At 38.9% G+C, this 72,089-nt stretch overlaps 3 protein-coding genes and 1 non-coding gene across 4 annotated transcripts; 2 read left to right on the forward strand and 2 right to left on the reverse strand.

The window, feature by feature from the left end:
• The first annotated feature begins 26,796 nt into the window (after positions 1–26,796).
• Positions 26,797–36,294, forward strand: LOC107784201 (protein disulfide-isomerase 5-3). The gene is made up of 15 exons (XM_016605283.2): positions 26,797–27,240; positions 28,611–28,701; positions 28,981–29,075; positions 29,525–29,582; positions 29,721–29,905; positions 30,023–30,080; positions 32,372–32,412; positions 32,539–32,613; positions 33,213–33,269; positions 33,958–34,024; positions 34,270–34,416; positions 34,801–35,025; positions 35,504–35,653; positions 35,746–35,823; positions 35,972–36,294. The coding sequence occupies exons 1-15, from the start codon at positions 27,200–27,202 to the stop codon at positions 36,047–36,049; spliced, it is 1,446 nt and encodes a 481-aa protein (XP_016460769.1). The 5' UTR covers positions 26,797–27,199; the 3' UTR covers positions 36,050–36,294.
• Positions 36,295–36,315: 21 nt separating this feature from the next.
• On the reverse strand, positions 36,316–37,525 carry LOC107784202 (early nodulin-like protein 9). Its single transcript, XM_016605285.2, has 2 exons — positions 37,229–37,525; positions 36,316–37,020 (listed from the first exon to the last, which is right to left on the reverse strand). The coding sequence occupies exons 1-2, from the start codon at positions 37,422–37,424 to the stop codon at positions 36,569–36,571; spliced, it is 648 nt and encodes a 215-aa protein (XP_016460771.1). The 5' UTR covers positions 37,425–37,525; the 3' UTR covers positions 36,316–36,568.
• Positions 37,526–65,783: 28,258 nt separating this feature from the next.
• Positions 65,784–65,890, reverse strand: LOC142165668 (small nucleolar RNA R71). Its single transcript, XR_012696319.1, has one exon. It is a non-coding gene; the product is annotated as a small nucleolar RNA R71 (small nucleolar RNA).
• Positions 65,891–67,042: 1,152 nt separating this feature from the next.
• LOC107807283 (uncharacterized) lies at positions 67,043–67,648 on the forward strand. The gene has a single exon (XM_016631639.1). The coding sequence runs from the start codon at positions 67,043–67,045 to the stop codon at positions 67,646–67,648; it is 606 nt and encodes a 201-aa protein (XP_016487125.1).
• The last annotated feature ends 4,441 nt before the right edge of the window (positions 67,649–72,089 follow it).

Raw genomic sequence — 72,089 nt, forward strand, 5'->3', positions numbered from 1 at the left:
GGTGACATGGATCAAGATTTTGTTTGACACTTTCAATACAAATTAGACGTTACCCCAGATCGCTCCTCCCTATCTAAAATGGAAATGAAGCCGGAGGAAAGCTTTAGGGAGTTTGGGCTCAGATGGAGGGAGCAAGCTGCTCAAGTCAGTACCCCGATTGGTGAAGAAGAAATGGTTGAGCTTTTCCTACAAGCCCAGGAGGCCTCCTACTTCAGTCATTTGATCCCGGCCTTGGGAAAGCCTTTCAATGATGTGTTAAAAATGGGGAGATGGTATAAGAGGGAATCAAGTCAGGCAAAATCATGAGTTGTTCGGCATTGAAAGATACTATGAAAGACATTCAGAACATCCCAGTAAGTTTGGGTGCAAGAAAGAGAAATAGAAAAGATGATTCGCTGGGCATTCCTGCTCAACACTTTCAGCCTCGACATCGACCCCATGGATATCCTGGTGCACCAGATGACCCTCCCCAATGTTACTTCTCTCCACATAACTCCCAAAGTCGTACATCACTTTCCCAGTACCCTATCCACAATGCACCACCATATGCTCCACACCCACAAGGCCCGCGATGGCCCATACCACTTCCCCAAATGTCGTACCCACGAGCCTACCAAAACCATCCTGGATCAGGTTTCCGGCCCAATCAAGCATTTAAGAACGAGAGGTTGCAGAAAAAAAAAGGCTCACACCCCTATTGGAGAATCATATGCCAGTTTGTTCCAAAGGTTGAGGCAATTGGACATGTTGAAGCCAATTCAGATAAAAATGTCGAACCTTCTGTCAAAGAAGTTTGATTTTTCTCAAATGTGTGCATATTGCTCAGATGCCCCGGGTCACAGTACAGAAAAGTGTTAGCGCCTGAAAAAGGCAATTCAGGAGATTATTGATGCAGGTGACATTGTCGTGCAAAATCCAGATGCAGACACTAGCCAAAGACCATCGCCTCTGCATAATGAGACGTATATGGTGGGTATGACTTATTTTGAAAAGGAATATGAAAATTCTCCTGAGATCCTCGGAGGTCCACGTGCTACAAAGCTTTCAGCACTATCAGGGAATGATCCTAAGAACGAGCAGGCAAAGGGAATCCAAAGGCAATCTGTTAAGAACAATGTGATGACGACTTGTGAAGGTCCTAGTATTGTTGATGCAGAAGTCAGTGGCTAAGATGTTGAGCTTGGTGATTGTAAAGATGCTCCTTTCTTGACTAGCCAGGGAGGAGTCTTGGTGGTTTATTTTGTTGTCATTTCTGTTGTCTGGTTTATTTCAGGGTTGTAATCCCGATATTTTCTTGTTGCTCAAACTCTTTCTATCCTTTTATGTTGCCTGGTTTGTTTAGTCGTAGTAACTCGTTTAGTGTTGTCTAGGTTTGTTCCAGGGTTGTAACCCCAGTTTAGTGCTTGTTTTGTTGTCCGAACCCCTCCACCGTATGTCTAATGTAATTTTCTATTTTCTATTATTTCTAATCATTTCTGTTTAGTTCTCTTCTTGCTCGCTCTAGTGACATGACATGCACACATAATTCTAGGCCTGGTCTTAAAAGTTAGTTTACTCATGAAGCAATGAAGCAATTTTGAAGGTGATTGGGGCATTTGAAGGAAATAAGTGCACAATTTTGAGATCATTTAAAGCCTGTATTGTGTGAAACTGGGGCAGATAATTTAAGAAGTTAATAGGATGACAAAAATCGTCAAGGGAGAGTGCATCCCGGATGATTTGAAGTAAGAAACTTTGAGTTCAAGTGCGTCTTAAGTTACAAAATAAAGTCAAGAAAGTTTTCTCCGAATTGACCGGGGATATCCATTGTGAAAAGGGAATCACCCAACAAGAATTCTAGACTTGACAAGGCGTTAAAGAAAAGTGTAAGGCATATCAGTGATATCAATGCTGAAGCCGTAAAAGAAATATTGTGCACGATCTTCAATTTTCATTTTAAGTTGTACGTATTGTACTTGGCATTTTTAGGGATTGGGAGGCCCTCTTTCAGTTACCCAAACACTTATATCATTTGATACCCTTTTGAGTCTATACTAATTTCTTTGACCTCCCGTCTTTTGGAATCAAGTTAGAGTCATGCAAAAAAAGAAAAAAGGTTTATGTCCCCATAGGTTTATTTTAGAAAGTTCATTCCAAAAAAAAAGAAAAAAAATAGAAAAAAATAGGAAAAGGAAAAAATAAGAAAAAAAAAAGAAAAAAAGAAGGAAAAAGGAAAAAGAGAAAAGAAAAAAAGGAAAAGAAAGAAAAAGAAAAAGAAAGAGAAAAAGAAAAGGCAAATAGTAACAAAGAGTAGTCTTGTGAACTACGCTTGACATGATTCTTGTCACCACAAGATATGTAGGCAGCCTCACGGTTCGGTCATACCAAATAAAATATTTCATACCCCTGTTTTAGAAATTGGGGCAATAGCTTTTAAAATAGATTCCAAAATTGTAAATAAATTAACCCCATTGTCTTAGTTATTTTGAGCCTTTATGATATCCTTTCTTTCTAATCCTGTCCAAAAGCCACATTACAGTCCAAAAAAGACCTCCCAAATAATCTTTGAGAGTGCTAAGTTAGCCATGCCAGGAGCATATGATGTTTTTACTATGGTCAATGCCTTGTCATCTACAGAAGAAAAAACAATGAGAGAGTCTTATCGGTGAAAACCTTCACATGCACCATAAGGCGACAGTGAGTCGAGAGAAATAACAAAATGAGAGAGGCTTGATAGTGAAAACCCTTCGGGCATTACAAGTCGAATAAGGATTGTGAATCAGATTGGATAATCGGAGCATTGAAGCCCAGTTTCACGGTTTAGGGGTATAACAAGAGTTGAACATCAGACTTGCTTGACAGATTAGGCCACTTACTCCAAAGGTGCATGTCATGGTCATTATAGTTGTTATCCACATCTGATAAGTTTCTACTTTGTAGTTTTCTTGTTAGGAATCGTCTCGTTCCATTGTCCTTTACTCTGTTCCTTTTGTCTTGTTTACTTCGTCTTACTGAGTCTGTTTGGTCAGAACAAGTGAGAAATGACTTCAAAATTTTCCACCATCTTTCCAATTTCACAAACGAGATCTGGCTAGCATATCAAAGTGGCATAAGTTAGGAAAAGAGCAGCAAGCGCACTGAGTTGGTAACAATCAACGTACTTTGAGATTCATGTGAAATACAAAGGATCGATATATGTCAATTCATGAACAATGCAACTGATAGAGGGTGTTGGGTTGGAACGGATCAAAAGTATTTTCTGTGATAAAATTGACAAAAGAAAGTGGTTAACCAGTGACAAGCAAGGTCTTCCAAGCAGAAATCAAAGTTATCATGGCAAGTGATGGAGCAATAGACCTCAAGGCCAAGGCCAGTGGTTTAAGTCAAGAAGGAACAACATACGCACTGAGTGGGTGGCAATTGACGTGCTTTGGGATTCATGTGAGACACAAAGGTTTGGTAAATTTCAGTTCATGAGCAATGCAACAGATAGAAGGTATTGGGTCTGAACGGAGAAGAGGTATTTTTCTATGATATGGGTGACAAGGAAAGTGGTTAGTCAATAAACAAGTAAGGTCTTCGAGTGGAAATCAAATTTATCTTGGGAAGTGAAGGAGCAATCGCCCTCAAAGTCAAGGCCACAAACCAACCACCGTATTTTTAAAACTGACAAGATTTTTGTTGATTTGAAACAGGGGCAGAAAATTTTGTTTGTTTCGAAGAAACCCTCCTTAAGGAAAAGCAAGCACCAGACAGGTTTGACCGTAAATTCTCAGGACCCTCCTGGAAAATGGGACCTAGTTTAAAATTCAAAACAATCATGAGTAGCAAAATCTAGCATAAATGCACCCCAAAGGAATATAAGTTGGCTTCAAAGTTTTCATGCTTGAGATAGGATTCAATTAAGAGCTTCCAAGACCCTCCTGAATAATGGGGCTTAGCTTTAAGATTTTCATTAGATAACAAGATTTATCATAAGTTCTGTTGTAGGGTAGTATAATTCAGCCGTAAAAGTTGTCACTCTTAAGATAAAACTTGATTTTTGATTTTCAGGACCCTCCTGGATAATGGGATGTAGTTTTAAGATCTTCATAGATAGCCAGATTTAGCAGAAGTCATACCTTTAGAAAACATAATTCAACTTTTAAAACTGTCATTTAACTAGGAGTTGTCAGGACCCTCCTAGATAATGGGATCTAGCTTTCAAATTCTTAGTAATATTTGGTAACATGATTCAGTTTAACACTCACAGCTACCAAACTGGGGTAGAAAATTTTCTTTGTTTTGTCTATTTTTGTTAAAATCAGGGACCCACCTGGAGAGCACGGGAATACAGTTCAAGTTCAGCAATCAGGCGCCCACCTGGAGAGCACGAGAATACAGTTCAAGTTCAGCAATCAGGCGCCCACCTGTAGAGCACGGGAATACAGTTCAAGTTCAGCAATCAGGTGCCCACCTGGAGAGCACGAGAATACAGTTCAAGTTCTGGCAATTAGGCGCCCACCTGGAGAACACGGGAATACAGTTCAAGTTTAGAATTAGGAGCCCACCTGGAGAACAAAGCAAATCAAGCGTCAGTAATCAGGAGCCCACCTGGAGAACAAAGCAAATCAAGCACCGGTAATAAGGATCCCACCTGGAGAACAAAGCAAATCAAGCATCGGTAATCAGGAGCCCACCTGGAGAACAAAGCAAATCAAGTGTCGGTAATTAGGAGCCCACCTGGAGAACAAAGCAATTCAAGTGTCGGTAATTAGGATCCCACTTGAAGAACAAAGCAATTCAAGTGTTGGTAATCAGGAGCCCACCTGGAGAACAAAGCAATTCAAGTGTTGGTAATCAGGAGCCCACCTGGAGAACAAAGCAATTCAAGTGTCGGTAATTAGGAGCTCACCTGGAGAACAAAGCAATTCAAGTGTCGATAATCAGGATCCCACCTGGAGAACAAAGCAATTCAAGTGCTGATAATTAGGAACCCACCTGGAGAACAAAGCAATTCAAGTATTGGTAATCAGGAGTCCACTTGGAGAACAAAGCAATTCAAGTGTTGGTAATCAGGAGTCCACCTGGAGAACAAAGCGATTCAAGTGTTGGTAATCAGGATCCCACCTGAAGAACAAAGCAATTCAAGTGTTGGTAATCAGGAGCCCACCTGAAGAACAAAGCAGCAATTCAAGTGTTGCTAATCAGGAGCCCACCTGAAGAACAAAGCAGCAATGTTCAAAGGAAGACGGATCAAGTTCGACAATTAGATGTCCACCTAAAGAACAAAGGGAAAGTAATTAAAGTTTCAAAGGAAGATAGCACAGATTTAAAGGGAAGACAGTCCAAGTGTTGAAGGAAGACAGTTCAAGTATTGGCAATTAGGAACTTTACCTAGAGAATAATGGAATTCACTTCAGAACAAAATTCAAGTCAGCAACAAAAGAAGATCGCGGCGAGAATGCGAGTCAACAGTCCAAGGTGATCAATGAAAGTTAGTCACGATCAAAAAACAAAAGAGAAAGGCAAGAAGTAAATCCAAATACAGAAGTTGATGAGAGATGTTATCTTCTCAAGACATGGTTGAGGTCACAAGCGCTACATGTCCGGTCTTGATCCAAATATCTGAAGAAGAACGAGCTAGCACCTGCAACTAGCAAGCGTCAAGGTTCAAATCCAAAGTCTGCATGAATAACCATTCAAGACTCAAGATCAAGCTTCAGAAGACTTATAGATAGGAGTCTTGTAACTTGTAGTTGATAGGCTTAGCTAGTCTTTTTCATGTTTTGATTTTTGATGTAACATCAGGACCACGGACCGGAACCTCGGCGGAACGGCACCTTGACCGGCTCTCCACCTCGGCATACGCCACCATCTCACTCACCTCTGAACTACATGTGGCCTGATTCCTTTATAGCCAAGGATATGTAGACAACTCAGATACCAGGGCTCAGTCACATTCCCCTCTCTCTTAGTTTTAGTCTTTCCAAATAAGGGTCGGGTCAAAAAACTTGTCTAGTCGTTCTTTGTCTGAAAATACTTCGTCTTTCCAATCAGAGAGGGGCAGTTGTAGACATGTGATTTTTTACCCTCCCCAAGATTTTTCATATTTTAGCACGTAAATATTTAATTTAGGCCTAATGTAGCTATTTCAACTCATTTTTACTCTTTTACTTTTATTTTATTATAAGAAAACGAAAATTACAAAAAATAGGCTCATTAGTGTTTTGTAGTCATTTTTTTAATCTTGAAAAAAATACCCAAAAAAAAATAGTTTTATTTTAATGGTCAGTCTTATTTTAATAATTATTTGTACTTAAGTAGGGCTAATTAATATTTTTGATAATATTTCTGTGTGGATAAATTTTTAGTTAATTAAGCTAATTTTAAGCATAGCTAGTCATAAAGACCCAAGTTTCTAGCCCATTCCTTAAGCCCAATACCTAATACCCATTAAGCTAACCCTAGGGACCCTTCTAGACTCTTCTTTAGAACAAAAAATAAATAAAAATACCCAAAGGATCTAAGAGCAATAAGCTAAAAATACACAAATAAAATAGACCTAGACTCTAAGGCAATATACAAGAAATACGCCTAGAAAACCTAGGGACTCTAAGAGCTGAAAGGTTGCGCCGCTGAACACGAAAGGAACCCCCCCCCCCCCATCATTTCTATCTCCTTCAACAGAAGCCCTCCGTCGTTCTGCAATCAAACACAAACGACCCCCCCCCAAATCGTCTTTTTCAACTCTTCTTCTCACCGGTCAGTGGCAAACTTGTCAGAAAACACATCTACCTCCAGTGCCACTGCTTCTTCTTCTTCGTCCATCATAGCTACAACAGCCATGAAACCTTCTTGAATCCTCCGTGAAATAGTCCGGAAAGCCACCATTCAAACAGAAGATAAAAGAAAAAAGAACAAATCGAGAGAAACCCCAATATGAATCAATTCCAGATTTTGCGTCTTCAATGCTCAGAAATCAGCTGTTTAAGTCTGTCTTTCTGGTTCATGTTTGAGCTTTCTATCAAGCTTTAGGGTCGTCGATGGTCGTTGTCTAGGGAGGCTCTATTTCAGTCGTGCGTTGATATGCCGTTTGGTTGGTTTCCATTTGAATTACGTCGGGGTTCTAACATTTGGAGGTTCGTCTCTTTCCTCCTCTTTGATTACCTGTGAGATGGTTTTAATCATGACATTGATTTTTTTACAGTTGTTTGAGTCATTGAGTCTTTCAAGTTGGTCTTAGAATCTCTTAATACACAAAGTGTTGGTTGTCGATTTTAGTTGAAATTAAATGTTTTGTGTTATGTTTGAGCTTGACGGTTTAATGGGAAAGCATTTCTATAGTTTAAATTTTAAATTAGTTTGAGGTCAAATTGCCATATGAATTAGTGCTTAAAATATTTTGCAATGTCCATAATGTTAGTGCTCAATTACAGTGATGGGTTTCTCTTCCAATGCAAGTTAATATTTGGTCATTTTCTTGTCTAAATTAGGTACTGTTAGTTTTAAAGGGACAATATTATGCTTCAGGTTGCTTTTATTTGCCTTGTTATTCTCATCGTTTCTTATTTATTTATTTTGCGTTTTGTTTTCTCTGAATACCATATGTTTCATTGCGTGTGTATCTCTTATTGATTAAATATGAGGCCAAAAATCAGAACTTTGCTAGCCGCTATAATTTTGAATAGTGATAATAATAAGATAAAGATGTTATAAATCCGGGTGTACATTTCATGTGACCCGATTCTAATTTCCAACAAGGTTAAATAGGACGTGTCATGAACCACGGGTGAATTTCATGTGGCGTGGCTTGCGACATGTTTTAAATAACCTTGAATTAATTCTTTAAATAAGTAAAAGTGATTTTTGAAAAGTTAAAATGCACATAGGTTTGAAAGTGTTTTAAATTAGATAATTAGGCCAGTAATAATAGTTGAGCGACCGTGCTAAAACCACGAAACTCGGGAATGCCTACCACCTTTTTCCAGGTTAACAGAATTTCTTAACTGGATTTCTGTGTTCGCAGACTGTAAAATAGAGTCAATCTTTCCTCGATTCGAGATTTGAACCGGTGACTTGGGACACCATAAATTATCCTAAGTGGCGACTCTGAATTTTAAATAAAATAATCTCGTTTCGGTTATCACTTAAAGTTGGAAAAAACACTCTTATACCTTTCCGGGGTAGTAAAAAAGGAGGTGTGCCAAGCACATTTCTGCGGCCCCTTATGTGACCGCATAACAATAATACGGGCCGTATATCAGCCGCAGAGTGAGTCAGAATGTTGGCTAATTTTGAGGTCAACTGTGCGGCCAATTATGTGATCGCATAATTGATATGCGGGCCGCATAGTCATCGCATAACCTCCTTGTGATTTTTGTAAAGTCCAGTTACGCGGTGCATTATGCGACCGCAGAATAGGTATGTGGACCGCATATTATTCGTATACCAGGGCAGTATATTCAAATCTTGAGGGCCACTTTTGTGGCCCCTTTTGCGAGTCGCGTGTCAGTTATGCGATCGCATATGCTCCTATTTTCTAACTTTTAAAATCCGACCTTTTTGTGCTATTTTCTACTACATCTAAGGTGAGAGAAAGTGTTGTAGAGGGAGAGAGTGATCCTTACCAAGTCCCCACTCAATCCTTTCCCAAACCTTTGAAGATTATCAAGTAAAGTTACTATGCCTTCACCTCAAGAGGTAAGAATTTGAGCCCTTGTCTTTGATTTCGAAATTCCTACTAGAATAAGTAACTAACAAGGGGGTACATGGGCATAAGGATGGATTTTCTTGCATGCATGTATGATAAAAAGGGTATGGGGAGACTATGAGCTACAATATAACAATGGGTTGTAGGATGATAGAATATCTCACAGAAAGGTCTTAAAATCATAATGCACACTTAGTGCTTGATAATGTGCCCAAATGAGCTAGAATCTTGATTATCCCTCTAACTCTTGGTTCAACTTGTAATTCTCATAAAATAGATCGAATATAACGACTCGATCGGTCGTTTTGAGCTCTATCGCGCCATTCAGCAGTTTGAGGCCATGAGCAACTTCATTTCAAGCATTATGACTTGTACACATGGTCGGAATTGAATTTCAGGAAGTTCGGAGTTGATTTGAAAAAAAAATCTCAATTCGAAAGCTTTAAGGTGAAAGAATGGACTAATATTGGATTTTTGAGTAAACGACCTCGAAATCAGGATTCGAAGGTTCCAACAGGTTCGTATAATGATTTCAGACTTAGGCGTACGTCCAGATCGGGTTTTGGAAGATCTGGGAACGTTTTGGCGCCTATTGTGGAAGTTAGCATTTTGGGAGAATTTCATAAGTTTGGCTTGAAGGGCATTTCAGTATTATCAATGTCCGTTTGGGATTCCAAGTCTGGGAATAGCTCCGCATGGTGATTCTGGAGTTGGGAGCGCAATCCGAAGTGAATTCGGAGGTCCGTAGGTCATTTTGGAGTCATTTGGCTAGAGATAGAAATTTGAAGGTTTTTGAGAAGTTTGACCGGAAGTGGAATTTTTGATATCGGGGTCGGAATCCGATTCCGAAAGTTGGAGTAGGTCCATGATGTCGAATATGACTTGTGTGCAAAATTTGAGATCAATCGGACGTGAATTGATATGTTTTGGCATCGAATGAAGAAGTTTGAAATTCGAAAGTTCATTAAGCTTGGATTGGAGGTTGATTCATGATTTTAGCGATGTTGGATATGATTTGAGGCCTCAAGAAAGTTCATAATATGTATTGGGACTGGTTGGTATGATTTGTTGGAGTACCGAGGGCCTCGGGTGGATTCCGAGTGGTTAATAGATCGAAAATGGAATTTCGGAAAGGGATGAAGTTGCTGGTTGCTGGTGTAACTGCACCTGCGAGACTAGGGCCGCAGGTGCGGAGCCGCAAAAGTGGCCTTCGTGCCGCAGAAGCGGAAATGGACGGCTAGACTGGGACCGCAGATGCGGTCGTTTTGCCGTAGATGCGGGACCACATCTGCGAAGGAGAGGACACAGAAGCGGAATGGGCTGGGAGCCCTGGACCGTAGAAGCGGCGGTTGGATCGCACCTGCGAGACCACAGGTTCGGAAATGTTGGAGGTAGTGAGGTTCTTTTAAATCGGGGGTTGGGTTCATTTCAACCCTATTTCTTCCATTGGAGCCGATTTTGGAGCAACTTTGAGGTGCCATTTTTACCATCAAGCATGAGATAAGTAATTTATGCTAGTTTTTGGTTAAATACATGATTATATATGGATTTGGGCATGGAAATTGGTAGAAACTTGGTGTTTGAGGGAAAACCTAGAAAATTGATATTCTCTGAATTTAACCACGATTTTGAGTATGAAATTGAGAGTAAATTATATATTTGAGTTCGTGAGGTTATGGGTAAAGTTTATCTTCGAAAAAATTTGGAATCCGGGCACGTGGGCTCGAGCGTATTTGTCAACTTTTTGATCGGGGTTAGGAATTGTTATAAAATGGATCATTAGGGGTAATTGAGTATATATTAATGGATTGGTATTTTTATTGGCTAGCTTTGGAGCTTTGTTCATCGATTCAAGTCTTTGGAAGAACGTGGAATGCCGATTAGGGATCTTCGGAGCGAGGTGAGTCTCTTTCCTAACCTTGCAAGAGGGAATTGTCCCCATATGTGAGTTAATTGGTTATGTGCTCCTATTTGTGGGGGATATGTACGCACGAGGTGACGAGAGTCCGTGCGTAGCTACTATTATGCTAATGTCCGGGTAGTCTAGGACCCAAAAGCATGCTATACATGGAATATTGTAACCTTGTTGACAATTTGAATTGTTTAAATCATATCAGATTAGTAAATGAATTTCTAAAAAAAAAAGATTTAAACTTCATTTTCAAAAATCTTTAAAAGAGAATTAGCGTTTCTTTAGATAATTGTTCCATGTTGACTTCTTGATTAACTGTCTGTTTGTGTTTAATTTCGGAACGGGATGAACGCCTCGGTAGATTAAATACATGCATCTATGGTTCGCGCCATTCGACCCTCTGGCAGTGCACAGTTTAAATATTGTTGGATCAGGCCGTATGTCCTTGGCATGATTTGCTCATGCTTGTATTGCTTGCCTTGAAATTTATTGATATTGATATTTGCCCTCCTAGCCTTGAGATAATTGAAAACTAATGGATTATGAATCGGGGGACTTTTAATATAAAAAGGAACTTTTACCTATTCGTGACTTATTTGAAATTACTGTTATTCTTAATAAATCCATAATTATTCGCATTAATAATATATTATTATTGGACCACTAGTAAGTGTCGAAGTCGACCTCTCGTCTCTACTTCTTCGAGATTATACGGGATACTCATTGGGTACATGTTGTTTTCATACTCATACTACACTTGCTGTGCATTTTTGTTGCACAGGTTCATATGTCGCTAGTGGCCTAGTGGCATGGTTGACACGGGGACTTAGGTAAGCTGCATTTATCGAGATGACCTGCAGCCAACAGAGTCTCCTTCAAAGTATTGTATTGTATTTTCATTTCTGTCCACTTGTATTCCGGACAGTTACGGTATTTTATTTCATTCCCTAGTAAATGCTCATGCACTTGTGACATCGGGTTCTGGGAGGATCACGGGATTTTTCAGTAGTTAAATTTTGTAAAGACATCCTCATTTATTCAGTAGAGTTATTATTTATTATTCATTTGTTTAAAGGATATGATTTCAAAACAAATAAAATGAGAAATTGCTAGTAGATTGTTGTTGGCTTGCCTGACAGTGGTGTCTGGCGCCATCATGACTCTTAGTGGATTTTGGGTCGTGACAACATGGTATTAGAGCACTAGGTTCCCTTAGGTCTCACGAGTCATGAGCAAGTCTAGTAGAGTCTTGCGGATCGGTACGGAGACGTCTGTACTTATCTTCGGGAGGCTACGTGGCTGTTAGGAGTACTCCCCTTCTTGATTCCTCATCGTGTGATTTGATTCCTTGAGGCTTATGCCCTTGTTTCCTTCCTACTCAATTTTACACGACGCGAACCGCTGGTTATAAATCGAGAATTTAAGGAGTGTAATGGTACTACGAATATGGTGCGGTGTCTTTCTCCCTGCGGGGTTGTTTGAGCTATTAGTGTCGCCTTGTGGAAGGATATTCTATTGTTTTAGCTCAATAGCGGTACTTTTGAGAGCTCTGAGCCTAGGCATAAGTTGCCATGATGCTTATGAACGATTGTTCTGCAATATTGATATGATGGTAGGATGTTTGCCTACGTGCCGGGGCAGTAAATAACTTAAAGGGAGGTTTACTCAGTGCATGATATAGGGATTTGGTATTTTATTCCCGGTAGGAGAAAGGCAAACGGGCTAAGAATGTTCAGATTTGGGTTGATGGGGTAACAAGACTTGGTATTTGCGAGTGTGGTGGAGTTTTCTTCTATGATGAGGTGTCGTTGTCCCTACTAAATGTACTAAGTTTGTCGGTATTATGATCTTCTACAATTCACCTTTGGAGCAGGATATTGCGAGACAGTAAGCGACAGTCAGAAATCGCGGGGTGCGGTGATTCAGGATTGAATCAATGTTTCTAATATCGACGGCTCGAGAAAGATGATCTTCGGAAAGATTTAAAGTTAGTAGCGGTTCGTGGGATCAAGCGCTACGAAGATGGATTTTATTTTAGGCAATAACTGAGCAACAAAGGATGAGGAAGGACGTGGGGGGATGTCAGACGGTGGTTAAAACTTCTAGAAGGCCAGGTATAAGAAGCAAAGGTCTGGTGGTCGATTAAAGGGGTGAGTTTCGCCAAAGTGGGAGAGTGGCAGAGTTGCATATGGGTCTGGTGGTAAGATGACTACACCTCTTAAGGAGGGTTTTGAGCGATTTGGGAATTTTAGTGATTGGAGATTAGGGTCTACGGATTAATTTGAAGTATGGACTATTATGCGGGGGGAGATTTGATATAACAGAAAGGAGCTGCTTGAAATGAAGAAGGATACAACATAACTTTGAATTTGAAAGATGTTTTCGCACACTAAATTGATATCCACGAGGAGTGAATGGATTGGTGCATCTAGAGAGTGAGCTCGGACTCAGTATGGGTCATTAATGTCGCAGTGATTGTACCCCGTGCAGTGACGTTGGAAGATGTTGGAGAGTGATTTCCATAGGGAGTTATTCCCTGTGAGCAGGTTAGCGGTCGCGTGGTTGGCGAAGCTTCTGCGAAGAATTCTATTGGTTATACCATAAAGAGATCGGTCGTGCGAATGTGGTTGATGATTCAGAGTATAAAATGGGGGTTTTACAGAAAGATTCCGAGAAGATTTACGGTCGATTGCGCATGGTTATGTCAATAAGAGATAAGGAATCCTGGTGAATTTCAGAGTTGTGTAATAGTGGCTTCAAGCTAAGTAGGAGAGTCCCTCCGCCTACGATTAGTTGTATGGTTATCTTCTTGTGAGGTTTCGGGTTATCGGCGTATTGGTAAGTTATTTCAGCTACGGGAAAAGAGCATAAATGATAATTTGAGCAAAGGAATTGTCAAAGGTGTGATATGATTGGCCTTATTGGCTCATGCTCAGACTTGGGGAAGGATTCATTTGTGCCTTGTATAAGTGCGTGTTTCAAGGGAAGCGATTTTGTCGAGTGCTTCTTCGAGAGGGTATGCATGTGCTAGAAGAATCATAGAGTTGATTATATTCGGGCCCAGTCAGAGCAGGTGGTTCTCAACAACGGTCCTAGTGAATTCGAAGGGGTAAAGTATGGTGCCTAATAATTTCGAGCCTATAGGTACAGTTAAGAATCAAGCTTTGTAGCAGCTTATGAGAAGGTACCCAGAATGTTCTATGATGTTTTGACTTGCATTGTAGCATTTGGGAGGTATGAAATGGTTCGTGGGATTTGAGACAGCATGGTCTCGTGATTCAAGGTCACTCGGGATGAGTATGAATGAAGTTATTATTATTTCTAAGGCAATCAAGGATGAATTGAAAGAAGATAGATTGGTTAGCCATAGTTGAATTGGCATATTGGTAGTAGTGATCAGTTCCTTCAGTGTAATCAAGTTATGCAAGTGATCTGTGACGGTACGTGTGAGGCTTGTCGGCTGCCGTAATTGGTGTTATTCAGAAGTATTCTACTGTTATGGCCTGCTATGTGTAGGCGGATCCCGAAAGGGCTATGGTGGCTTAGACCACTACTTAGAGATTTGCATATTCTACGGTTATGAGAATTCACCTATTTGTTGCTATGGTTCTCCTAAAGTGAGTTAAGTGAAAAAAATTTATATGATGAAGTGTTAATCTATTAGTGGTTCTGGAGTTATGACAAAAATCGTGTTCTATCATATATTGGCATGATGGGTGCAGTGAGTGGTATGGAATTTGAAGTGAGGATCAAGGTTGCAGTTCGGTGTTGACAAGGATGTCACCAGCTCGGATGAGCAGGAACAGAGTCTCGATGTTTAAAGTAAGTAGGTATTGTCTTCAGCATCACCTGAAATCGGTGTTTTATGAAAAAGGCTTTGCATCCTGGTTAAGGATTCTTGATCGCTTTTCAGTGTTAGTGCGGCCGGTAGTTTGGCTGTACAAACCTATTATCTGTTACGGAAGGTTGTGGGAGCGTGCCCCACGAGAAGGTTGTATAAGTGTGGCATATAGTCACTTGAATGATTGAAGAGTTAAACCAAGTATGGACCTTTGGAAAGGTTATTAGCCTAGTTCAATGCGATCAGAATCAGCTTGAGGTCTGTGGATGGATTCAAATGTGAATATGAGATCTATATCAAGCTAGATGTGTTCATTTCAGTAATGTGCTCCTTATGGAAGAGTAGTCAGGGTGTTATTTCGTCGTCAGTCATTTCATGCAATGATACATTGTGTCGTGTGAGCTGTGCGATGGCTTAGGGAATTACTTATGTGTTGAGGTTCCACGTAGAGACGAGGTTATATGAGCAAAATGGCTCTTGAGATTCAGATCATATATTGCACCTCAGTTGTGCTTGATTTTTGTAGCTAATAGCATTATATGACCCCTCAGGGATGGTATTATGCACTTAGCGTGCTTGTGACCGATATTCAGTATTTTGTTGTAATGAGCAATTTAGCTCGATATGCATCTCCTATGGTGAATTGTATGTATGGATCGGGTGACACACATCCATGGGTATGTTGTTTGGATCGGGTTGCACGCCGCAACAATGTGATGTTGATTACAGTTTTCATACTTCATCTTATGTGTGTTTGTTTCCCATTTTCTGAGGAAAGTTCATATTAGTTGCGCGAGTTGAGTAGTTCCTTCTAGAGTTCGTTTCCCTTTGTATGTCGTTCGAAATGGTGGCCTATTGGCATATTGTGGCATCATATGAGACGTTTGATCACATCCGGAGTGGCTTATTGCCTGAGCAGTTCGTACTGGGTGAGACGAGATCGTTGGACTTAGAATCAGTGCAATCTGATTATATGAAATATATTAAGGAGCAAAGACCATTATTTGGTTCAGAATGAGGTGAGGGTTCTTGTCAGGAGTACGGACCCAATGACTAGTCGATTCGGCAGTCGCTTATGAATTTCTACACATCTCTTCCGTCGTGGTGGTATTGTAAGAGTTAGAGTAAGGCCTATATAGGTCATGAGGTGCGATGAGAGCATCAAATTCGTGGAATTTCGAATTATTTGATCAGAGAATGTTATTGTGGTCCTGTGAGTAACATGGTGCAAGTTGTGAATTCAGCTAGGGTACACAGTCATGTTCTGGTGTTGCGTGTAGTTATTGATATGGTGAGCGTATGTTAGAGCAGGCCTGGCAGAGAATTCCGGATATTGGAATTGGGCTCTAAGGCTTACTTGTTTAAGTGAAAAAGGATATCTTCAAATTGATCGAGCTAGGGTGCCCAGCTGAGTTGTGGTAGCACGGGTAGGTGCTCGAGGTGTTAGACAGTGAATTCGGACAACCCCAACACAGTTCTTAGCACGTTCGAGGACGAACGTATGTTCAAGTGGGAGAGAATGTAACGACCTGACCGGTCGTTTTGAGCTCTAGCGCGTCATTCAGCAGTTTGAGGCCATGAGTAGCTTCATTTCAGGCATTATGACTTGTACGTATAGTCGGAATTGAATTTTGGCAAGTTCGAAGTTGATTTGGAAAGAAAATTCTCAATTCGGAAGCTTTAAGGTGAAAGAATGGACTAAGATTGGATTTTTGAGTAAACGACCTTGGAATCGGGATTTAAAGGTTCCAACAAGTTCGTATGATGATTTCGGACTTGGGCGTATGTCCGGAACGGGTTTTGGAAGACCCGGGTACGTTTTGGCGCCTATTGTGGAAGTTAGCATTTTGGGAGAATTTCATAATTTTGGGTTGAAGTGCATTTTAGTGTTATCAACGTCCGTTTGGGATTCCGAGCCTGGGAATAGCTCCGTATGGTGATTCTGGGGTTGGGAGCGCGATCGGAAGTGAATTCAGTGGTCCGTAGGTCATTTTGGAGTCACTTGGCTAAAGATAGAAATTTGAAAGTTTTTGAGAAGTTTGACAGGAAGTGAACTTTTTGATATCGGGGTCGGAATCCAATTTCGAAAGTTGGAGTAGGTCCATGATGTCGAATATGACTTGTGTGCAAAATTTGAGGTCAATCGGACGTGATTTGATATGTTTTGGCATCGAATGAAGAAGTTTGAAATTCGAAAGTTCATTAAACTTGGATTGGAGGTTTGTCGCGCCCCCTTTTTCTAAGGCGAAATCGGGTTCATGACATTTGGGAGGACAACTCGTTCCCTCTTGGGAATTGGGTTTTTTGGGTTGAAGAGTCACCACCTAATGATTAAAGTGCATTAGGACACTAAAGAAGAGTTCGAGTTGGAAAACCAGAGTTCGGGTAAGGGCTAGAAATTATCTCGAGTGGAAGGTGTTAGGCACCCCCCAAGATCCACTAGTGTGGTTCCCAGCCATGTTACAATTGTGACTTTGAATAACAAGTAAGCAAATAGAAGTCTCAAGTAGAAGGGGGTTTTCACATAATATTGCAAGCATGTTGAGAGTTTGACGAAAGTAAAGAAAGCAGAAATTTTAAAGAAATAGTTTGAGAATAAAATAAGCAAATAAAGGAAAGGGGGTCCTAGGTTTACAAATAATATGGATCACATCAATGCAATACCCGGTAATCACTCTTTAAAAGAGGGGCTACACGTGGTATTAGCGGTCATCATATCCATATCTACCCTTCCCACCCCGTTAAGGTATTAAAGCGCGGAATAGTATCGTTTTTTATTGCATGCTATTACTCGTCCCAATCCTATCAGTCCCGAAGGCATTTGAGACTACTAATCCTAAAGGGGAGGGAGTTGGGGCTTTTCAGAGTTTTAAAAGGATAAAAAGTCTAGGCGACAAACAAAACACATAAGCAATTAGGGGAAAAACAAATAGCAGTTAAGGCTCAAACAAGCCTCCTTACTCAGAGGAACAAATATATAGCATGACTTCAAATACTGGTTATGGTCTGAATTAAAGCGTTAGGACAGGCTGATTTACCACATATTTCTCAGATGAGGAGTTCGAATTAGCCTTGTATGATTGTAGTTTATCAAAACTGACACAGTTAATTAATCACCTGATGGTTTGCCTAGGTGAGACCTATAGGCATGACATCTAACAATACTGATTTTAAAGAAAGGATTACTGGTTTTATAAACAAGAGTTCTGCAGATTGTAAACGATATTACTACTGATTTTAAACTCAGAGATGGAATAGCGAAACTGATTCAATTGATTACTCCTATAGGCATGATTTCTAAGCGTTATTGGTTTTTAAACGATTGCAAAAATGCAAGAGTCCTATAGGCATGATATCTAGAATGAAGTTGATTATTATTAAACCTATGATTGTTTGCCTAATGACATGTATATGCAAAAGTGCAGAAAACCTATGATCATGATTTCTATATGCAGAAATACAGAAACTTAGAGACATGATTTCCATATGCAGAAATGCAGAAACCTAGATACAGGATTTCTATATGCAGAAATGCAGAACTTATAGGAATAATTTCTAAGATGCAGAAATTTATAAGTAACTTATAGGCATGTTGTTTATGTGAATAAAGGAATCAGAAAATCATATAGGCAAGTTATCTACCCCTTTGCATACATTCATCCCATCCCTTTCCATTAGCCATTATCAATAGTTATTACAAATTATTACAGACCCGAATGACTCAGACAAAAAAGGTAAAAAATTACATCAGAAGTTCCAGCTACAACCAAACAGCCTAATTCAGACTCAAAGTCCAACAATATGAGATAAACCAACTTCCAGGATCGGATTTCCAAAAGCCTTTCTCATACTTGGGATGTGTCAAAGTTCCTAAGAGTCTCAAAGGGGCTCCCGGCAGTGCTTACACCCCAAATTGGGAGTTAGGATCCATTGAGGATCAGGTTTGGACATGGGCAGTAATTTGGATATTGCCAGGCCATGAACCTTAACTCAAACACATAGAAGGGAATAGGAGTAGGAATTCATAACAGAAAATAGATGCAAGGAAAGAACACACATAGTTAACATTAATCATGAACAACAAAGTAAATAGGATTGCAGAAAACTGTAAATAAACACATAGGGGTGAGGCAGGAAAGCTAAATTAGAACATACCAGTTTCAGGGAAAACAAAAAAGTAAAAGTAATCTTGAAAAGGCCAAGTTGCAAGAAAAAGTTCCAAAAAATCCAAGAAAAAAGCATAATGTTGTAAGAGTATTGAACTCAAAGCAATAAAGTGTGTAAGTAAGTTGAAAGTATTGATCTAAAAGTTCGAGATATTGAACTCGAAGTGGTGTCAAAGGTGCAGAAGGGTAGTCCCTTTTATAGTGAAGAAAACGAGTAAGAAAAGGTAAGGAAATAACTTTGAAATCAGTCTCATATGATCTCCCTTCAGTTAAGGGATTTGATTCAAACGGGTAGAATACAATTGACGAATGAAATTTGATTAAAATCTTTTCACAGTAGCATAAAAAGGGTAAATACATAGAGTTTATTTAAGGCAAAAGTCCATTGGTACTTGGTTTGTAAAGAAAAAGGAAAGGGAATCAATCAGACAGCCAATAAAATCAACATTACAGGCTTAGTTCGAATGAACCAAGTCAGGAATAGGTAAAGAGGGTTCAGTCGAAGAAAAATCAGTGACAATTCGTCAGCCTTATTAAAAGGATTTCAGAATCAATCAATCAGTTGGTAAAAACCTTTTGAAAGAGTTTCACATATATAAAGCATACCAATCAAACGAAAGGAATCGTTAGGTTACTCGGGAAAAGAGTCTAACATTGAAAGCCTTAGAGTCACAAACAAAAGCGAATCAAGTTCAGTTACAGACTCATAGTGAGTCTGAAAGCCTAGGGTCCCAAAGTGGAACCCTAATATCACTTGCCAAAGAAACTCCCAAATCCTAGGGTTTCGAATTGAGTCAGACATAGAGGTGAGAGAGCAGGTCATTGAAAGAGGCTCAGAAGTCTCTTCCAAAGACTTTATGAGAAACAAACATACATGATAGAAAGAATTGATTCAAGGTCATGGGAACATGTTTGAGAAAACTTGGAGTTTAAACAAGTTCAGAAGAAAGAGATGATACGAGCTTAAACAAAAGCAGGTGAAATATGCTTAGCAAGAACACAAACAGAGTTAAATAAAGTGAACAAAATCAAAGAACTCAACCATAAACACGTATAGCAAAGAATAAGGATTAACAACACGGATTAACATGTGAGTACAGAAATAACAACAAAAGTAGAAGAATCTTGCATAATAGAAAGGAAACAAGAGAGCAAACTCAAGTATAGTAGAAAAGAAAGCATACAAGTATAACATAGGTAAACACACATGAAGAAAGAACAGAAAGAATCGGAAAGAAATTTGAAGAAACTTTTTCAGAAACCCTAAAATTGAAATTGAGCGATTTTGAAAAAGAAATTTGGGGGAAAACCTTTTAAAATGCCAAGTAAAGCCCAGACATATCGCAGATCTAAGAAAAATAGGCGAGTGCAGAACCTCAGACGGCTTAGAGTTGCAGCGAAAATCCTAGAAATGAGAAAGGTCTTGAGGAAAATCAGATCCTGAGTATTGCTTGAACATACCGGGGTAATGGCCGGAGAAGCCATAGATCTACAGATCTGAGAAGGATTTGAAGAGATCCATTGAAGTCGGGCTTCAAAACCTTGAATATTTTAGGTCTGATGGTGAGAAAGGATGAGTACAGACCATCCATGGCCGGAGACGCCATGGATTCCGGTGGAAACATGGTGAGATAGGGTGGGAGACGATTAGGGTTTCGGAGAGGCTCGAGAGGATCTGAGAGATGAAGGGGTTTAAAGGCGATGTCTTAGGTGAAATGAATTAGGTCAAGGTGGGTTTGGGAATTAAAAAAGGAAAGGGTGAATTACGGCCATTGATCAAAATGATCAACGACCTGGATCAAAGGGGAGCCGGGTGGGTTTTTTAATCGGGTCAGGGGTCGGGTAATTTGGGGATTGGGATGGTTTAATTTGGGGGCGGAATTGGGTCAAATTGAGGGCCAAAATTGAAAGGTGAAAGGGATGTAATTGAAATAGAAATGGGCTAAGTGTTAAATAGCCTATTTTCCCTTTTTATTTTATACAAATAGTAATAATAATTTTAAAAGTAAATTAAAAATACTGAGCTAACAGATACTATATAAATATTAATTTAAAAATACTGGAAATAATTTTATACTTATAAAATGCTACTAATCGTGAAATAGGCTATAATTGCAATTACATGCAATTTAGCTTAAAAATACCAAATAGATTTGTAAAAAAATACAAAAATCACCTTAATTATTTTTTGGTGTAAATATGAGAATAAAATAAGTTATTCACCAAAATGATAATCTTGGGAATAATTATTGGATTTTGTACTGCTAAAAATAGACAATAAATTGATTTTAAAATCTTAACAATTAGGAAAAAATACCAAAACTCTTGGGCATGCTTATATATGTATGTATATGCTATTTTGAAAGTATTTTATATATAAAAATACATAGGAAAAAATTGGGTATCAACAAGATTGATTCATGATTTTAGCGTTGTTGGATATGATTTGAGGCCTCGAGAAAGTCCGTAATGTGTTTTGGGACTGGTTGGTATGATTGGTTGGGGTCCCGAGGGCCTCAGGTGGATTCCGGATGGTTAACAGATCGAAAATGGAATTTTGGAAAGGGCTGAAGTTGCTGGTGTAACCGCACCTGCGAGACTAGGGCCGCAGGTGCGGAGCTGCAGAAGCGACCTTCGTGCCACAGAAGCAGAAATGGACGGCTAGACTGGGACCGCAGATGTGGTCGTTTTGCCGTAGATGTGGGACCACATCTGCGGAGGAGAGGACGCAGAAGTGGAATGGGCTGGGAGCCCTGGACCGCAAAAGCGGCGGTTGGTTCGCACCTGTGAGACTGTAGAAGCGGTCAAGAGACCGCAGGTACGGAAATGCTGGAGGCAGTGAGGTTCTTTTAAATCGGGGGTTGGGTTCATTTCAACCCCATTTATTCAATTGGAGCCGATTTTGGAGCAACTTTGAGGTGCCATTTTCACCACCAAGCATGAGGTAAGTAATTTATGCTAGTTTTTGGTTAAATACATGATTATATACGGATTTGGGCATGGAAATTGGTAGAAACATGGGGTTTGAGGGAAAACCTAGAAAATTGATATTCTCTGAATTTGTCCACGATTTTGAGTATGAAATTGAGAGTAAATTATATATTTGAGTTCGTGAGGTTATGGGTAAAGTTTATCTTCGAAATTTTTTGGAATCTGGGCACGTGGCCTGAGGGCGTATTTGTCAACTTTTCGATCGGGGTTAGGAATTGTTATAAAATGGATCATTAGGGGTAATTGAGTATATATTAATGGAATGGTATTATTATTGGCTAGCTTTGGAGCTTTGTTCATCGATTCGAGTCTTTGGAAGAACGTGGAATGCCGATTAGGGATCTTCGGAGCGAGGTGTGTCTCCTTTCTAACCTTATATGAGGGAATTGTCCCCATATGTGAGTTAATTAGTTATGTGCTCCTATTCGTGGGGGCTACGTACGCACGAGGTGATGAGAGTCTGTGCGTAGCTACTATTACGCTAATGTCCGGGTAGTCTAGGACCCAAAAGCATGATATACTTGGAATATTGTAACCTTGTTGACAATTTGAATTGTTTAAATCATATCGGATTAGTAAATAAATTTCTAAAAAAAAAGATTTAAACTTCATTTTCAAAAATCTTTAAAAGAGAATTAGCGTTTCTTTGGATAATTGTTCCCTATTGACTTCTTGATTGATTGTCTGTGTGTGTTTATTTTCGGAACGGGCCGAACGCCTCGGTAGATTAAATAGATGCATTTACGGTTCGTGCCATTCGACCCTCTAGCAGTGCACAATTTAAATATTGTTGGATCGGGTCGTACGTCCTTGACATGATTTGCGCATGCTTGTATTGCTTGCCTTGAAATTTATTGATATTGATATTTTCCCTCCTAGCCTTGAGACAATTGAAAACTAATGGATTATGAATCCGAAGACTTTAATATAAAAAGGAACTTTTACCTGTTCTTGACTTATTTGAAATTATTGTCATTCTTAATAAATCCATGATTATTCTCACTAATAATATATTATTATTGGACCACTAGTAAGTGTCGAAGTCGACCTCTCGTCGCTACTTCTTCGAGATTAGACGGGATACTCATTGGGTAATGTTATTTTCGTACTCATACTACACTTGCTGTGCATTTTTGTTGCACATGTTCATATGTGGCTAGTGGCTTAGTGGCATAGCGGCAGGGTTGACACGGGGACTTAAGTAAGGTGCATTTATCGAGATGACCCGCAGCCAGCAGAGTCTCCTTCAAAGTATCGTATTGTATTTTCATTTTTGTCCACTTGTATTCCGGACAGTTAGGGTATTTTATTTCATTCCCCAGTAAATGCTCATGCACTTGTGACACCGAGTTCTGGGAGGATCACGACATTTTTCAGTAGTTAAATTTTGTAAAGACGTCCTTATTTATTCAGTGAAGTTATTATTTATTATTCATTTGTTTAAAGGAAATGATTTCAAAACAAATAAAATGAGAAATTGCTAGTAAATTGTTGTTGGATAGCCTGACAGTGGTGTCCGGCACCATCACGACCCTTAGTGGATTTTGGTTTGTGACATCGAAGTTGCTAGGAGTTCCGGAATTATTGTAAGAATCTAAGGAAAGCTCTATTGAGGTATGTATGGCTAACCCCCCCCCCCTCTTAGAAATTGAGCTCCCATGATGTCCATGCATATCTTGTAAGTCCGAAATTTGATTGATGTAGTATTTGTTATTTAAAAGGAATTGGTGTTGCAAGAATATACGTGAAAGGTGTGTCTCAATGTGTTCAATATGCTATTCTTGGTAAATTGGGGATATCTGAATAATGTGAACTATATGCTAAATTTCCTAGATTTCAAGTCAAGTTTAAATTGTGATTATTATGCCGAATCATGTGCATTCCTCTCTATGCTTACAACTTGAATTGCTCTTGTATGTGCCCATTATCTTAAATCGCAAGTTTGATGTTGAAAGTGAAAGTGATGTGGAATGTGAGTTATGAAATATGGCCTAGTGCCAAGTATGATGTGATAATTTTGGCCCCAAGTGCCGACGAACTGATATATGTGAAATAAAGATTGAAATGAGGTGATTGATGGAAAAGGAAAAATATCTTGGTAAGAAGGCCTAGCCGATCGGGCCGTGATCAGACGCCATGCCGCACACATGGTGGTATTGTGCTGATATTGAAACCAAAAGTGAGAGTGAAATTGTGACTGAGGTACATGTCTCAAAGGAGGCAACCTAGCCGATCGGGTCGTGATCGGACTCCGCGCAAGAAAGTAGTGGTATTATGAATGATGATGCAACTATATGAAATGTCCCAAACTAAAGCTATGGAAATTATGTGAAAGCTACGTGATTCCTTTTACTTGATGATGTGATGATTGTTTAAAGCTCGTATTAGTCCTTATGATTTCTTTGTTCTTGTATGGTTGTTTTTTCTAATAAGATGGTGTTTAGTTATACATACTAGTACTATTCTATGGTACTAACGTCCCTTTTGCCAAGGGCGCTACATCTTTTGAATCGATATAGGTGGTTCTATAGAAGATAGTGACGATCGCAAGTAGCAGAGCATCCCCCTCTCAGAAATCTCGGTGAGCCCCTTTTCTTCTGGGGGTTATGTTGTACATCTTTTGTTATAAATTACCACTTTTGAGGTATAGCTGGGGCCTTGTTGCCGGCATTATCATAACTGTCTTTTGTATCCTTAGAGGCTCTGTAGACGTTTTGTGTGGGTTTTGTACGGGTATTGGATGAGTCACTAGACTATGTTGTAATTCTAAACTCTTGTTTCCTTTAAACTGTAAATGTATGAAATTTTGGAAACTTAACTACGGTTTAAGGATTGTAATATAAAAATAAACTAGCAATGTTTCATGTACGATCTTTTCTACTGTCTAATTTAATTGAAAGCATGGTTTCTTGATCATAGTGAGTTGGGTAGAAGGTGTCTAAAAGGCTTTCTCAGTTGGGTTCACTCGATTGAGCGTCGTCCGCGCCTCCCAAGGTTGGGGCGTGACACCCTGCCGTTTGGGGAAGGATGGCACGCACCGACTCGCGGATACCTTCGATAGATAGAAAGGGCAATTTCGCAGCTGTAGAGACATAACAGGGTTTAATACCGTAACAGAAAGCGGTTGGGCATCTCTCCGACTAAAAACATAAGAAACTTATGCGCAAAGTTCCACTTCTCAGGGAACCCCGTTGGATCCGCCACAAGGTGCTCGGTCCGCACATAGAAATAATTCTTGTAGAAACGACGGTTAGCCTTGTCATCCATTTTCACCACCAGACTCTTTGACCCCCGAGAGCGCATGTGAATTATCATGCCGCGAATGAGCTGAGGGGCGAAGATATTGAGCATGTGATCCAAAGTGATCTCATGACCGGCAAGCTCCGCGAACTTGAGCAACATAAGGAACAATTTATACAGGTACGACGAAAGTTGAGCGGGGCATACCTCATAAAAACGGTAGAAATCTACCACCAGGAGAGGGAGAGGAAGTGTGTACCTAATAAGAAAGGGGTAGGTGTAGAACACGCAGTACTTGGGGCGGTCAAAATAGAATATGTCATCCCCTACCGCCGGTCGCATGTCAACGTAACGGGGAATTCCCCACCTAGCTTTCAACTCTGCGATTTCTTTCTCTTTTATAATAGAGGGGACAAGTTCTGGCTCCTCCCCGGCACGACTGCAGAAGTCGGTCTATTCTTTCCCAGGACGAGGCAAGATTTCGGTTACCGATGGGACCTCCTCATCTTCCACCACCTCTACTCCTCCGGTGGCTAGAGCAACATTTTCCGGCGTCGGAATTGTGACGGGGAGGTCAGCACGAGAAGAATCACCAACCATTTTGTCAATTTGGTGTAGTAAAAAGACAGTGGAAAGGAAGGATGAAAGTTTTCAGTTAACTGGGGGCGAGTGAAAATTTGGAGTATCAGGAAGAAAGTATATTCGTAAAGCTCTTTCAAGCAAAGGGCAAGGAAGTATGTCAATCGAATGATGTGTTCCTTCTATTTATAAGAAACATAAATCCCCCAAGCACGAAATCCAAAAGTCGCCAATCGAATCTGATAGGGCACAAAACGTTTCGATTCTCTAGGAACGTGTGTCATAATGGCGGCAACCACAAAACAACGTTTCAATCCAAACGACGTTTCAGTTCCGAAACAGCCGAAACGGTCCAAGGATATCGAAAGAGCGTCGTCATCTCACTTAAAACCTAAGGAGCATAACCAAGGGACAAGTAGTCAGATTTCTCTCGGATTCGTAGCAATCATGATCCGTCTGCCTGGCCCGACAGGGGACGACCCCGACAGATGGAGGGATTAACTGTATTGGTCAAAATCTGACCGCTGCGGTCAAGCTGACCAACATCCCGTCCAAGCTGTAAGGCAGCGAAATATGACATGGTCTATTCTATATTCCGCACTCACGATACTCGTTGAGTCAGAAGAAACAACGTTCAAGGGACGACCAAGGCATACATAGTGTGAAAGAGCGTCAGACCAAGTACATAGCAAAGGTCCCATGACTATATATAGTTGGGGAAAACCTTCGGTAAAGGGGCGGTTTTTTCACTTCTTTCTCTCTCCCTAGTTCACTCTTCTGTAATCTTCATAATGAAAAGAAGAACGAAGCATTTTCCAAGAAAATATGTAAAATGGTCTCCTCCATTAATTAATGGGAGTCACAATAGAAAGTTTCAATAAGATTGATTACCTCTATCTCACCTTATTTATAATTTTTCCAATTAGCTTATTGATATGGAGTTTATTGTGGTTGACTAAGATTCACCCCTTCATTTGATTTAATTGATTAAATCAAAAAGATTCCAATATCTTTTGAGTCAAACAGAATCATCTAAGAATCAAGTGGTATTCATACTTCCAAAACATTGTTTGGGTTATTGGGTTTTGTGAAGTGTTGGGGAAAACCATTAGTAATATAATATGGGTAAATCATGATCATTTGTTTATTACAAGTTGGTTGAAGTCCTTTGCGTAGCCGCACAGGTAATAAGGTTATATTTGTTGTAACTTGTAAATATGTTTTTATGGCATTGTTGTATCTACTCTATAGAAATCAGAAAATGACTTCACTTACTGCCATGACCATCCAAACCGAAGGCAATGAACGTGATAAACGCGCGCATTTATTTCTCTTGAGATTTGCGGGGACCAAATTTACACACTTATAGCCCGACCCAATGCAAATTGCGGGGCACACAGTCCACTAATTATATTATAATCGATAATTATAATTTTCTTAATTTCGTTAGATTCAGACGGGTCACGAAATAAATATTGCAACACACAGACAGTGGTGGAGGTGGCCGGTAGCCAGATTATAACCATCCCGCTTGAAACGCCTGCGGGGAGTATACACACACACACACTCCCTCCCGCAGATACAGCTGAGTCCTCCCAATTCTCGAGAAATCGATTCTGAACGCCGACCACCGCATTCGCTTTCTTTTCTCCTCAAAACCCCATAGCTAAATCCAACATCTCTATCTTTTGTGTGTGTGCCTGTGCCTGTGCCTGTGGAGATTTAGCAGATCTGTTGATTGTTACATTAGGAGTATTAGCTTTGGCATTTTTGTAGGAGCCCTGCTTTGTTCAATAACCATGGTGTCCACGGCTAAGCTCAAATCTGTTGACTTTTACAGGTTTTTTTTCTTCTCTATTTTCATGTTCAATTAATTTGATTACCGGCGTGCTTTTCATTTTTTTTCCAATTCCGATTTCCATCACATGCTGTAATCAAAGTCATTTTTAACCGCGAAAAACAGTAAATTTGGTTGTGTTGTTACTGCCAAATCGCGTACTAGTGTTAATTTACTGTTTGTTTTGATGTTTTTGAAGTGGATTAATTGAAGTTAGTGAAAATGGCTAGTGATTCAATTCTGATATAGTTGTTACCTTTAGAGATCAAATTCTCGCTCTTTTTCTAATTATGTCTGTCTAATTTTCTGTAACTTGATTTTTCAACAAAACTGCAGTTGCATTACCTATCAAGTTATAGTTTCATCACTGATCACACATGTATACACGATCTTGCATGTATGCGCTTAAACACGATCATCCTTAGAATACTCCTGTCTTTCCTTGTTAAAGTAGAAAGCTAGCTGTGTTCTCATTCTCCTTCTATGACCTGTAAATGTCTAGTAAGTAGTTTGCTGTCGCTGCTCTTCATTTTTTCTTGGAGGGATATTTTTGAGACAATAGTAGGATGAAATATATTTAGAAGAAGAGGAAGAAACATGTGGTAGTGCTTTCTTTCTAGCGGAAGGGAAAAAGGAAGATACATAATCTGGACTGAGTGCATACTTTAACAGAATGTGCTCTCTATCTATCCAAAGGAAGGTCAACGTAGCACTTAAAGACAAAGCTTCTGCAGTTAAAAACTATTTTTTCATAGTTTTCTTTCTGATTCTAAGTTGATAGGCAAAGCTGTAAGGAGTTCTCACTCTCTATCTTCCAAGTATTTATGTGATTATCAGGCGGGCTAGTGAGTAGAAATAGTGAATGTCATGTTGGTTGAATGGCTTTCAGAAACGAATATTTGGTTGAAACAACAAAATGATGGGAAGATTGTGAGCTATATATATACATATACATATATACACACACACACACACACACACACATATATATATATATATACACACACACACACACGGCTTCTCCTCTCCCAGCTATTGTGATTTTCTAGTTTTCATCTTCTGTTTAACTGTTGCCCAAAACAAAGAGGGGAAGGGCAGTAGGGCACCTGGAATGACAGTTTAATTGTAGCATCTTCTTGTCTCCAAAAGTGCATTTGTGGGAACATCTCTACTAACTGACCATTTCAATAGAGTGCATTACAACTCCAAGATGCACGACTATGGAAGTAATGAATTCTTTACTTTACCTTGGCTTAATGCAATTAGAAAATTTTGTGCAAGTGCGTCCTGAATTGGGTGAAATCTTGCATCAACAATCCTCAAAACTACTCCTTCAGGATGTTGTGTAAATTTATTTTAATTTTTTACTGCAGGAAAATTCCCCGAGATTTGACAGAGGCATCATTATCTGGTGCTGGATTGTCCATTGTAGCAGCGCTTTCCATGATGTTTCTCTTTGGAATGGTAGGAAGTCAAAATTATTTGCCTTCATGTTTAAAGAACAAGTGGTAGAAGATAGTGAATTAAGTGCAATTGTTGCACCGCCAATTTCTACTAGCTTTAAAATAGATACGTTTTCCTAAATTGCTGGTACAATTGTATCTTAATACTGGTGTTGTTTTCCTTGTTTTATTACATTTGCTTTCAAGTTCATATTATCAGAAGAAATGATCATCAATACTTGTATATTTGTCCGTTATCTTGTAGCTCACATTTTAATTCAATCGTGTTTATAACTTGTAGGAACTAAATAACTATTTGACAGTGACCACCACTACATCCGTTGTTGTTGATAAGAGTTCTGATGCGGAATTCTTACGAATCGATTTTAATATGAGGTATGATTCTGACACATCTTGGAAAAATATTCAGTATCCCCTTTTTCCTTTTTCTTCTACTAAATGCATGACATATTGATATTATCCATTTCTGAAGTGGAGGCGTTTTTGTTTAACATTTTCTACTCTCAACTTTTTGTTGACACAAATGATGACACTACATGTGAAAAAAAGTAAACTGGGTCATACCAAGAAGTTGATTACATATTAATGAATGTGTTGCTGGATTAATTATGTCAGTACTAATACAACACTTTTGGGGGTCTTCTCTTGCAGGAGTAAACTATATTGCTAGTTGTTTGTTTCTGTTCAGATGTTTCAAGATGCTTACAATGTCCTCATGTTTTCAGTTGATTTTCAAGTCATGCATTCCCTTCTATTATGCAATATTACTAAGCAAACCATTTCTGTAAGTTGATCCATAACACTTTGCGAAACTTGTCTTGCAGTTTTCCGGCACTGTCTTGTGAATTTGCATCAGTGGATGTGAGTGACGTCTTAGGAACAGTAAGTTTCAACTCACTTCTTATGGACTTCATAATCTGAAAGAGAAAATGCTTTATCGAAACATCATGCAGTTTGATGTAGTTAGCCTTTAGCTTTTTGTTTATTCGTGATTAACAGATTTGTATATATTAATCTCAGAATAGGCTGAACATAACCAAAACAGTACGCAAGCATTCCATTGATAAAAACTTGAGACCTACTGGCTCTGAGTTTCATTCGGGATCAACTGCAAGAGAAATCAAACATGATGAGGAAGATGACGAGGAATATGGTGAAGGAGCTGTTTCCCTAAATGGACACAGTTTTGATAGAGTTTCTCACCAGTGAGTTATTAGCTATGCACCTTAGTCATCTGTTTTATTTTTTTGATGAAATCTTAGTCATCTGTTTTAACTTCATTAATGTTCATCTCTTTATTTTTATTGTCACTCTCTTTACAGGTTCCCAATTTTGGTTGTAAATTTCTTTGCTCCTTGGTGCTATTGGAGCAACAGACTGGTATTTATCTGTTTCTACCAAACTGCTACTTTCTTCTCTTCTTCTTTCTGGTTGTAAGCTAAGTTAAACAGAAAGTTGTAGATTTATATGACTTGCTTTAATGCCAAGAGGTGTGGATTTGCTGTTTGAGAGTGGGTTATTGATGTCCTGTCTTTCTCATAATGATCTGGGGAATGGGCTAATTTCAGGATTTTGTTTATGAATATGCACTTATTATTAGTACCTATACGCTTGTTTTTATGCAGCTAAGAATTGGATAGAGGGAAAAGATAGCATACTATTCATATAAAAATGAAAACCAGATTACTTAATTAAATTGGAAGAAGAAGAAGATAAGAATTATACATTAGCTCAAGTGCTCAACTAGTGTATAGTTTAAAGGTCTTAGGTTTGGCAGTTATTTAGACAGGAAAGCACTTAAGCAATGTGTTTGTAGCTTATATAAAGAATTCTAATTTTATGAGTTTTAAGTCCTATATTTATCCCAGAAAAAAAATGACTCTGCAAAGCTAAAACCTCCTCATAAATGGTAACGACTCTAGGGAACCACGAGTGAAAAGAAAAAGGTATGGCAGAAGGATCTGGAATCCTCTGTCAACCGGGGTCAATTCGATCCTGTAGAAAAAAAGGCATCTTTTTGTGCAGCAGATGCCTAATATTTGGGAGGAATCGGACTATAGACCATCTTTTCATTCATTGCAAGGTGACATAAAAAATTAGGCAGCCCGGTGCATTAAGCTCCCGCTATGCGCGGGGTCCGGGGAAGGACCGGACCATAAGGGTCTATCGTACGTAGCCTTACCCTACATTTCGGCAAGAGGCTGTTTCCATGACTCAAACCCGTGACATCAAAACTATGCGACGTTATTCTGAACTTAGCAGATCTGAAACGAGTTTATGCCAAGAAACACCTTACAATTACTACACTGCTGGAACTGGGACTGGAGCACTAGTAAAGAAAGGAAACATAGATGTTTTCAAAATAAACTTAACTCAATTCAACTGATCATGTTTAACTGTATACATTTGTTTTCTTTTTGGTGTAAGGAGGAATTTGTAAATGAATCAGAATCAATACTTAGCCTCTTGGAATCCCTATAAGGTTGGAAAGCGATTCTTCTTTTGGTTTTTGCTTACCTGCAAATACTTCCACACTTCCTTAATGCTGCTTTTATATGCTATTACCTCTCTCCAAGAAAAAAAAGTTCCTCAAGTACCGAATATGGATGGTATTTTCATTAGCTGAAAAATAGATCTGCTGAACACCTAGGCAGCTTTCCAAATAGAACAAAACTAAACCTGCTATATGCGTGCACAATTTTCTAGCTTGGTCTTTCCCTGAGGATACATGGCATGATTAGTTTTTGCTTGAGGCTGGACTGACTGATGGCCATAAACTCAGGTTGGAACTTTTTGGACCGTTTGCTCGATCAGACATTATTTTGGGGGTCAAGTAAAAAGAACCATGAAAGCAGAATTTGTCTAAATTTGAGTAATGTTACTGGATTAATTAGCTTAACGTGCACTCCAGTGAATTCCACATTGTTTTGGGCATTTTGGATCTAACATTATGGCCAAAACCTTTTCAATTATAGGTTTTGGGTTGTAGCTGTAATCTGCTTGTATGGACCAAAAGTCTTTCTTTAGTTGCCTCTTCTAGTCCAAAAATGAGGCAGTCGTGCTTTTAAGATCTCTTGTTGTGGTTAGATGGTGTCTTTTTGGGGCTTATCGCCAGCAGCACACCAAGCAAAGTGAGTCTAACGGATTATTGTTGTTCTCCATTTTGTTTATTTTAGTTTGGGAGAAACAAGCTCATGGAAAGTATAATATGACTGAATCAAGTCCTTTTTACACCATAGAAGTGTCGCTCTGATTTCATTCTCTAGTGGTTTTCCTTTATGCCATTATATCTATGTTCAGTATGCAGAGGATTGTGATGTTTCTTATGAGAGATCCAACCTGCCATTTATCAAGAGCAATTGGAAGATTAGGTATAGAAGTGTCCTTTTTTGTGTCTGCAGTTGTAAATCTTGGCTTCTAGACTAGGATGTTTCACACATTTCGTGTATTTTTACTTTATGTCCTTCTGAAAATAATACAAACGCAGTAAGGTAGTTCTTCTGTGTGCTGTCTGCTCTATGCCTGTCTATTTCCAGCTTAAATAATCAGACAATTTTCTATAGAACAGGTTGTGGCTATCCTCTGGTTAAACTAAGAAAGGTTAACCTGTTCATTTTAGAATAGCTAACATTTTCTCTTTTTTCTGAATTTTTTTTCTTGTTTTGTCTCAGAAACCTTCATGGGAGAAAGCAGCCAATATCATACGAGAGAGGTCCACTTTGTTGCCCATATACTTTTCAAAAATAGTATATGCTGAACTCCTTCTCATGTCTGAAATGGAGCTTCGAAAATCCCCATGCTGATATGCTATTCTAAGTTCAATCTTGCACTTTTTCAGATATGACCGTGAAACAGATGGGCGTATTCTTGTGGCAAAAGTCGATTGCACTGAAGAAGTCGATTTGTGTAGAAGGTATTATTTGAGTGAACAATTTAGAGATTGTTGCTGTGCCTGTCCGGTGAAACCTACATTTGACCAAAAAATTATAACTTTGCTATACTTGTCTTTGTTTTTATGTTCAAGAAGAGACAGTTAATCTAATTGCTTCCTCACAATTTCAAAGATGGAAAAAAGTAGGCTCTACATGGCTGATTTTGTCGAGGACCTAACTGAGCTTCAGTTCTTTGAGTACAAATGTCTGGTAGATTCTCAAACCATGAGAGGTTCAGTTAGTATAGGGGAGTAGTAATTTTACCTCGTCTATCACAGATCAAATGCTGAAGTTACTTCTGCCTTCAATCCAGTTTCTCAAATTCTGCAGTATTGATTGGTTGGGTCATGAGTCCATGATGGTGAACTTGGAAAAAATTGATATCACCTGAATAAAGGAGGAGATTTGGTTGGACATTTCGTACTTTATGCTTTAATAAGGGGAAGGCCTTGTGTTGCCTAAATTGTTTGGATGGAAGTGCTTAGAGTTGCCTAAACTAACGTTTCTTTCGTTTGTGATTTTCTAGCATGATTTCATTTTTATCCTTATGCCTTACAATCATCTAATAATAAATGTTCAGGAATCACATACAAGGGTATCCCTCCATTCGCATCTTCAGAAAAGGATCTGATCTTAGGTAAATCATTAACTTATCTTTAGCCAATTATGAACTTGCACCACTACTATTTAACTTTTTAATATTCTATAGTATGTTTAATGTCCTTCATATTTTATTAGTTTGACCTGTGATTCCAAATCCTCTCAAATTCAAAAAGAAAAACAAAATCCCTTGTTAGGCGCTTTCATTATGTTGTAAAATTTAGGCCATTATTGTGTGACTAAGTTGCATATGTGTATCAATGTTAAAGTGTTAGATTGTGCTAGCACGCTAAAAGATGCACTTTTCCAGTTATTTTATGTTTGATCCCTTTACGAACGTTTGAGAACCTTGTCATTGCTACTCTCGGCCGTGGAAAGTGTACTGAAATTCCTCTTCTTCATCATTCTATCTTCTGCCTTTGTTTTGAATCTTTATTTGCTTCCACTTTTCATGCTAAAATTTTAAGCATAGTAACGCTGCTGAAGTTGCTATCAGCATTCTGCTTTCTGAATAATTAGAGCTGCATTACGTGTCTGGATAGTGGAGGTAAAAAAGGAAAGTCATTTTGTTGCCAATTGGTAAATGTTTGTTAACTTTCTTGAGTTAAGTTTGATACAATATGTACTTGGAAGTGTAGTGAATTCAGGGTTTTTAGCCTAAATCTCATTTGCATGGTTCTTTGGTTCTTATAATGTATTTATTGTTAAGTGTGCTTGCCATGCAGAGAGGACCATGGACACCATGATCATGAGTCGTACTATGGCGATCGTGATACAGATAGCCTAGTCAAGGTGAGGACATAGTTGGGCTTGGATAAGGAAAAGAAGAAAGCATGAAAAAAAAAAAGAAATTTTAAGGATGGTTAAGATTGAGGAAAGAAAATAGAGCTGGTCCACACTTCTTTCTTACAATCACTGGACATAACCTTTTGAACTAATTTTTCACGGTGCCCTGCCATGGGGCAGTTCTGTGGCATTAGATGTTATTGGATCGTTGCTTTCATGCTGTTGAGATGACTGGGATTTATCTTCTGCAGATGATGGAAGATTTGATTGCACCTATCAAGTTGGAGTCTCAAATGATTACTTCTGATAATACGTCTACCAAGCTGGCAACTGACTTGAAAAGACCTGCTCCTGTAACTGGAGGATGCAGAATAGAAGGTTTTGTACGTGTTAAGAAGGTATACAAATTATTAATTGGAGCCCGTAAAGAATAGGTGGACATTTCTTTGTTAAAAAAAATTTATTCTGGTGTGCTAATACGGAGAAAAGAACATGATGAGACAGCCAACCTAGGCGGAAATCCTTGTTGAGCATCAAATCTACTTTTATTCTTCGGATCATTGCATCCCCCCTCCCCCCCACAAAACTGCAAGCAGACTAAAAGAACATGCAGAAGATGGTGAGGAAGATGGTGGAGATAAAGAGAAATATGATGTGTTGTTTAATTAGTTTGAAATTTCTCTCAGGCATTAAGATTGCGGAGAAGCTCATCCACTATTGTCTTGCTAATTTTAAAATTTCCCAAAAAACTAATATATCAGTCTATGTTACGTACTGTTCAGGTTCCTGGCAACCTTGTCATATCAGCTCGTTCAGCAGCTCATTCATTTGATGCTTCTCAGATGAACATGTCACATGTAATTTCACGCTTTTCGTTTGGTAAGACAATAACTCCAAAGGTTATGAGTGATATCAAGAGACTGCTGCCACATTTGGGTCAAAGCCACGAACGGTTGAATGGAAACTCATATATTACTAATCCAAGAGATTCTACAGAAAATGTTACCGTAAGCTTCCTACCCGTGTATGGCGTCTCTTATTTTATTTAAATGTGACCACACCTTTTCGTGGAAGCAACTTCTACATGAGTGATTGCAAACCTTCAGAAACTAAAACCATAATGGTGACAATGCCGTAATAGTTTATTTAGAATGTTATATTCTGCTGCTTTTACTGGCTCTAGTCTATAAAATCTTCCAAAAAGTACGAAGAAATCCTCAGTTACTGATTGGTCCTTTTTCCACTAAGTTTTTGGGTGCTCCTCTATTATATTCTATGTTGCTCGGACTCTCCGAAAATGTGGCCGGATACGTGTCGGATCCTCCAAAAGTAGTGCATTTTTGAAGGATCCGACACGGGTGCGGCTACATTTAGGAGAGTCCGCGCAACATAGATTATATTTACTCATCTGGTGTGATCATAAAGAGTTACAAGGATGGCGGAAAACCTAGCTTACCTTTTATTTTCTTGACCTGTAATTTGCAGATTGAACATTTTATTCAAGTGGTGAAAACAGAGGTGATGACTAGATCTTATAAATTAGTTGAGGAATATGAGTACACAGCGCATAGTAGTTTGGTTCATAGTCTTCATATACCTGAAGCGAAGTTTCATTATGAGCTATCCCCAATGCAGGTTTGCATCAATGCTTTTCATGATTATGTGGTAGACCTTTATACATTTGTTATTTTGGTTTCTCATCCTCAATATCTGTCCTCTGCTATCAGGTCTTAATTACAGAAGAATCCAAGTCCTTTTCACACTTTATTACAAATGTCTGTGCTATAATTGGTGGTGTTTTTACGGTCAGTTCTCAAAACTGCCTTTCCCCTTCCCTCCCACCTTCATTCCTTCACCCGCCCCCACTCAATCACGAACAATTTTCTTTCGGCTTTTGATTTATGTTATCTTTTATCAAACTTCCCCTATATTCATTCTTTTTGGCTGTTACAGGTTGCCGGCATATTGGACTCTATTCTGCACAACACAATGAGAATGGTGAAAAAAGTTGAGCTAGGAAAGAATTTTTGAAGTCAGTGTAGACTGATGGTATAAATTTATTTTCTACATTTAAGCTGGATATACTCTTTTAAGTTATACTATATTAGATTTTTTCTCTTGAAAACATTTAGCTTGCCGCAAGAGCTCTGGTGGTCTGCATGATTGAATATTCTAGTTAAATGTGTAGCATGTGGCTTGGTGTCGATTGTCGAAAAGAAAACTAGTCAATATATGGATCTTTAAATCAAGGTGGAAGGCATGTAAAGTTGTTTCAATAAGGACTCTCTTATATGTCCACACAAATGAAAGCTGTTTATTTAGCTTTGTACACTCGTATACAATATTTATGAATCACCAACGCAAGCTTTACACAACATTCAGATTATTTATTCTCATCATCGAACCAATACAAACCAATCTACCCTTTTACTCCCAGCTACATTCACTGAGAGCAAAGTGGGAAAACCAAGAAATTTAAAACCCAAAAATGAAAAAGAAAAGAACAATCAAATAATAAAAATAAAATCAAACAAGTTCATCAACTGTTCATCAGAATCCTAGGAGGAATGATGAACCAATAAAAGCTGCAGTGGAGCCAATAAAGCTCATGACGATCGCAGAAGCGCCATTCTTTGGAGGAGATGATTCTTGAGAAGGTGCTGCAGTTGGGTTGATCTCTACTGAGCCAGTGGGTGATGATGGGGCCTCTTCGCCGGATGGGGCCGGAGACGGGGGAACATCATCTGCTGAAGGGGAAGGTGGAGGAGATGCTGCTGTTTGGTTGCGGTTGCTTCTATCTGCCATAACCACAGCATGCAACTTTTCATTCTTGACACAGTTGTCATGAACCCCACTAATGAAGTAGAATGGTCCAGAGTGGTTAAACTTGACCACACTGTGTCCATCGCTATACTTCTCAATTGGAGAAGCTGTGTTGCAATTATCATAGTCTGCCTTGTTTACAAGAAGCACTGAGTCTTTATCAGCAGGGTAGTTAAAAGCTGCCAAGGCAAAATGAGAAATGATATCAGAAACAAACTTGTGCATGACATTGCTGAATCCAGGACCTAGAGTTGGTGGATTCTGAATGAATATGTGTGATTTTTTAGTCTTTTTTGTATATGTATGCACAATTTTGAGTCGAAAGTAATGAGTTAAGTTGAATTTATCCACCTATGAGTGGCAATTAACCCAAAAAAAAAAACTTACATAAACTGTCACCAATTTGGAATCGACTCCTCTCGGTCCACTGGTTGTAACTATTGGGATCTGAAGGGACACTCCAATCTCCAGAACCTCCAACTTTGAACTCGAAAGAGTTGGCATTTTGGAACATAATCAAAAGACTAAGCAAGCCCAAAACATTAAAGACTTTTCTACTAGATATTGAACTTGTTTGAGCCATTGGGAAAATGAGGAATACAAGATATTAAATCCTTGAATAGCAACCAAGGTCTTAGAACTTGTTTGGATGTATGGAAAAACTATTTGGGTGATGAGAATGGAGAATGATAATGAAGGATATTTGTAGGTGCAAATTGCCATGAACTTTACAAGTTGTGGCAGTGAAGCTTTAGCTTCTTTTTGTTATTCTTCATCTTTAGATTTCTTAACGACTATTGCAAAGCATAAAGCCAAGAGAGGAACTTGTTTTTGAGCACTTTTTAGTTACTTATTCTAGATTTATACTTTACTTGATCATTATCAAGAATTTTCATGTCTTGTGGGTTGGGTTGTGGAATCTAGAATTTCCAAAGTGTAACATTATTCGTTTGTGTAAAATAATACTACTAATTTCGAGTCTAGGTAGTAATACTTAATGTTGAGTGACAAATATTTTTCCCATAGAGTGAGGAGGTCTCAAACAGAAGTTACTACATATGGTTGATTATAGTCAAGTTTGGTTCATTTCTGTATGGAATAATAGTATAGCTGGCTGGCAATTAGATTAACCTTTTTTTCTTTTGAATTTGTATCATTCACAGTGAAAGCAGGGCATTAAACTCATTCTAAAGGCCTTCAACAGTGAATTAGTGATGCAATTATCTTTTAAATGAAATAATATAAAGTATGCCAAAATTTTAATATAGAGCGCCAAATGATTCCAAATACTTGACTATCCAATAGATAGATGTCTACTATGACATCCAAAATAAACTCGATCTTAATAGCTTCATTCGTTAAAATATTACTATATGCTTATTGGTAATAGCCTTGAGAATGTTTACAAGGAAAGGAAAGAATGAGCCCGCCTTTATTCATCTTTGAGCTATCCTTGTTTATTTATATTTCAAATATATAATTATTTTTTCTTCACTAATCTAATAATGGAAGATTTACGCCTTCGGTGAAAATTTTATAATTCTAATCTTTAATCAGATAAAGGAACTAATTTCTCAACGACGGAAAAGAAACGGAATACTATACTATCTCCTTTTCAGTCATGTTAATTAAGCGATAGAACGACCACTAAAATTTAAGTCAGATAAAAAAAAAAAAAAGGAGTAAAAGCCAAAAAGAGAAGAAAACCAAAGAAACACATGAGTCTTCACCGTGGTGATTGGGTAATAACAGCACAAAGTTTCATTTTCACAAGAACAGTAAGACAAAATATAGTCCAAATAAAAGGAAGGTTCTTTCACTTTGAGTTGTGGATCCGGTTGACTAGTACATAAAATTGACCCTAAACACTAGCGATATCATACCAAAAATATCATAAACCATTTCAAATCCCTGCGCAGGCAAATTGACCAACCCAGGACCACCTGCCCTGGGCCTGGCCATAAAGTTGAATCAACTCTTGACTTGATTTCGTTTAAAGTTAGGGGGCAAAATGGTTAAAAAAAAATAGTTAACCACCCATATTATCCATTAAAAAATGGGTTGGATAATGAAATTTTTAAAAACGAATTAAATATGGATAAGAACCATATTATCCATTTAGAAAATGGATAACCAATGGATAACTAATGGGTTTAACTTTTACATTTGTAAAACCTGCACGGGGCACCCTATTTGGGCGCCCCTTTTTAACCTGTAGCCGCTTTGTCTTTCTGTTTGCACTCGTACCTGTTTTTTTTGTTAAAAGCCTTCTAAAAAGACTATTTTGCCTTCTTCATTAAAAGATTACTTTCTCTCCAAGTATACGCTAGTCTTTTACTGATTAGCCGAAGTTTTACAGATTAACTAAAGAACTTCAGCACTTGTGCTGAAGTTTTTTGTGCAATATGAAATTTTAATTTATGTTTTATTTTTTTACCCAGTGTAGGAGGAAAACTTCAGCTCCTCCTGCTGAAGTTTTCAAATATTAACTAAAGAACTTCAGCACCTATGTCGAAGTTTTTTTGTGCAATGTGAAATTTTAATTGATATTTTATTTTTTTTACCCAGTGTAATAGGAAAACTTCAGCTCCTCCTGCTGAAGTTTTTAAATATTAATTAAAAAACTTCAGCACCTATGCCGAAGTTTTTTTGTGCAATATGAAATTTTAATTGATGTTTTATTTTTTTTACCCAGTGTAATAGGAAAACTTCAGCTCCTCCTGCTGAAGTTTTTAAATATTAACTAAAAATTTTCAGCACCTATGCCGAAGTTTTTTGTGCAATATGAAATTTTAATTTATGTTTTATTTTTTTTTACCCAGTGTAATAGGAAAACTTCAGCTCCTCCTGCTAAATTTTTTAAATATTAACTAAAAAAACTTCAGCACCTATGCCGAAGTTTTTTGTGCAATATAGAATTTTAATTTATGTTTTATTTTTTTTACCCAGTGTAATAGGAATATTAACAAAAAAACTTTTGCACCTATGCCGAAGTTTTTTGCGCATAGGTGTTTTAAATATTAAAACACTCATATAATGTTTTAATATAATTTTTTCTTCGTTGTGTTATTTGCCAGCTCATTTTGTTGAATTTTAGATATGAACTAAATAACTTCAGCTTGTTTCAGCATATTTATCGGATTTTGTAATTTTGAATTTGGAATTTGAATCTGGTTCAAATCTGGTTTGCGAGGGGCGATCTCAGGAGAGACGGACTGATGAAGGAGATACGGAGAAGATCTGGAATTTGAATCTGGGTATGCTTGATGCATCTTTTATATGTTTTTGAAGGGGTATAATGGTCATATAATTATGGATTTTTTATTAGTTGGTTACGAAATCAATGGTTTTTAAAAATAGGGTATAGGTTAAAAGGTGGCATAAAAATAGGGTACGGCTGCAAATCCCCTACATAGATCGGGTTGGTTCGGATTTTACAATTACCAAACCAACCAATTGTGTCGGGTTATTAAATCTAAAGACCAAATCAAACCAATAAAACTCGAATTTTTCAATCTCGATTTTTTTGGATTTTCGGGTTATTCGGATTTTTTTCAGTAAAATCTTCATAGAACAAAACATATAGCTTGTGCTCAAAATATTTCTTTAATCCTAATAAGATACAATTGTATTGGTCAAAATATGACCGTCACGACCAAGTTGACCGACACCCCGCCTCAGTAGCTGGGCAGTGAAAGTCAATAGAGCTCACTCCATTTCTCCTCTATGACATCCGACAAATCGATAAGAGTGACGCCTAAAATCATGACCTAGACACATCAGTGACAAGAAGATGTCGAGTCAAGCAAAGGGCAAGGATACCCTGACTATATATAGCCAGAGAAAGCTCTCAGCAAAGGGGGCTTCTCCAATTTTCAAAAAGGAAGACAAAAAGCTCCCTTCTTGTATTCTAGAGAAAGCGTAGATAACCTCGAAGAAAATATGTAAATCTACTTTGTCATCAATTGATGAGAAAGACAATGTCAAATCTTAATAAGATCAATCATATCTCTTTCATCCCATATGCAATCGTTGTTGTTAACTTTTCGATCTGGAATTAATTATGTTTGACTAAGATTTACCCCTTCATCTATGATTGATTTGTTCAAAAAGGTTTTAATATCTTTTGAGTCAAACAAATTGGCGCCGTCTGTGGGGATTTCTTAGTGAAAATTTCCTAGTTTCTTCCAGATCGAACCAAGAAATACAATCACTCATCAAAACGAGCGCGGAGGAAAAACCCAACCCACGCGAGACACAAGAGCAACGCGGAGGAGGAAGAAGAGCCAAGCAAAATCACCGGGCTCGGAAATCTTCACCCCATCAACCATCGATATACTAAACAAGGCAAACGGTGTTACCAACCTGTTTTCCCCCACCGGGCGGGAGCGAAGAAAATCTCATCCTCACCTCCCACTCTTTGTCCAGGCAAGCACATAAGACCCGCGTGGATGAACGTACCAAGGAACATCTCGATCGAAAGACAAAAATTGCTTCAACACAGCTAGAATACCTCCTGCCAGCAACATCTCCGAGCTAGACAACAGGAATTAGACAAGAAAACTATAATGCGTACACAACACAAACCTAAGCGAAACATCAACACCTCGTATTCACCAGCATTGCACCATCTGGTGCAAGCAATACCAAACAAACTGGGACTCCCACGGAAGATGTCCAACTCTCCAGAAACCGGGACTGATGACGGGCTGTTATTTCGATAAGTTCGAAATAACACCCTCTAAGGCCAAGGGCCTTCGCCAAAAAAGAGAAGGGTTCGACCTCAATCAAATAACGACGGGCTGTTATTTCGATAAGTTCGAAATAACACCCTTTAAGGCCAAGGGCCTTTGCCAAAAAAGAGAAGGGTTCAACCTCGATCGAACGATGACGGGCTGTTATTTCGATAAGTTCGAAATAATACCCTTTAAGGCCAAGGGCCTCGCCAAAAAAGAGAAGGGTTTGACCATGATCGAACGACGACGGGATGTTATTTTGATAAGTTCGAAATAACACCCTTTAAGGCCAAGGGCCTTCGCCAAAAAAGAGAAGAGTTCGACCTCGATCGAACGATGACTAGCTATTATTTCGATAAGTTTGAAATAACACCCTTTAAGGCCAAGGGACTTTGCCAAAAAAGAGAAGGGTTCGACTTCGATCGAACGACAATGGGCTGTTATTTTGATAAGTTCGAAATAACACCCTTTTAGGACAAGGGCCTTCGCCAAAAAAGAGAAGAGTTTGACCTCGATCGAACGACGACGGGCTATTAGTTTGATAAGTTCGAAAAAACACCCTTTAAGGCCAAGGGCCTTCGCCAAAAAAGAGAAGGGTTCGACCTCGATCGAACAACGACGGGCTGTTATTTCGATAAGTTCGAAATAACACCCTTTAAGGCCAAGGGCCTTCGCCAAAAAAGAGAAGGTTTCGACCTCGATCGAACGACGACGGGCTGCTATTTTGATAAGTTCGAAATAACACCCTTTAAGGCCAAGGGCCTTCGCCAAAAAAGAGAAGGGTTCAACCTCGATCGAACGACGACGAGCTGTTATTTCGATAAGTTTGGAATAACACCCTTTAAGTCCAAGGGCCTTCGCCAAAAAAGAGAAGGGTTCGACCTCAATCGAATGATGACGGGATGTTATTTCGATAAGTTCGAAATTACACCCTTTAAGGCCAAGGTCCTTCGCCAAAAAAGAGAAGGGTTCGACCTCGATCGAACGATGATAGGATGTTATTTCGATAAGTTCGAAATAACACCATCTAAGGCCAAGGGCCTTCGCCAAAAAAGAGAAGGGTCGATCTTGATCGAACAACGATGGGCTGTTATTTCGATAAGTTCGAAATAACACCCTTTAAGGCCAAGGGCCTTCGCTAAAAAAGAGAAGATTTCGACCTTGATCAAACGACAACGGGCTGTTATTTCGATAAGTTCGAAATAACACCTTTTAAGGCCAAGGGCCTTCGCCAAAAAAGAGAAGGGTTCGACCTCGATCGAATGACGACGGACTGTTATTTCGATAAGTTCGAAATAATACCTTTTAAGGCCAAGGGCCTTCGCCAAAAAAGAGAAGGGTTCGACCTCGATCGAACAACGACGGGCTGTTATTTTGATAAGTTCAAAATAACACCCTTTAAGGCCAAGGGCCTTCGCCAAAAAAGAGAAGGTTTCGACCTCGATCGAACGACGACGGGCTGCTATTTTGATAAGTTCGAAATAACACCCTTTAAGGCCAAGGGCCTTCGCCAAAAAAGAAAAGGGTTTGACCTCGATCGAACAACGACGAGCTGTTATTTCGATAAGTTTGAAATAACACCTTTTATGGCCAAGGGCCTTTGCCAAAAGGAGAAGGGTTCGACCTCGATCAAACGACGACATGCTCTTATTTCGATAAGTTCGAAATAACACCCTTTAAGGCCAAGGTTCTTCGCGGAAAAAAAGAAAGGTTCGACCTCGATCGAACAACGACAGGTTGTTATTTCGATAAGTTTGAAATAATACTCTTTAAGGCCAAGGGCCTTCGCCAAAAAAGAGAAGGGTTCGACCTCGATCGAACGACAATGGGCTGTTATTTCGATAAGTTCGAAATAACACCCTTTAAGGCCAAAGGCCTTCGCAAAAAAAGAGAAGGGTTCGACCTCGATCGAACCACGACGGGCTGTTATTTCGATAAGTTCGAAATAACACCTTTTAAGGCCAAGGGCCTTCGCCAAAAAAGAGAAGTGTTTGACCTCGATCGAACGACGATGGGCCGTCATATCGATAAGTTCGAAACAACACCCATTAAGGCCGAAAACCACCAGAAGGAAAGAAAAACCGGGACTCTCCATACGGGCATCTATCTTGCACCAAAGCCATAAACAGTTGAAATAAAAGTGAAGTACAAGACAAATAGCAAAGAAAAGAACTCTCATTTATACATAGTCACAGTGCGGGCTATCGCCGCTTACATATGGCCCAAGCCAACCAAAAAAAAACAACACGAACGAACAACAATCAACAAACAATTGAAAATAAAAACAAAGGACAACATTCTTCATTCGGCGTCATCACCGCCGTCACCAGCACCATCACCATCACCACCATCATCATCGTCTCCAAGAGGTTCTCCATTACCATCATCCGCATCCCCATTAGCTTCGGGTGTCGCCGTGTCATACCCACAATTGATGCGAGCCTCCCGTGCTTTCGCTCACATTTCCTCATAAGCAGCCTCAGCCACGGTGCCCGCCTCCCACAAACTCTTATATATATATATCCCACTGGGCTTCAGCATAAACCCAAAGCTCATGCATTTGATGGGGAACAACAGCGGAAGACGACTCAACCTGAGCCAATAATCGCTCATTTTCTGCCTCTAGAGCCGCGACCCGATCTCCTAGAACCAATGCCTCCTGATCAATCACGCCGATGCGCTCCTTGAGCCTCACCTCCATGAGGGTAGCTGTCTCTCTCTCCGACTCCTGTTCGGATTGGAGGACGCGGATGGTGTTCTCCAGAGCCGTCGCCCTCGCCAAAGCCTTAGACTAGGCACCCTCAATGCTCTCCAACCCAACGACTTTGCTCTCCAGCGCGGTCAATTTTCTCATCCACTCCACGCTCATCGCCTCGACCTTGACCAAGTTCTGGTCCATCTCCCACTGCATTGACCTCAACCTTCCCTGCAGATGCTCGTATTCCGCTGCAACTCCCTTACCCAACTCGAGCTCCTCGTCCTTAATTCGAAGTTGCTCCTCGAGTGCATTCTTGCTGCGGATGGTCTGCATCAATTCCTGGTCCCTTTTCTCCAACTCCTCACCAAGAGCCCGATTGCGGGGATCCATCCTCAGCCGCTCATGCATCTCGCGACATTTGTCATGGTAGCAACGATACTTCTCCAACATCTTCAAGAAAATTTTTGCCTGGGTGTTGGCCCTACGAATGCTTTCCATTTCCACCATATATGTCTAGAAAACGCAAAGATGAGGTTAGGCTAGTACTTCCGAGAAGGGCGGAAAAAAAAAAGAAATCAAAAGTAAAATTCAACGTACCCTTAAGCCCAGAGCAGCCACTTCGTCCATCAAATCAGTATCAGGTTGAATTGCAGCAACAAATCCTCTCCTTTCCCCAAGATATTGACGCCGTAAGGGATTTGAAGAATACGGGCCGAGCCCCCCACATTAACCACCGAATGAGTAAGGCCCTCCTCAAACATCCTGACATCATCGGGGTCCAGGTCTGACTCAGATTCATAGTCGTCAACCACCACGCCTTTTCCCGTTTTTGCTGTTGAAAGTGGAGATCGACCCACTGCAGAAGATGAGGGCACGTGTGAAATCATGACAACGGCCCCATAAGTCTGATTCTCCATTACGCCAGGTTGTTGGACACCAAAAACGGCAGGGATCTCTGATTGAGCCAAGGCAACGACAAGAGTCTCTAATTGCAGATCATGGACATCGACAATTTTGACGGTCTGCTCCATCCCTACGGGGGGAATCGCCATAACGCCCAGCGCCCTCTCCAAAACCCATCGGGGGAGAGTCATCCAGATAAATTACTGTTGGGGGCGCCATCTCAAAATCTACTCTCTGTCTCTTCGACGGCCCCTTTTCCTCTCCAGTAAATGGTGACTCATCCGTTAGGAGAACGACATCGGTCGGAACCTCGTCATGAGAAGTGGCCCTCGCCAAAGTAACCAAGGTCACAGACCCAACTGAAGCATCCCTCGATGAAGGTCGGGCAGTGGGTACTGTGATAGGACGAGCGGATGCGGCCGGCTGGAGAAAAGCTAACGGAGGGGCCCTTACTCTCTGCACTCTCCATTACAATGACAAACGACGCATGAGAAGCTAAGTAAAAAGGTAAAGAACAATAGATAAAGACGTCATCTCACCTGTAAGGGGCCTGCATCCAAACCTCTCATGAAACGTCGACCAGGTGCGAATCCCCACCGTATGGGGAAGTATGGCCTCCACCCACTCACAGATACCTTCGACAGGCGGAGGAGGCAATCTCTCAGCTGCAAAGACGTGATAAAATTTAGTACCCATAGAAAATGGTCGAGCACTTCGATGACTAAAAATAGAAACTTACGTGCAAAGTTCCATTTCTTAGGGAATCCCGTTGGGTCCACCATGATATGCTCAGCTCGCACATAAAAGTAATTCTCGTAGAAACGACGGTTGGTCCTGTCGTCCATCTTCACCACCAGCCCCCTCGATCCCCGAGGACGCATATGAACCATCGAACCGCGAATAAGTTAGGGAGCAAAGATGCTGAGCATATGGTCCAAAGTGACCTCACGGCCGGCGAGTTGAGCAAACTTGAGAAGCATAAGGAATACCTTGTATAAATATGGCGAATGTTGGGTGGGGCACACTTTGTAGTAGCGGAAAAAATCCACCGCCAACAGGGGAAGAGGAAATGTGTACCCTACAATGAAAGGGTAGGCATAGAACACACAGTACCCGAGGCGACCAAAGTGAACTATGTCTTTTCCCACTGCCGGCGCATATCGACATAACCGGGAATCCCCCACCTTTCCTTCAACTCTGCAATGTCCCTCTCCCTCAGAACAGAGTGAACAGGTTCCGGTTCAACCTCGGCGGGAGTAGTGAAGTCAGTCGTCTCTCTCCCAGGGCGGGGTAAGATCTCAATCACCGATGGGACCCTCCCATCCTCCACCGCATCCGCCCCTCCGGTGATCTGAGCAGCACTTTTTGGTACCGGATCAACAGCGGGGAGATTGTCACGAGAAGAATTGTCAGCCATTCTTGTCAGAAAATACGCCAAAGAAATAACAGAAAGAAGAGATGAAAGTTTTCAGCGAACAAAGGGGCACGTAGAATTTTGAGGTACAGGGAAGAAAATATATCAGCAGGATTCTTCCGAGTGAAAGATGAAGAAGTGTGTCGATCGAATGACAAGTTTCCTCTATTTATAAAAAACATAAATCCCCCAAGCACGAAACCCAAGAGTTGCCAATCGAATATGGTAGGGCACGAAACGTTTCAGTCTCCCAGAAACGTGCGTCATAATGGTGATAACCATGAAACAACGCTTCCATACCAAACGACGTTTCGATTCCGAAACCGCCGCAATGGTCCATGGGAATCAAAAGAATGCCGCCACTCAGCTAAAAACCCACAAAATGTGACTAAGGAACGGAAAATCGTAGGTCAGATTTCTCTTAAATTCGTAACGAACATGATCCATCTACCGAGTCCGACATAGGACGACCCCGACAGACGGAGGGACTAACTGTATTGGTCAAAATCTGACCGTCACGACCAAGTTGACCGACCTCCCGCCTTAGTAACTGGGCAGCAAAAGTCAACAGAGCCCACTCTATTTCTCCTCTATGACATCCGACGAATCGGTAATAGTGACGCCTAAAATCATGACCTAGACACATCAGTGGCAAGAAGATGTCGAGTCAAGCAAAAGGAAAGGATACCCTAACTATATATAGCCAGGGAAAGCTCTCAGCAAAGGGGTCTTCTCCAATTTCCAAAAAGGAAGACAAAAAGCTCCCTTCTTGTATTCTAGAGAAAAAGGAGATAACCTCGAAGAAAATATATAAATCTACTTCCTCATTGATTGATGAGAAAGACAATGTCGAATCTTAATAAGATCAATCATATCTCTTTCATCCCACATGCAATCGTTGTTGTTAACTTTTCGATCTGGAATTAATTATGTTTGACTAAGATTTACCCCTTCATCTTTGATTGATTTGTTTAAAAAGGTTTTAATATCTTTTGAGTCAAACAACAATTATATAAAGTATTTTCCAAGAAAATAATACAAAATATGAGATGTGTCTCGACATTATCCTAAAATATTCAACAATAACGACAATAAAATTATGTAATATAAATATTGCTAATTAAAAAGCCATAATAAAAATAAACATAATCTAAAAGTACTAAGTCATGCTAAAATAAGTAGACTAATAAGGGAGTATTAATTACATAACTAAACGCTAAATAAAAAATAAAAAAATGGTTATGCATTTTTATCTAAATTATTGCAAAACAAAAAATAGATATTCAATACGTTCTCGTTCGTAGTATTGAGTTGAATGTCTTTTGTTAGCATTAGTATTGATTTGATTTTGGTTTGGGCTTTTGTTAGCATTATTTAATTTACTACTATTAATGGCTAGAAAACTTATTGGAACATTCAAAAGTTCTAAGTCCAACCTTGAAATAATACTTTAAAAGATAAAATTATGAATTTTTTAAAGAAATATTTATAGATTACATCACAATAAGTATATTTATATATTAAATATATCTAAAATTTCTATATATTTAATGTTGGGTTGGTTTGATTTCGGTTTGACTTTCTTTAGTTAAAACCAAACCAAACCAATTATGGTCGGGTTTTTTTTCAACACCAAATCAAATCAAACCAAACCATAGTCGGATTTTTTTCCTCAGTTTGACTCGGATTATCGGGTTGATGCAGTTTGTCGGTTTCCTTTGTACACCACTAAGTTTAACTTTTACATTTGTAAAGCCTCAAATTGGGGGTTCCTCCAAATTTGGGAAACTAAGAATTCTCCAAAAAGTGATCATATTTGTTATGAAACAATAAAATAAGAAGAGTATTGCAGAGCAAAGTAGAGAGAGACAATTCTTATTGATTTGGGATGAATTACAATAGAATATGACCCCTCTATTTATAGGGAAAGAGTGACTTAGCCACCAAGTAAAATCCCTAAAATCTCTCTAACTGTCACGATCCAAGTTCGCCTTCCGTGAACTGTCGTGACGGCACCTAGTCTCTCCGACTAGGTAAGCCTAACAATTGCGGAAAAAGAAACAAAATGCGGAAAAACTAATAAAACTGAAGATAAGCAAATATAGAAATGTTTAAGATGCCGCTCAGCATATACTAATACAAGATCTCAAAAACTGAACAACTTCCCAAAACCTGAAATCTCATGAAATCACAAGTTGTGTAATAACTACAAGGTGTTCTAACTCCAGAATGTCTAAACAAAAGAAAAAAAATACAGAAAGGCTATAACTAAAAGAGAGAGAGAGTAGATAGGGACTCCTCGGTCTGCGGATGCGGCAAATATACCTCAAAGTCTCTAGAGGTCGCCTCGCCTCGCTAACGATATGGCTGAGCCGATGTACCTGGATCTGCACACGGAAAACATATGAAGGAAAGGGCATGAGTACACCACAGCGGTACCCAGTAAGTGCCAAGCCTAACCTCAGTCGTGTAGTGACGAGGAAGGTTAGGGCCCTACCAGTTATCAATATATAAGACAAAGTAAGACAGTGTAAGGTGCAACAATATAATCAAAATAATATCAGTAAATGAGAAGAAAACATAGACAATACATAGAAATATCGATAGGGGATCTCTTGGGATCCCGTCCCGTAGTCCCAAACGTAAATACTCGGGGATCTCTTAGCATTCTCAATATGTGTGCTGCGGATCTCTCAGTAACCCGAGGATCTCTTAGTATCCTCAATAATCTCGGTATCCTGAGGATATCTTAGTATCCTCAATATATGTGCTGGGGATCTCTCGGTATCCCGCACTACAGTCCAAATCAATATATGTGCAGGGAACCTCCCGAAATACTCATCTGTAGTCCCAAATTAAGAAAAAACACTACAATCTCAAGGAAAGAATCCACAATTTCATTTAAGTTCGTACCAAGAAAATAGAAACTTCTATTCTAACATGCTGCACAGAATTTACATAAACAGTTTAAACAGATAGGACATTTAATTCACGTAATCATGTTTCCCTATACTACACAGTAGGCTTAAAGTACAAGTAATGTTCAAGAGGAAAGAAAAACACAGTTAATTTACTTAATAAAAACGGGTTTCCAACAATTAGCATGTGTACGCACTCGTCACCTCACGTACACGACATTCATGTAACAACAATACCAAATCCTAGGGGGAATGTCCCCCACACAAGGTTAGACAAGCCACTTACCTCGAACCGGCTTAAAAATCAACCCGAAATCACGCTCTTGCCATGAGTACTCGACTCCAAATGGCCCAAATCTATTCAAATCAATTGCATAATGTAAATATAACTTCAAGTAACTAATTGCACTAATTAATTCGAAGCTAACATGCAAAATTAAGAAAATTGCCCAAAAAGCCCCTCGGGCCCACGTCTCGAAATCGAGTAAAAGTTACCGATTATGAACCTCCATTCACTCACGAGTCTAACCATACAAAAATTATCCAAATCCGATGTCAAATCCCCAATCAAAACTCGAAAATTAGGTCTAAGAACGTTTCCAAAATTTTCCCCAATTTCTCACCCCAGATCCGAAATTAGATGATGAATTCATGATTAGATTAATGGGTTATAAGCAAAAAGGAGTTAAGAATCATTACCCACAAATTCCCTCCGAAAATCTCTCATAAATTTGCCTCCTATCGAGCTCCCAATTTAATTTTGTGATATGAACTCAAAACCCTCGATTTTAAACTTTATGTTCTGCCCAGACGCGTCCTTAATCGCGATCGTGGAAACTCCCGCGCGATCGCGAAGAGAAACTTTGTTGAACCCCAAATTAACCCTACGCGAACGTGATAATCCCTACGCGATCGCGATGTTGCACTGCTCAGCTCTACGCGATCGCAGTTGACCTCACACGATCGCGAAGAGAAAATCTTCCACTCCTCAGCTGCCTCACTTCTTCCTCTTCGCGAATACGACGTAGCCCACATGTTCGCGATTCAACTCCTGTCAATACTATGAGTTCGCACTCCCTTTCCCGCGATTGCGTAGAACAAAATCCCCTCTGCCTCATCTAAGCCTTCGCAATCGCAAGCCTCCTCACACGATCGCGATGAAGAAAAGTCTGCAACAAAAACCAACAAAAATCTGATCCTTCTCCAAGTCCAAAACTGGTCCGTTGAGCATCCGAAACACACCCTAGGCCCCCCGGGACCTCAACGAAACATGCCAAACAATTCTAAAACATAATTCAAACTTGTTCCAATCTTTGGAACGCTCAAAACAACATCAAAACACCAATTTATCATCGGATTAAAGCCTAAGAACTCCAAAAACTCTCAAATTATGCTTTCGATCAAAAAGTCTATCAAACCTCGTGCGAATAACCTGAAATTTTGCAAGCACATCTCCTTCAACACTATGGAGTTACTCCAATTTCCGGAATTCCATTCTGACCCTGATATCAAAATCTCACTATCGAACAGGAAATTTAAAATTTCAACTTTCGGCATTTCAAGCCTAAATAAGCTATGGACCTCCAAAACACAATCCGAACACGCCCCTAAGTCCGAAATCACCCAACGGAGCTAACAAAACCAATGGAATTCCATTCTGAGGCCATCTTCATACTGCTCCAACTACGATCCAATTTCTAAAGCTTAAGCTCTCCTTTAGGGACTAAGTGTCCCAAAACACTCCGAAACTCAAAATAAATTATCCCGGCAAATCGCAATAGCAGAAACAAATACGAAAAAAATAGTTAATAGGGGATCGGGCGTTAATCCTTAAAACGACCGCCCAGGTCGTTACATCAACGTATAGACATTTACCTTAAATAGAATTCTATTTATATCACTCCCCCTTGAATGTCTATTCAACAAATAATGTGCCTCGTTAAAACTTTAACTAAAATAAAATCCAATGGGGGAAAATTCTGTTAAAGGAAAAAGAGTACACATATCTAACAATACGCCTTTTGGTTGTCTCGTTAAAAATCTTGCAAGAAAAACCCAGTGGGACAAAACCTTGTAAGGAAAAAAGAGTGCAACACGCATTAACTCCCCTTGATGAGAGCATCAATTCATATCCTTGAGCCTTCGCATCCCAATCTTGTACACTAGCTTCTTGAAAATTGAAGTCGGTAGAGACTTGGTGAACAAATCAGCCATATTATCACTTGAACAAATTTATTGCACATTGATATCACTATTCTTTTGAAGATTATGAGTAAAAAATAACTTTGGTAAAATGTGCTTTGTCTTATCTCCTTTTATGAATCCTCCCTTCAATTGGGCTATGCATGTTGCATTATCTTCATACAAAATCGTGGGTAGTTTGTCACACTTCAAACCACATTTGTCTCGAATAAGATGTATTATAGACCTCAACCACACACATGAATAAGATGTATTATAGACCTCAACCACACACATTCTCGACTTGTTTCATGAATAGCAAATTATCTCAGCATGATTAGATGAAGTAGACACGATTGATTGCTTAGTCAATCACCAAGATATTGCAGTGTCTCCATAGGTAAATACATAGCCTGTTTGATATCGAGCCTTCTATGGATCGGATAAATACCCGGCATCGGCAAAACCAACAAGATCGGGACTGCAATTATTGCCATAAAATAAGCCCATATCGGTAGTTCCTTTTAGATACCACAATATGTGTTTGATTCCATTCCAATGTCTCCTCGTAGGAGCAGAGCTATATCTTGCTAAGACATTAACTGAAAAAATTATGCCAGGCCTTGTAGTGTTAGCAAGATACATTAGTGCACCAATTGCACTAACATATGGTGCTTCAAGACCAAGTAGCTCTTCATTCTCTTCTTCACGTCGGAATGGATCCTAATTCACATTAAGTGATCAAACAACCATCGGAGTACTTAATGGATGAGCTCCATCCATGTAAAGCCGTTTCAATACCTTTTCTATGTAGGTAGATTGATGAATGGAAATTCTGTTTGCTAAATGTTCACTTTGCAAAACAAGACATAATTTTGTCTTTCCGAGATCTTTCATCTCGAATTTCTTCTTTAAATAATAAATTGCTTTTTGGAGTTCGATAGGAGTTCCAAAAAGGTTTATGTCATCAACATATACGGCAAGTACAACAAATTCCGATATTGTTTTCTTTATTAAAACACATGGGCAAATGACATCATTTATATAACCTTCATTTAATAAATACTCATTAAGACTATTATACCACATTCGTCCTGATTGGTTTAGGCCATACAAATATCTTTGCAATTTGATTGAAAATATTTTGCGGGACTTTGAATTATGTGGGTTAGGCATTTTAAATCCCTCGGAAATTTTCATGTATATCTCATTATCAAGTGAGCCATTGATGGATATAATTTATTCATATATTTTTATATGCAAATATTAAATATTTTAAATAAAACATGAATAAATATACCATGTTCTCCCATATTTTCTAATATACTTCGCAGGAGGAAGAGCGTATGAAAATCGAAGAAAAGAAGCAAAAAAAAGTGGGAATTGAGTAGTCAACTAGGAATGAAGAAGCAAATGGACTAAAGCACCATAGTTGCGACGATAACAATTGGGAATCATGAAGAAAATCACATAGTTGCAACTAGAGAACTATAGTTGAAACTATAGCCTTTCTCTGCAAAAGGAAGAAATTGATAAGGCGATAGTTGCAACTACAATTTTCATAGTTGCAAATATGAAGAATCTTAGGCAAAAAAAACTCTATAAATAGAATGTTGGAAAGAAGACATAGAGTCTTACGGGAGAGAACTATTCTTTGGTCTCTCTTTTCTTTAGTATTTTCTACTAGTTGTCTTTCTTTTAGAATAATAATATTTCTTCATAAGTTCTTTGTTCCTAAATTAATTTTTTCTTACTTCATAATGGAGTAATTTTTTTGTTGGGATAGTGGAGTAATTTGTTTTTGTTGGGATAGTTGATGAAGCTTGATATATATATTATAATACTATCTCAGTTTTAATACATTCTTGGTTTGGAACTTTCTATTTATATTTTATATTGTGCTATAATAATAGTTTTTAACTTAATCATTGTTATCACTTCTATATATTTTATCTTTAAGTTACTTTTATATTAATTTTGTAATTCTCATGGACCAAATTAATATATAGTAACTATTGAATAAAATAGTGAAGTGAGAGTAATTATTAGTAAGCTATTATTAAAAGTCTGTAATCTTGCTTACCTCAATTTTTAATTCTCACGGAGGAATTGTAGTCGCAAGAGTATTGATTTAGTAAAAATATTCTCACGAAGTTTTTACTATCTTTAGCACAATTCAGACCAGAAGATATTTCAATTTAACCGTCATCAGTTTTAACTCAATTAATTACATAACCTCACGGAGTGTTATTAGTTGATTAATTCTTGGTGAGGTAAGATATAATTGTATTAGCAATAAGCAATTATCCTTTAGAGAAATACATGTAGAAAGTGAGATTTTATTATAATATATTATCAAGTGAATTCAACGACTCCCAACTCTTTTAAATCACAAATCTTTCGAAAGTTGTTTAATTTTGTTAAGTATTTAACGAGTTTTAATTTTACAAACTTTTCATCAATCTGATTCTCTCAAATAGCAGTTGAAATATTAAAAGTCTGTAGCATAGATGTTCCAATTTCAGTGGGACGATATCATAAACTATACTAGAATTTGACAAAGCACGACCAGGAAAATCCTATACACATTGGCCTCGTCAAATTTTTGGCGCCGTTGTCGGGGATTGCGTACATCTACTTCAGATTAATTATTTTGTTATTAATTTGAGAATTTATTACTGTTATTTTTGTTTCAGTTAATATTTTCACTAATTAAGTGCTATAACTACTACTGTGATATTAATCCTAATATAATGTTTATGTTCATAATGATATTGGAAAAGTTTTTTTTTTCTCTTTTGTATTATTTCTTCCTACTAGTTCCATCATTAACTGTTTTTAGCAAATTATACATACTGCTATTAGTACTCTCTCCTTTATCATAATAATAGTGTTATAACTATTATTTACTGTTTTTATAACGTGTGTATTTATAATCGTTATACTATTGTTAGTTCTTTCACATTTAAGTTTTTTTACTACTGAAAAATATTCTTATGACCATTCCAACTATATGTACTATCACTAATTACTTTTTTCCATATATAATAGTATTATAGTATTGTTTCTTGTCATAGTTCACTGTTGCATCGTTTTGTTTTTCTTTATAACTATCTTGTAATAAATTTAAGTAAAATATTATTATTCTCTATAAATAATAAAATTATTGTATAATTATTTTTGCTTAGCACCTACTATTTTTATTATTTTTGTAATTTTTTATACACTTATATTTTTTTCTTGTACTTTCTTTACTTAAGAATTTTAAGTAGTTTATGACTCGTTCTTCTACAAAAGAGTTGGTCAGTTACGATCCTAAAATTGAAAGATTTATTCGATTGCGCAGGAAAGAACAAATATCGTCTTCTCAAGGAGCATCTTGTAAAGAAATGAAAAACCAGGAAGCAGAGGACATTAACCCACTTGGGATCCCACCACCAGTCCATTTAGAGGAGCAATTTGAGGAAGTGGCGCCAAGGCCAACAAACAGAATCCTTAGGGATTATGCTAGACCTGATCGCTTCAACCGTGAATCTAGTGTTAGGAAGCCTCCAGTGGCAGCCAACAACTTTGAAATCAGGACCGACCTGATTCAGACAATTCAACAATCTTGTATCTTCACTGGTGATACAAGTGAATACCCCCATAGTCATTTAATTGATTTTCTAGAACTTGTAGAAACTGCTAATGTCACGACCCTAGTTCACCAACCGTGAACATGTCATGACGACACCTAGTATCCATGACCAGGTAAGCCTAACACTTGCGGAAACATAATAATTGCGGAAAAATAGAATACCATATTTAATTATCTAAAAGGAAATTATACTGAATGCCGCTCAGCATATACAACATCAATATCTCAAGACTAAAACAATCCCAAAACCCGGAAACTCACGGGAAAACACAGGCTACAGAAATATATAGTGAGGCTCCAAACTCCAGAATATCTAACAAACGGAAGAAAAGAGAACTAAGTACTAAAGATAGAATAAAGAGGGAGACTCGTCGGTCTGCGGACGCAGCAGATCTACCTCGAAGTCTCCGTAGTCCTCCTTCCTCACTGATAGTGCGCCTGAGTAGAGGTACCTGGATCTACACATGAAAATATGCGCAGAAGAGGCGTGAGTACACCACAGCGGTACTCAGTAAGTGCCAAGCCTAACCTCGGTTGGGTAGTGACGAGGAAGGTCGGGGCCCTACTGAGGTTATAAAAAAATAAAGATGTCAGGATAAGATAAGCAGTGCAATTGAGAACCTACAGTAAGAATCTATGCAGGATAATAAGAGTACAATAACGGAAACAATGATGAAAGCAAACCATAAGGAAAGTAACCGGGGATCTCTAAGTATCCCGAGGATCTCTTAGTATCCTCGTCATGTACTAGGGATCTCTTGGTATCCCGAGGATCTCTTGGTATCCTCAATATAAGCCAGGGATCTCTTGGTATCCCGAGGATCTCTTGGTATCCTCAATATGTACTAGGGATCTCTTGGTATCCCGAGGATCTCTTGGTATCCTCAATATCAACCAAGGATCTCTTGGTATCCCGAGGATCTCTTGGTATCCTAAATATGTACTAGGGATCTCTTGGTATCCCGAGGATCTCTTGGTATCCTCAATATCAACCAGGGATCTCTTGGTATCCTCAATATATGTGTCGGGGATCTCCCGGGACTCTAACCCATAGTCCCAAAGTAAATGTGCAGGGGGAATCTAACCCGTAGTCCCAAAGTAAAACACAGAGCAGCAACACAAGAATATTAAATTAAACGCTAATTTCGTACCAAGTAAACATTTACTTCTAGCCTAACATGCTTCACGTAATGCAATTCAGGCAATTTAAGCAAATAGGCAATTAAGTCAACTAAACATGCCTTTCTAGACTAGCAACATGCTAAATTCACAAGTAGCATAAAACAAGGAAAGAACTCAATTGAAATACTTAAGGAAAAACCGGATTTTCAACAATTAGCTTAAATACGCACTCGTCACCTCACGTACAGGGCATTTCAATTATCAAATATAGCACATCCTAAGGGGAAAGGTCCCCCACACAAAGTTAGACAAGCCAGTTACCTCGAACCGGTACAAAAATCGCTAAGAAACAATGCCCTTGCCACGAGTATCCGACTCCGAGCGACTCAAATCTATTCAAACCAATTACATATTGTAAATAACATCGCAAGTAACTAGTTCCACTATTAAAATTAAAGCTAAGGCGCGAAAATAGGAAAAATGACCAAAATGCCTCTCAGGCCAACGTCTCGGAATCGAATAAAATTTACATTTCCAGAAACCTCGTACTCTCACGAGTCTAACCATACCAAATTTATCCAATTCCGACACCATTTGGTCCTTCAAATCTTCATTTTATATTTTTGAAAGATTCCACAATTTTCTTTCCAAATTCTATCTCAAATCACTAATTAAATGATGAATTCAATGGTGTATTCATGTATTCTAACCAAATCTGAGTTAGAATCACTTACCCCGATGAATTTCTTGAAAAACCTTCGAAAAATCGCCAAAATCCGAGCTCTATAGGTCAAAATATCAAATAAAAACCCAAAACCTCGTATTTATAGAGTACCCCTCGGATTCCGACAGTGCAGACCGCACAAAAATGACCGCGGTCTGCACCCAGGGAGTGCTGACCGCACAAAAATGGTCGCGGCCGCGTAGCAATTTGACTGCAGTGACAGGCTTTACTATTTAGGCCGTAACTTTCTCTACAAATGTCCAAATACCTACTATAATATGTTTCTGAAAACTAGATTCAAAGCTCTACAACTCTCGTTTTTAAATCACCTCAAAATTCCGTGTTGATCAAAAGATATCAGCTTTCGAAGTAGAACCAGCAGCCTGTAGATCTTCCCGGGCGCGGGCGCGCGCCCAGCGCGAAAAGGAGCGCGGTCCGCGTCTCCACTGCTGCCACCTCCATTTTTCTAAGTTCCGGGGTGTCCGTACTTGCTCAAAACTCACCCGAAACACACCCGAGGCCCCCCGGACCTCAACCAAAAGCACCAACGCATCCTAAAACATTATGCAAACTTGCTCCAATCATCAAAACACCTCGACTAACACTAAAATCATCGAATTACATCAACTTCAAGCCTAAGTTCTTTTAGAAACTTCAAAACACACATTCGATCAAAAATCCAACCAAAACATGTCCGAATGACTTAAAATTTTGCACGCATATCCTAAATCATCTAACGAAGCTACAACAACTTCCGGAATTCCGTTCCGACCCTTGGATCAAAATTTAACCTATCAACCGGAATTTGTCAAAATACTAACTTTCGGCATTTCTAGCCTAAATGAGCTACGGACTTCCAAAATATATTCCGAACATGCTCCCAACCCCGAAATCACCTAACGGAGCTAACGGAACCATCGGATTTCCATTCCGAGGTCATCTTCACACTGTTCCGATTACGGACCATTTTCAACACTTAAGCTCTTATTTAGGGACTAAGTGTCCCAAAACACTCCGAATCCCAACACCGAACGTCCCGGCAAACTAGAATAGCAGAAATGAACTTAGGGGAAGCAGTTAATGGGGAGACAGGGCATAAATTCCAAAGACGACCGGCTGGGTCGTCACATCCTCCTACAATTAAACATTCGTTCGTCCTCGAACGAGCATAGAGAACATACCTGAAGTAGCAAAAAGATGAGGGTATTTGCTGCGCATATCCCGCTCGGTCTCCTAAGTCACCTCCTTGTCCGGCTGACCCAGCCATTGAACCTTTACTGAAGTTATATCCTTTGACCTGAACTTTCGGACTTGCCTGTCTAATATTGCCACTGGCTCCTCAACATAGGATAGATCCTTGTCCAGCCGGACTGAACTGAAATCCAACACGTGCGACGGGTCACCGTGATACCTCTGGAGCATCGATACATGAAATACTGGATGCACTCCTGCCAAGTTGGGAGGTAAGGCAAGCTCATAAGCAACACCCCCCCAACTCGCCTCAATATCTCAAAAGGGCTAATAAACCTCGGACTCAACTTCCCTTTCTTCCCAAATCTCATAACGCCCTTCATAGGCGAAACCTAAAGCAGAACCCGCTCACCAACCATATAGGAAACATCACGAACTTTTCTGTCCGCGTAACTCTTCTGTCTGGACTGGGCTGTACGGAGTCTGTCTTGAATCACCTTAACCTTTTCCAAGGCACCCTGAACTAAGTCCGTGCCCAATAATCTAGCCTCGCCCGGCTCAAACCAACCCACCGGAGATCTACACCGTCTCCCATATAAAGCCTCATACGGTGCCATCTGCATACTGGACTGATAGCTGTTTTGTAAGCAAACTCCGCCAATGGCAAGAACTGATCCCAAGATTCTCCAAACTCAATCACACACGCGCGGAGCATATCCTCAAGAATCTGAATAGTGCGCTCGGACTGTCCGTCCGTCTGAGGGTGAAATGTTATACTCAACTCTACCCGAGTACCTAACTCATGATGAACGGCCCTCCAGAACCGTGATGTGAACTGAGTACCTCTATATGAAATGATGGAAACCGGGATACCATGCAGACGAACAATCTCCCGTATATAGATCTCCACCAACCGCTCTGAGGAATAAGTAGTACACACAGGAATAAAGTGAGCGGACTTGGTCAGCCGATCCACAATCACCCAAATAGCATCGAACCTTCTCAAAGTCCGTGGGAGCCCAACTACAAAGTCCATGGTGATCCGCTCCCTGATACGGTCAAACAAGGAAGACCGAGAAACCACACAAGCTAGGACTCGACTGGGCTTCGAAAGGTCCAATCTCACAAACTGGCTGACCAAGGCCTGAACATCCATTGCCATAAGTCTCTCTGCACTTCTTCTACTTTCTTTAGATCCACCCGAATACCCTCACTCGATACCACGTGGCCTAAGAATGCCACGGAATACAACCAGAACTCACATTTCGAGAACTTAGCATATAACTTCTTCTCTCTCAAAGTCTGAAGCACAGTTCCCAGGTGTTGCTCATGATCTTCCCGACTCCGAGAATACACTAGAATATCATCAATAAAGACAATGACGAATGAGTCAAGATATGGCCGGGACACACTATGCATCAAATGCATAAAGGCTGCTGGGGCGTTGGTCAGCCCAAATGACATAACAAGGAACTCATAATGGCCATACCGAGTCCTGAAAGCAGTCTTCAAGATATCTGGTTCCCGAATCTTCAACTGATGGAAACCTGAGCGCATGTCAATCTTAGAAAACATCTGTGCGCCCTGAAGCTGGTCAAATAAATCATCAATACGAGGCAAAGGATAAAGGTTCTTCACTATAGCTTTGTTCAACTGTCGATAATCAATACATATACGCATAGAAGCACCCTTTTTTTTTCTTTACCAACAAAACAGGAGCACCCCAAGGTGATACACTGGGCCGAATAAAACCTTTATCAAGCAAATTCCTGTAATTGATCCTTCAACTTAACTGAAGGTTTCACCTCATCCTTAGTCCATAACTTTAGGACAGGACCCAAACTTCAAAATCTGCCATTCGTCATAGGATACGAATTCCACATCATCACACTGCATTAGTCTTATTTCAACACACTTAAACTTTTAATAATGCTTAAATACTTCGAAATTATTCCTCCGGGTTGTTACATTCTCCCCCACTTAGGGTCATTCATCCTCAAATACACAACGTAGCTTATCTCTTTCTTCGCACATCCTAAGGTCTCAAATTTTCTAACTTCCAAAATTTATTTATTACTTTTTTTTTGAAATTTCGGCAGAGCCTCCCCTGTATTTGGGTCTATCCACCTGCCAGAGTAACACCAAAACAACTACTAACAATACATCCACAACCCAATGAAACACCACAATGTATATATCAATAACACTAATCTCATCATTATAAGCATCGCATTATCATGCTGATATCTGGACATGAAACACATCATCTGTATGCTAATAACCATGTCTCTGGCCATAATAGTTGTTCATAAATCACAACATTGCCAATTAACCTTATGTTAACAATCATCTTATTTCAGACCTACACTTTACTCACAACGAGGCATTGAGACCTCATAATTACTTACCCAAATTAACGAGTCACATTTAATGCCACATGGACGCTCATCTCATAGGCTAGAGCTCAACGTTTACAACACAAAAAAATGGTTGAATATGAACAGAAAATATACAAGAATTGTCAAATAAGCCCAATAGGCATGACTCCCATTTAAAATATAGTACCAAAAATTTTAATTTCATAAATGGAGAATTTTAAACACATAAACCTTTCACTACCAGGACCTTGTCCTTATATAACATCCATCGCAGATTGTAGCTCGGTTTAAAATATTTTACATTATATAACTATTTGAGGATATCACCCTCAACTCTGAATCACAAGTATTTGCACATTGTGTCAACTGAAATTTTTCATTTCCTTTCTTTCTTCTTTTCAATAATTTCCGTCAAAGAAAATCACAACATACAATGATAGGGATAGCTATCTCCATATAATAGCCCAACGTGAGTATTCACATAAGTAGATTTCAGGATTACGAAGCTCACTCATGAGTGGAGCATATTAAGAGGACTCGCCTAAATTTTCAAAATCAAATCAAGTTAAGGAAAAAAAATATCATTTTTATAACAATTAGAATTGTACTTGTAATGACATCATCTGGTATAGTGGCCTCAGCCACACTATAGCAATTATATCAATGGGTCGGGCATCCACCTCTTAGGCGCCATCTGCTCGTTCGTTCTCCATCTCTATCTTGTAGAGTATGTAGATTAGTAACTATAATGGAGTGTGTTGACTGTGTGTTCTGATGAAATAGGTTTCTCCCAAGTTTGGGATAATTTCTCATGATGTTTCTAGTATCACTACATTCATAACAACCCATTTGCAGTTCGGTTGCTCATACTGAGTCTGTGCCGGATAACTAGAATAACCATTTAAGGAACCCCATGCTAGTGGTGCATTTAAAAGATAATTGTCCCATGAGAGTGCCCTGATTAACTGGAGCACTACGAGTATTCTAAAATTGTTTTCATTTCCCTGCTGATACTGAATGTAGAATCATTATGGACATAGGAACATCGAAAGTCCCCACATCATCCCATACAAATCTCAGCTCCTACTCATATACAAGTTTCAGAGAACTTTTGGATACCACATAAATACACCTCATGCCAAATCTGATATGACACATGACCCACAATTTGATCGTTGATAGTGAACTCTCTTCACTTGGTGCAAGGCCATAAGATACATCTTGATACTCCACAATACTAACCTTTATCGCTCGTATGTCACCATCATGAGACACCCCAAGCCATTCGTTTGGCATATGTCCTTCTTAGGATAGTTAAACTCACTTCCTCCAACATCTCGGTTGCTAGTTGTACCCTTAGCTAGATAGACATCTCATACGTACCACATAGTCCCTATTACCACCAACTATCTTCAGATTTACGTCCACCTCGTGACTCTACCATTACTGCGACGATTAGGCAATTAAGTAAACCTTCTTAAGACCGTACTTATCAACCAGATGTCAGAACCTATTGCACCCCCATGTGCACAATTGAATGATCTCTCAATACTTCTGCATTATCGATATGGATGACACGCGGTAACAACGATTGAGCAAATTCTTGGCTCCCTTTATAATCCTTCTGTAGCATCACGAACCATCGGCGCAAAATTGATACCGAGTGCGCAATTTCAATACACGAGTGAATGCAAAAAGAACATATGATATAAGCTCCAAACTGAATAAATGACGCACGATAAGAAATGAAATGAAGTGGAATTTTCCTAACGGTTACATAGCCTTTCGTAGATAAGTACAGACATCTCCGTACCGATCAGCGAGACTCTAATAAACCGGCCTGTGTCTCGTGACTCCTATGAACCTAGAGCTCTGATACCAACTTGTCACGACCCTAGTTCACCAACCGTGAACATGCCATGATGGCACCTAGTATCCGTGACCAGGTAAGCCTAACACTTGATGAAACATAATAATTGCAGAAAAATAGAATACCATATTTAATTATCTAAAAGGAAATTATACTAAATGCTGCTCGGCATATACGACATCAATATCTCAAGACTAAAACAATCCCAAAACCCGGAAACTCACGGGAAAACACAGGCTACAGAAATGTATAGTGAGGCTCCAAACTCCAGAATATCTAACAAACGGAAGGAAAGAGAACTAAATACTGAAGATAGAATAAAGAGGGAGACTCGTCGGTCTGCGGACGCAACAGATCTACCTCGAAGTCTCCGTAGTCCTCCTGCCTCACTGATAGTGCGCATGAGTAGAGGTACCTGGATCTGCACATGAAAACATGCGCAGAAGAGGCATGAGTACACCACAACGGTACTCAGTAAGTGCCAAGCCTAACCTCGGTTGGGTAGTGACGAGGAAGGTCGGGGCCCTACTGAGGTTATAAAAAAATAAAGATGTCAGGATAAGATAAGCAGTGCAATTGAGAACCTACAGTAAGAATCTATGCAGGATAATAAGAGTACAATAACAGAAACAATGATGAAAGCAAACCATAAGGAAAGTAACCGGGGATCTCTAAGTATCCTGAGGATCTCTTAGTATCCTCGTCATGTACTAGGGATCTCTTGGTATCCTGAGGATCTCTTGGTATCCTCAATATAAGCCAGGGATCTCTTGGTATCCCGAGGATCTCTTGGTATCCTCAATATGTACTAAGGATCTCTTGGTATCCCGAGGATCTCTTGATATCCTCAATATCAACCAGGGATCTCTTGGTATCCCGAGGATCTCTCGGTATCCTCAATATAAGCCAGGGATCTCTTGGTATCCCGAGGATCTCTAGGTATCCTCAATATGTACTAGGGATCTCTTGGTATCCCAAGGATCTCTCGGTATCCTCAATATATGTGCGGGGGATCTCCCAGGAATCTAACTCGTAGTGTCGGGGATCTCCCGGGACTCTAACTCGTAGTCCCAAAGTAAATGTGCAGGGGAAATCTCCCGGGAATCTAACCCGTAGTCCCAAAGTAAAACACTGAGCAGCAACACAAGAATATTAAATTAAACGCTAATTTCGTACCAAGTAAATATTTACTTCTAGCCTAACATGCTTCACGTAATGAAATTCAGGCAATTTAAGCAAATAGGCAATTAAGTCAACTCAACATGCCTTTCTAGACTAGCAACATGCTAAATTCACAAGTAGCATAAAACAAGGAAAGAACTCAATTGAAATACTTAAGGAAAAACCGGATTTTCAACAATTAGCTCAAGTACGCACTCGTCACCTCACGTACAGGGAATTTCAAATATCAAATATAGCACATCCTAAGGGGAAAGGTCCCCCACACAAAGTTAGACAAGCCAGTTACCTCGAACCGATACAAAAATCGCTAAGAAACAATGCCCTTGCCACGAGTATCCGACTCCTAGTGGCCCAAATCTATTCAAACCAATTACATATTGTAAATAATATCGCAAGTAACTAGTTCCACTATTAAAATTAAAGCTAAGGCGCGAAAATAGGTAAAATGACCAAAATGCCCCTCAGGCCAACATCTTAGAATCGAATAAAATTTACATTTCCAGAAACCTCATACTCTCACGAGTCTAACCATACCAAATTTATCCAATTCCGACACCATTTGGTCCTTCAAATCTTCATTTTATATTTTTGAAAGATTCCACAATTTTCTTCCCAAATTCTATCTCAAATCACTAATTAAATGATGAATTCAATGGTGTATTCATGTATTCTAACCAAATCTGTGTTAGAATCACTTACCCCAATGAATTTCTTGAAAAACCTTCGAAAAATCGCCAAAATCCGAGCTCTATAGGTCAAAATATCAAATAAAAACCCAAAACCTCGTATTTATAGAGTACCCCTCGGATTCCGACAGTGCTGACCGCACAAAAATGACCGCGGTCCGCGCCCAGGGAGTGCTGACCGCACAAAAATGGTCGCGGCCGTGCAGCAATTTGACTGCAGTGACAGGCTTCACTATTTAGGCCGTAACTTTCCCTACAAATGTCCAAATCCCTATTATAATATGTTTTTGAAAACTAGATTCCAAGCTCTACAACTTTCGTTTTTAATCACCTCAAATTTCCGTGTTGATCAAAAGATATGAGCTTCTGTAGTAGAACCAGCAGCCTGGAGATCTTCCCGGGCGCGGCCGCGCGCCCAGCGCGATAAGGAGCGCGGTCCGCGTCTCCACTGCTGCCACCTCCATTTTTCTAAGTTTCGGGGTGTCCGTACTTGCTCAAAATTCACCCGAAACACACCCGAGGCCCCTCGGACCTCAACCAAAAGCACCAACGCATCCTAAAACATTATGCAAACTTGCTCCAATCATCAAAACACCTCGACTAACACTAAAATCATCGAATTACATCAACTTCAAGCCTAAGTTCTTTTAAAAACTTCAAAACACACATTCGATCAAAAACCCGACCAAAACATGTCCGAATGACTTGAAATTTTGCACGCATATCCTAAATCATATAACAAAACTACAGCAACTTCCGGAATTCCGTTCCGACCCTTGGATCAAAATTTAACCTATCAACCGGAATTTGTCAAAATACTAACTTTCGGCATTTCTAGCCTAAATGAGCTACGGACTTCCAAAATATATTCCGAACATGCTCCCAACCCCGAAATCACCTAACGGAGCTAACGGAACCATCAGATTTCCATTTCGAGGCCATCTTCACACTGTTCCGATTACGGACCATTTTTCAACACTTAAGCTCTTATTTAGGGACTAAGTGTCCTAAAACACTCCGAATCCCAACACCGTACGTCCCGGCAAACCAGAATAGCAGAAATGAACTTAGGGGAAGTAGTTAATGGGGAGACGGGGCATAAATTCCAAAGACGACCGGCTGGGTCGTCACAGCTAAGTACAATAGGGTACCTGCTGAAGCTATCAAGTTAGGCTATTTTCGTTTTCTTTAAAAGGAGATGCCAAGACTTGGTTGCGAAGTTTGCCTCAAGGGTCCATTACGACATGGGACCAGATGACTCAGAAGTTTTTAAACAAATATTTTTCCCCTGCTAAAACAACAAAGTTAAGACAAGACATATATAATTTCTTGCAGACTGACACTGAGTCAGTTTATCAAGCTTGGGAAAGATTAAAAGTAATGTTAAGAAAATGCCCACACCATGACATTCCTAAACATATGCAATTGTACATTTTCTATCACGGGCTAAAACCCTCTGTTAGAAATGTGATAGATGCAGCTGCAGGAGGGTTCTGTAATGGGAAAAACTATAGAGGAAGCATTGCAGCTGTTGAATGAAATTTCTGAGAACGTTATCCAATGGCTATCTGAGCGTGTAATCATTAAAAAGGCTGCTACGGTAAATCAGGTTGATGCTTTAAATACACTAACACAACAGATTGTTTCTTTGGCACAAAAGTTTGAATCTTTTCAGGTGAATACACAACAATCAACTCAATCTAAGGCTTGTGACATGTGCGGAGGAAACCACCAGAACCATGAATCTCAAGCAACCAATCAAACGAATGAACTGGTTAATGTCATCGGTTACAAGCCATATCCTTTTGGAAGTCCAATGGCACAATAGCTTCCAGGATTTCAGTGGAGTAACCCAAATGGTGCAGAAAACTTTCAAAACTTCCAGAAACAACAGGTACAAGGTCTGCCGGGATACCAGAGTCAAAATCGTGGGCAACCGAGTTACGACCTTATCAGCAAGCAGGACCATATCAATAAGCAGGGTCATACCAACAGAGGCCCCAACAAGCTCATCCAAGTCTTGATGACCTTTTGTACAAGTATATTAAGGTCACTGATGAAAAGATGGAAAGCCAAAATTCATCCCTCAAAAATCTGGAAATTCAGTTCAGCCAATTGGCAGCTCTTGTGTCAGAAAAGATTCAGGGTCCTTTACTAAGCAATACAGAGAAAAATCCAAAGGAGCACCTTAAGGCCATCACTTTACGGTCAGGTAAGGAACTAGATGAACCTTATGCAGACAGACAAGAAAAGAACCTGACAGAATAACAGGTGGACAAGGGTAAGAATTTTGAAAAACCACCTAAACTATCAAAGGAGAAAGAAATAAAGAATAAGAAAGAAAAAAATTCTGAAAAAATGGCTGCCCTGTGACAATTCCTTTTCCACAAAAAAATGAAACGAGAAAAGCTTGATGGTCAATTTGCAAAATTTTTGGAAATCTTAAAACAGATTCATATTAATATTCTTTTACTGATGATTTGTTGCAAATGCCTTCATATGCCAAATTTTTAAAAGAAATTTTGTCAAGTAAAAGAAAATTGGAAGAAGTTTTTATGGTAATGCTTACTGAAAAATGCAGTGCTATACTTCAAAATAAGCTACCACAAAAACTTGGTGATCCTGGCAGTTTTACCATTCCATGCACTTTGGGAGGCGTATATTTTGAAAAAGCACTTTGCGATTCTAGAGCTTCAATAAATTTGTTGTCATTTTCTATTTTTAGAAAATTGGATCTTGGTGAAATGAAGGATATAGGTGTTTCTCTTCAGTTTGCAGATCAAAGTACTAAGAAACCTAAGGGAATAATTGAAAACGTGCTTGTAAGAGTATATAAGTTTATTTTCCCTGTAGATTTTATAGTACTTGAAAAGAAAGAATGTCCTGATGAACCGATAATTTTGGGTAGACCATTTCTTGCTACAGGAAGAGCAATCATAGATGTTCATCAAGGGCAATTAATCTTGAGAGTTGATGAAGAAAGAGTCATTTTTGATATGCAAAAGATACTAAGATTTTCAGGAGATGAGGCATCATCATCATACTTTTATATTGACATGATTAGTGATCTTACGGATGAATTCAAAGATGATCAATTAATTTCAGATTCAATGGAAAAATGTTTGACCAAATCAGGCACCGCACAAGATGATGATCCCACAATTTAGGAGAGAAGCTGAAATACTGGAAAAAGATTCAGAGGATAAGGAGATGCAATCAGAAGATGTTCAACCAAAAATTGAACTCAAAATTCTTCCCTCTCATTTAAAGTATATTTATCTTGAGCAAGAACTATTTCTAGTAATTATTTCATCATCTTTGACTGTAGAACAAGAAGAAAGACTAATTCAAGTCTTAAAAGCATACAAAGGAGCTTTAGGGTGGACTGTAGAGGATATCAAAGGGATTAGTCCAGCAATTTTTACACATAGAATCCTCATGGAAGATAACTACAAGCCAATAATCCAACCCCAAAGGAGATTGAATCCTACAATGCAGGAAGTGATGAAAAAGGAGATGGTCAAGCTTCTAGCGGCAAGTATTATTTACCCAATTTAAGATAGCCCTTTGGTAAGTCCAATTCAGGTAGTACCAAAGAAAGGAGGTATGACAGCTATAAAGAATGAAAATAATGAACTCATACCTACGAGGACTGTTATAGGATGGAGAGTCTGTATTGATTATAAACGCCTCAATGATGCTACCAGAAAAGATTATTTTCCTTTACCATTTATTGATCAAATGTTATAAAGAATTGCAGGATATAGTTTTTACTGTTTTCTTGGTGGCTATTCAGGGTATAACCAAATACCAATTGCACCCGAAGATCAGGATAAGACAACTTTCACATGTCCTCATGGAACATATACTTATAGGAGAATGCCATTTGGTCTGTGCAACGCCCCTGCTATATTTCAGCGTTGCATGTCAGCAATTTTTTCTGACATGACTGATAAATTTCTTGAAATTTTTATGGATGATTTCACACTCTTTGACAAAACATTTGAAGATTGTCTTTACCACTTGACTTTAGTTCTTAAGAGATATGAAGAGACAAACTTGATTCTGAATTGGGAAAAATGTCATTTTATGGTTACAGAGGGAATTGTTTTAGGACATAAAATCACTGCTAATGGGATAGAAGTTGATAAGGCTAAAATTAATCTTATAGCAGGATTACCCCCTCCCACAAATGTTAAAGGTATTAGAAGCTTTCTAGGTCATGCAGGTTTTTACAGGCGGTTCATAACGGATTTTTCAAAGATTTCAAAACCTCTGACTAACCTCTTGATGAAAGATGTTAAGTTTGATTTTTCAGGTGATTGTATGATAGCGTTTGACACCCTTAAGGAGAAATTATCAACTGCCCCTATAGTTGTGTCCCCTGATTGGAGTCAACCTTTTGAGGTTATGTGTGATGCTAGTGATACGGCAATTGGAGCTGTTTTAGGCCAAAGAAAGGATAAGATTTTTTGTCCCATTTACTATGCCAGTAGAACACTAAATGAAACTCAACTAAATTATGCCACAACAGAAAAAGAGTTACTGGCAGTAGTATTTGCATTTGATAAATTTTGTTCTTATTTGATAGGAACAAAGGTGACTGTTTTTACTGACCGTGCAGCTTTAAAATACCTCTTAGCCAAAAAAGATGCTCGATCTAGATTGTTAAGATGAATTTTACTTCTGCAAGAATTTGACCTTGAGATAAAAGATAAAAAAGGAACAGAGAATCAGGTAGCTGACCATTTGTCTAGACTAGAAGACCCTTCCCTTGAGTTCAGCGAGATAAAAGAAGAATTTCCTGATGAGCACATTTTTTCAGTTGACTATGTTGTGACTCAACCACCCTGGTTCGCAGATATTGCTAACTACTTGGTTGGAAGATGGACACCCCAAGATCTCTCTTACCAGCAGAGGTAAAAGCTTATTTCTTATGCTAAGTATTATTTGTGGAATGAACCTTACTTGTTCAAAATTTGTGCAGATAATATCATCAGGAGGTGTGTACCTGAAGAAGAGATGACCCAAATTTTGTATCACTCCCATGATGGAGCAATTGGAGGTCATTATGCTGCAAACCGTACGACATTTAAAGTATTGGAGGCCATATTTTTCTGGCCAACACTCTTCAAAGATGCCCGAGCATATGTTGCACAATGTGACAGGTGTCAGAAAACAGGTAATATCACTAAGAGAAATGAGATGCCATTACAATCAATACAAGTATGTGAAATATTTGATGTCTGGGAAATAGATTTCATGGGTCCTTTTCCTTCTTCTCATTCATTTGAATATATCCTTGTGGCTGTGGATTATGTATCAAGATGGGTTGAGGCCATCCCCACAAGGAAGAATGATGCTCATACAATGTGTAGTTTTCTTAGAAAAAATATTTTTACTAGATTTGGCACACCTCGAGTCATCATTAATGATCAAGGGACTTATTTCACGAATAGGCAATTTTTTGCTTTGCTATCAAAATATGGTGTGACTCATAAAACTTGAACACCATATCATGCTCAAACACAGGGGAAAGTTGAAGTTTCTAATCGCGAGTTAAAAAGAATTCTTGAAAAAACGGTTGGAATTTCAAGAAAAGACTGGTCTTTAAAATTAGATGATGCATTATAGGCATATCGAACGGTGTTCAAAACGCCAATTGTAACATCCCCATATAAATTAGTCTTTGGAAAGGCTTGCCATTTTCCAGTTGAATTAGAACACAAAGCTTTTTGGGCGCTGAAAGCATTAAACTTTGAATTAAACTCTGTTGGTAAAAAAAAGATTTTTCAGGTTAATGAATTGGAAGAACTGAGGTTGGAAGCTTATGAAAATGCCAGAATATTCAAAGAAAAAAATAAAAATATGGCATAACAATTTGATCCGACAAAAAAGTTTCAAAATTGGAGATCAAGTACTTCTTTATAATAGCAGGCTGAGGCTATTTCCAGGGAAATTAAAATCCAGGTGGACAGGTCCTTATAATGTTACAGATGTTACTCCATATGGGGCAATTGAAATTCAACATATCAATGGAGGAGACAAATTTAAGGTAAATGATCACAGGTTAAAGTTGTATTTTGGAGGTCGTTTTGAGCAACAACCATCGATAACCTTGATAGCCTAATACATTCCATTGTTAATAAGTCGAGCTGACGATGTTAAACTCAGAACTACAATTTCCTTACCCTTAGCCATTGAGGGTGAAGCAATGGAGCCTCATAAGCCCAATATAATGAATAAATGCTTAACCAATTGATCTGGTTAATATCCAGATTATTGTACAACCGAGACATCCCATGCAGGCCTCTACAAAAACAGAGCCATCTATATAGGAGTAATTCCATGGTGGTCGGTATGCCTACGTTACTGGTTGGTTAACCATCTAATTGTGTTAATTAATTATTGGCTCAGGTAAATTTTCTGGTTTATATCAAAACCTGGACCCCATGACTGATAAGGTCTAAAAGCTAGTCCAGTCTATTACACATAGAATATGTATGGTCACAGTTTCTTTCAAGCTTTCTTCTGTGACTGTAAATTTGAAAGCTAAAAAGATTTTTAATTTATTTTTTCAAAAATTTCTTTAGTACTTCATGTATATATATACTTTTTTTCTATAATGTTATAATAAATTTTTTCTTCTTAACTAATTGTATATATATATATATTCTATAATGTTATAATAAATTTTTTTTCTTAAATAAATTATTTGTTGTAGGATTTTAATTAGTAAAATAAATTCTTTTTATTGTGCCCAAATATTAAGTTTTTTTTTCATTATCATATCAGTTCCATGCCTATGACTTTAATTTTGTGAAGGAAAAACTAGCATCTCCAACTCACAAAATCAAGGGAATTGAGAAAAGTTATCATCACAAGAAGGTATATTCAATAATTTTTCTAGAACTTGCTCTAAATGTTCTTCGAGGCGAAATAATGGATGACACTGATTCTTGAAAAATGAAATTAGGCTTTCTTTGATATACCTTTTAGCCTCTTTTAGTTTATTCTCTCCAAAAAAAGTTTTTATCTCTTAGAACCTATCTTTGAGCCTTTATCCTATTTTTTTTAAAAAACACCATGATCTATAACCCCTCAAAAAGAAAAAAAAAAGAAAGAAAAAGAGATGTATATTACGATTATAGTTATTACTTCTTTCAGCCATGATAAGTAATGTTTGTTAGAAAAAGAAAGGAAAGATTGTGCAAGCACGATACAGAAAAGAAAAAAAGGGAAAGAGAGAAAGATATAATATATAAGTGTGTGTATATTCTTATATCTCTTTATGTTGATGAAAGCATATATACAAAAAAAAGTTACTGAAAAATAAATGGAATAATTAGTATCAAGGAACATTTGCTCCAAGTTGGAAGAAGAAAAGTCACTACAAAAATATCTTTATCCTACCAGCCGAAGCCTGACATTATAAGCCAAGAAAAAGTCCTAAATAGATTTCAAAAATCAGTGTTGAATCTACATTAGTGGAGATTAACATGAAGAGCAAGCCTATAGACGAACAATTGTGATATTCAAGACTTGTGATCATAAAGTTATCAATTCCGAAAGATTCAAGAGGAAAAGAATGCAAATTTTATTTTTTCA

This window comes from Nicotiana tabacum, chromosome 10 (genome assembly GCF_000715075.1).
Source record: "Nicotiana tabacum cultivar K326 chromosome 10, ASM71507v2, whole genome shotgun sequence".
NCBI classification, from domain to species: domain Eukaryota; kingdom Viridiplantae; phylum Streptophyta; class Magnoliopsida; order Solanales; family Solanaceae; genus Nicotiana; species Nicotiana tabacum.

Bases quoted from the DNA above. Each gene is read 5' to 3' on its own strand.
- LOC107784201 (XM_016605283.2), top strand. From the start codon at position 27,200: ATGGTGTCCACGGCTAAGCTCAAATCTGTTGACTTTTACAG. The intron at 32,614-33,212 runs GTATTATTTGAG...ATAAATGTTCAG, and splicing joins GAAGTCGATTTGTGTAGAAG to GAATCACATACAAGGGTATC. The intron at 33,270-33,957 runs GTAAATCATTAA...CTTGCCATGCAG, and splicing joins AGAAAAGGATCTGATCTTAG to AGAGGACCATGGACACCATG.
- LOC107784202 (XM_016605285.2), bottom strand. From the start codon at position 37,424: ATGGCTCAAACAAGTTCAATATCTAGTAGAAAAGTCTTTAATGTTTTG. The intron at 37,021-37,228 runs GTAAGTTTTTTT...TTGCCTTGGCAG, and splicing joins CCAAATTGGTGACAGTTTAT to CTTTTAACTACCCTGCTGAT.
- LOC107807283 (XM_016631639.1), top strand. From the start codon at position 67,043: ATGCTTACTGAAAAATGCAGTGCTATACTTCAAAATAAGCTACCACAA.